The following is a 58,690-nucleotide window of genomic DNA, read 5'->3' as shown; positions in this document are numbered from 1 at the left end:
CTTTCACTCATGCACGCTTAACCTAACAGAAACAGAGAGGAAACAGACCACTCGATTTCCGGTGGACAGGGAACACGATCACTTAACTTGATCTTCTTGAGTACCCTTCCTTGCCTAGCCATATAAGACTCCAAAGTGTTGCGAGCGTCTAGGTTGCCAAGGGTTTCCGTACCTGGCCAGACACTTTTCCCACACAAGGCATATTATACAACCATGTCTTGCCCGGCCAAGAATATGAGTTCAGGCTTGTATGAGTCCATAATGGTTTGTTATGCTTCCCGAATTGTTGCATGCCTGGGGTTATTTAAACATGCTACTTTTTCTTTACATGGGCGGACTTCCACATGATCTTCTCTTACTTTCCCGGGACCAACTCTGAACTGGTCCTTCTTTGGTCATCCCTTCATGCCCTAGTCCAAGGATGACTCGTGCTCTTTCCAGAGCATCACCTAGCCTTGTCAACGCAGAAACTCCACAAAATTTAGAGAATCAAATTGTTTGATTATTTCAAGGGATTCTTTGATCGGAAACTTGTTGGGAAATCATAATTGGACTCCATGAGAACTTAAAGTGATTTAATAGTAACAAAATATGGGAAAAACACTCCTGATGTAGTATAAACTAACCATATAATGTCTTCACCCATACATCGTGTTATCTGTATTATATTAGCAATTACACTTCAAGCATGACTTAAATAATTTAAGCCAAGTATTATGAATTGGATTAATTTGTAATAATCCAACGTTCAGGAACCATTCGATTGCTTGTCAATTCGCAGTACCACATATATAATTATAGAAATTGGCTTAGATTTGAAGCGTCTAAATGAAGAAGTTGAAGTTGCTCTTGTACCAATTTTCATCCGAAAAAACATGTGTCAATAGTACCATATTTTTTATATATGTTTGGGTACACAATATCATGTATTAGTGGTAGATCTGAAACATTTGGTACATAAATTTAACATAATAATATCATATTTTCAAAGTTTTGTACTTAATTTTCATTGAAAAAAGCTTGTCATTAATATCAAAAAATTTATATATGTTTGAGTATTCAAAAATCATATATTAGAGCCAGATATAAAATATTTAATTCTGAAATATCGTATATTTGTTCCAGATTTTCAATATTTTGTACCAAATTTCTTTCGCAAAAACACATGTTTAGGGTCAGTCAGTGACTGCCGGAAAATAATCAGTCTGACATCACATTGGGAAAAATTTTATTCAGTCCCCAACTACTCTGCTTTTTTATTCTAACTCCCCATTTCCCAAACTACCCATCATCTTTATTTTTAAATTTTTTTCTTTTTAAATTAATGGCCCATCATGCTTCCGTAAAATAAATTAAATCATTTACCTCTTTGATCGGAGTACCACCGGGTTATATCCACCGTATTTTACGAACTGCTCCTCACAATTCAATCACGCGATCGCAACCGATGGTTACCGACGCAGATTCTTTCAGCAGTACTTGACACAACCCTAATTCGTTTACTACCTTAGGGTGTACAATAAAAGATAAAATTTTGAAAATAATACATGAGAGGGGCTAAGAGCAAAGATCTCTTTATTCAAACACAAACATTTATTTATTACATAGTAACCTTCTTTAGAGGAGGAGAAACATATTTAGTTACTAATAGTAGCTGAACTCACTACACACATAAACTTGAAAGAGAAAATATTACAAATGGTTTGAAGAAAAATGAAGAGGTTAATCGATGCTTTCATCTTCCTTCTACTTCTTTATTTATAGAAGGCTTATTCGGATTTGAAACTCGGACTTCAAATCTTGATAAGCCTTTACAGCTTGCATATGGACCCTATAGTGGTTGAGTGGTCCTACTTTCTTGAAATGTCATTTTCTAGATTATTAATCTAGAAATTAACTTTTCATCTTCTTTTATCTCTCCGAGATACCAGTAGAGATGAGTTGGAATATATCAGCTGTAATCTCATCTTATTTTTCTTTGTACATCTGAATTATTGATCTGAGAGCTTCCACCTCACTTTTTTTATACTTGATTCATCTTTTCAGGACTTTCAGATATACACGGTACATCTTTAAGTTCTGATTTTGGTGTGTATAACTGGTTCCATTTACCCTTATTTATAGTGTAAAATTTGGGTCCAGTTTTCTTGTTTTTCTTCATTGGATTCTTTTTTTAAATTAGTTATTCAATGGTCCTTGTCCTTTTCCACCGATTATTGATGGTCATGTCCTTCCACTCCTATGGTGGGTTTTCTTTTGGTTAGTGGGCTAGTCACATGTCCACAATTAATATTGTCGAGGAATCTTTGGCTTTCTGTGTCCTCGAAGAAAACGTGATTGTGGTCTATCCCCACTTGTGCTTATGTCTGTAAAGTATTTCCGATCAGATCTCGATTTGAATCCTTTACCAAATTCAGGTTCCTTCTGGTTTTGGCATTCAGGACAGATGTTTTTAGAACATCTTCCTACATGTGCCATGTTACAGAATTTCCGACGAGTTTCTTTACTTGCCATCAGCTTGCTTTTCCACAGAAGATTTCTCTTTTTCTCAAATAAATCTTCTGCAAAACTTGTTGTTTTTCCTGTCATGGTATTTAACAGGAATGATCCGTTCACTGAATGATTATAATTTTTGAACGAAAACTTGACTTTGTCCATCTCAGTGAGACAAACCCATAAACCCCATGCTCTTCTGGTTGATATATCGTCTTCAGTTAGTGAAGCAACCAGGGGTGTTTCTTCTGTCGGAGGATCCTTGATAAATTTCTGAATATTTGTATCTGGCCTCCTTAAATTGATGAAATGAAAGGCTTCATGTGAACCTTTCCCTGCTGGTTCTGGTGCTGCATTGAAAAAGTATAGCTCGAAAACATCTCCTCTGGAAAAATAATCATTATTTGCTCAAGTTTCAGTGAACAGCTTCCTGGATCTATTTTGGTAGTCCTGAAATTTCCGGAAAGCTCGGTGATGTAGTATAAACTGAGGCAAGAGCCCCGAATTCATACCATGCTTTGACCTCCTTGGGATATGAATTAGGTTTCATCCATACCCTAGGATATTTTCCTGAAACATCAACCCTATTGGTAGCTGGGTTAATGCCAACTCTTGTTTTTAATTTATCCTAGTTCTGTTGGTAAACCTGTAATGGAGAAATTGCAACTTCATTAATACCAACATTAGATTTGCCCTTTTCAGTACGAGGCCTAAGGTTGATCTCTCCTTCTTCAATCCCCGAGGTGAAGGGTTGACTCGAGGACCCAAGATAAGGATCAGGAGTCTCAATTTTTGTCTCAGCCGACTCATCTAGAGATGATCCCGACTTAACACTTGTGCTAGGGGTATTTGAATCCCCTGCTCCAAGTATAGAGTCATGTACTCGAAAACTCTCCATTTGGGAAACCAATGGCTTCTCAATGCCTTGAAGGATAGGCCTTTGTGTTACAGATCATAACTGAGTATAAGCCTGTAAACATCCTGTAATTCGATCAGAGACAACTCTCTTATCGGCTTGTTGTAGTCTTCTCGCAACTTCTGCATTTAAGACCAGCTTGTTAAACTCGTTTTGAAGCATTTCAAGGTGTTCCCTCAAATGCCTCTGCATCTTGATGATGACATCGATATCACCGCTGTCCATCTCTTGTTAAAAAATCAGCAAGAATATTTTCATGAGATTTTATTATCACAATATCAAAAATATAATTTTGACAAAAAGCTTGCCATCTTAATAATCTGGCTTTCTCAGGTTTAGATTCGATTCTATTCCTTAAGAAAGCTTTTACTTGTATATTATCAACTTTCAAAGTAAATTTCTTTGCAAGTAAAAACAATGACCATTTTTCAAAAGTTTTTTTTACTGCATAGAATTCTTTTTCGTTGATATGTCATCTTATGTCTTCTGCATCGGAAAATAAACCGCTACAATATCTGCATGGTTGTTCTCCTTCTGGTGTGAGCTTTGTTAACACTGCAGCCCACCACTGATCACTGGCATCGGTGTATAATACCAGATAATCTTCATCTTGAGTAATTACCATTTTTGGAAGATCTTTACAAATCTTCTTTAGCTGGGCAAGTCCGTCTGTGTGTTCTTTTTTCCATATAATTCTTGCATCTTTTTTCAAAAATAGACTGAACACTTTTCTGTGTTTTGCTAGATTTTTTATAAACATCCCAGCAAAATTAACAACTCCTAAGAAACTTTGAAGTTGTTTATTGTCTTTGAGGCTCTCTGGAAAATTCTGCACTTTTTCCACTATGTCTTGTAGAATTATTCCTGACTCATCGATTTCAATTCTTAGGAATTCAATCTTTCTTGCTGCAATGACTGCCTTCTTTTCAGATAAGACCGGTCCTTCTTTTGTACAAACATTAGAGAAAACTTTTAAATGCTTGACATGTTCTTCCATATTTTTGGATGCTATTAAAAAATCATCAATATGTGATACCCTTATCCCACATCTTATAAATTAAAGATTTAAAATGAGTTTATAATGGCTTACAATGGACTTCTATAGCAACTTGGGTTAATAATTTTCGTAAAGCGAGGACGAATACGATGTAGTTGCTATAAGGGCCCATTGTGCAGTCACGCAAATGTGAGCCCGGGCTCGGGGCATGACAGAATGGTATCAGAGCCGGTCATCGACATGGAACACCGGAAAATAAGTGCTATGCGGGGCAAAGTGCTACGTGCATGGGAGCCACCTCTTGAACCTGTGGGGCAAAGTGCTACATGACAGGAGCCACCTCTTGAACCTGTAGGATTCACCTCTAGATTCTCGGTGCTGGTGGATCGAGGGGTCAGTCCGCGACGAGGACGTCGCGTTCCGAAGGAGGGGTGATTGTGATACCCTTGTCCCACAACTTAAAAATTAAAGATTTAAAATGAGTTTATAATGGTTTACAATGGACTTCTATAGCAACTTGGGTTAATCATTTTCGTAAAGCGAGAACGAATACGAAGTAGTTGCTATAGGGGCCCATTGTACAGTCATGCAAATGAGGGCCTGGGCTCGGGGCATGACACAATATAGACAAACATAAATTTAAAATAATCTTTAAAAAGATTATCCAGCTTTCTTTGAAATATCTGAGGTAAATTAGCCAATCTCATTGGTAATACTTCCCAGATATAATGTCCTTGAGGTGCGGAGAAAGCTGTAAATTTCTTGCTTTCTTCCTGCATCCGAATCTGGTAGAATCCAGATTTACAATCGAATTTAGAGAATATCTTTGCGTTGCGTATGCAACTAATCAAGTGTTCTCTACTAGATATGAAATATCTATCAAACTACAGAATTTTATTAATTTCTTGATAATTAATAACCAATCTGGGTTTTCCTCTTTTTATCTCACAATGATTTTTTAACAGAAAACCTGGACTGCTATATGGTGACATACCTGGGGTCCTGATGTTCCTTGATTATAATCTGCATATTCCTTTGATAAATGATATTCATTGTGATAGACTTACAACGGATAAATTCATACTTTTTGCCTTCCTTAATTTTAAGGCAAGCTTTGAGTTGATTTTTGTCCCACCATGCCAAGGGATCTTCATTGTAATTTTCTTTTATCCTCTTCTTGACAACATCCAATTATACCTTAGCTTCAAACTCTATTTCGTTCGTATGTAGAGTTATCTTAAGGCATCCTATATCTTCTGGTTGGAGTTCTTTATCTGCTCTCAACTGGAGCATTGTTTCTCCAAACCGTCTTGAATCCTTCATTCCTATCTTAGGTTGTTCTAAATAGTATATGGTATTACAAGGAAATTGATTAATTTGCTTCGTATTATCAAATACTATTTCTATTTCCCTCCACTCTTCTGGGCCTCTAAGTTTTCCTATCGTAGAAAAACTTTTTAGTTCCTATTGAGTCTGTATGACAGGCTTTTTATCCTATCTATAACTTGTAATTCTGTCTCCATGAAAAGATAGTCTTCTTGATTCCAACCTAAGACTTTGATTCTTTTGTAGAATCGGTTTGTCTTGTATTTGGATATCTGTTTCCTGTATTAAAGGAAACTCAACTTTTTCTGGATAAATTGCCTGAGAAACTTTTCCAAATATCTCAGGAATTTCAATAAACTCGTTTCTAATAAATAACTCTGAATGATGTGTATTGGATAGAGCATATGAAATCTGATAGGTAATAGAATATGGTCTATTACCTTCTTTCATCAGCCTTTTTTCCTTGAAATTCTGATGCAATGTCAAGGCTCGGCTAAAATCTCGATCTGCCAGGTTTTAGGCTATCCTTGGATAGATTACTCCTACAATCTTGCCTGCACAGAGGCTTCCTGAGATTGTTCCCAGTACTGAATCTTGTAGATTCCCCATTCTTTTATCGTATATAGCAATATCAATAGGCGAATCTATCCTTTCTTTGAAAGTAGCTTTTATCATGATTTGAATTGCTCCAATATGAATCCAGGTCATAGTCCTTGCTATTTCTATCTTGAGTTTTTGTAATTCCTCCTTAATTTCTTCGGAAGGAATTAACTGCATCTCCATTATATTTCCTGTAAGTTCCACCGGGATCGCCATTTCCCTTCTAGAAACTTTATAGATTAGATGATGCTTTCTGTTTCTTAGGCCAAGACTTCCTAAGAACTTTTCTATCTGTCCTGCAGAGAAATCTTGGTATCTCTGTAGACTTGGATTTTCTCTCATGATTCTTTGAACCATGTTATGAGATATTGTTATCTGGCTGAAATTTCCAAACAGATCTTCATGTGTTTCGTGTCGAAACACCTCGTTTTCAGTCAGATTCCGATTCTGTTCCATTAGATTCTTCCTGACTTAAAACTTCTTCTTCTTCATATATACTTTCATCTGATGCAATATCCTCAAACCGGTAAACTTGAATAAAATATTGGTAATAAACTGCTTCTTCAATATTCGGGGTAGGATCGAAGCGTTTAATACCTCTTTTTTCATTTTCTGGACAGTTGGTCGAGATATGACCTCTTGCTCCACATGTCCAGCAATTACAGTCCTTGAAACTTTCATTAATCCGAGTATGAGCTCTCTTGAAAGTTTTCTTCGTAGGTGTTCTTCCTGTGCTTCGAGTGGAACTCGATGCTTGGGATGATATCCTACTTTTTGATGGTCCGCTTCTTTGTCAGATTTGTAAGATCTAGCTTTCTATCTAGACCATACTGTTCTTGGTTTCCAAGAACTTCTTCCACTTCGAGCATAAGGAAGAGTCCTAAAATTTCTCCTTTTATGCTTTTGTGGTTTACTTCCAATAATAGTTGGAAGATCATTTTTCTTACAACACAAAAGAGTTCTTTTGTTGATACCCCTTAATCGTTTGTAATTCTTTTGTAATGCTGCCAAATGGCACCATTCTGCCAATTTTTCTTTAAGAAAAGAGGCTCTTCTTGCCAATGTATCTGGATTTCCAGGTACATATTCCCTTATAAGCATTACTCTCCAAGGACTTTGCATTTTGGCGAAGAAAAGCTGCATTGCTATATCTTCTTCGACTCCAGAATTCATCTATATTTAGGGAATAACATAATGTATTCATCTGCTAAACATATGTCATGTAATTCAAGACTATACAGAGCTTGAGTGTATTTCCTCTTCTTCTCTGTATCTTGACTGTTGAAATAATCTACCTCTATAAAATGTGCTTTAAACAGGGTAGCCATTTTTCCAGCGATCTCACTAAGAGATTCACCAGTTAGGACTGACTCTTTCATGTCTAAAGAATTCATGTCCCAAGAAATTTTTACTGATCCCATCAGACTCATTTCTAAAAATTTAATGAATCCTTCTTTGTTGAGATCAAGTGTTCGTGCTGCAATTCTCATAGCAGATGTCCAATCATCTATGAGATCTTCTCTGTTTTTTAAATCTAAAGGTTAAGCATAACCCCGTAAGGATGTATATGTTCTAAAACAGTTTTTCCATAGGGTGTTTGGTGCAAAGGAATTTGATTTCTCCTTGTCCTTGTCCCTGCTGGGTGTGATCCTCCATCATCATGGAAATCAGTTTGAGATTCTCTCATGTTTACATTCTGAGATCCCACACTTTCTCTTGGTGGTTCTTGAGAAGATGACCAGGTTATAGCAGGTGGTGTTTCACCTACTGCTGTGTTCATCTTTAAATCTACTACTTTGAGATTTGCAAAAGATTCCGCAAGCTCTTGTAGATCCTCCAGACCCATCCTTTCTAAAGTTGTCATCGGATTAATTTCTTTTCTGAGACAGACTTAATTAGATTGATTATCTTTTCTTCTTCAGTCAAAGGTTTTGACACCACTCTGACCTTCCCTTGTTGATGTAATAAAGGTTCGGTACCAAATGATGGTGGTAACCATCCTCTTGAAGTTCTTTTACTAGAACTTGGTTGTTGTTCTAGTTTTTGAATTCTTGTTTCAATATCCTTTATTATTCCAAGAATTTCTTCCTGGTTTTCAAGAATTTTCTCAATTCGTTGAGATACAAAATATAGCATATTGCCATAATTTTGTATTGTCTTTTGAATTTCCTTAAGATCTGAAGAGAGCTTAGAGGAATCTGGAACTATCTCTATAAACTTATTTGTTTGAATCATAATTTTATCTGAGATTTTACCTGAGGGTGCTGATGCTTCCCTATCGGCTCCTGATATCTAACTTTAGTTAGATGCACTTGTGTATATTCCAAAATATTGGAATAGATCTTGTAAACTATTTTTCTCGAACCTAAGTTCGGATTCATAATTTTTTTCAAAATTCTCCTTCTCATACAATTAGTTACTATTAATAATAAAATTTGTGTTTCAGATAAATCAACCTTTCGCTCTGATACCATTTTGTGAAAGCGTGGAGATAAATTTTAATTAAATAAAAATAAGGGTAATTTTGGTATATTTTGAAAAATATTCTCTCATCAGGGAGATGAAGCAAAGAAGAGTTTGGCTTGGATACTGATTCTCAATTCTCCCCACATTTAATCGGTCTGACAGGGAGTTAAATGCCAATTTTGATACTGATATTCTATGATTGGCTCTCAACGTGCGTATTATGTATTGCCTAACGTGGTCCTATTGAGACCGATAATACATGTTTATCTTCATTGGAGTTAATTACACGTCTTGTGAACATTTAATATTTACATATATGCCTATCAATTAGTTTCTCTTCCATTTTCACTCACTGCCTAATTTAATTTGTATGCATGCGTGTTACGCAGTAATTATTGAATGATCACTAGTAATCCCAGGTACATTGAATAAAAATGGTGGAAAATTATAAATAAATAATAACGATATCGATTATAAATCACTTTACTAGGCTGAACATATGATTTTAATAAAAAAAATTGTCCATCCACCTTTTTCCAAGTGGCAAAGAAAGTGATCAGCCGCCACCATAACTGTACAAGATATCTTCAAATTGTTCTCAAACTGGCACTTCACGGTATTTAATATAAACAAAGACTTTGAGGACAGAGGATTATCGAGGGCAGGCATGGAATCAAAGTTCACGAAACTCGGAGGTTCGCATGAGGTGCCTAATGTGCAAGAACTGGCCAAGCAGATATCGACCACCGTCCCGAAAAGATATGTTCGTTTCGATGAAAATGATTCGATTTTATCCAATGTTTCTCCGTCGTCTGAAGTCCCAGGTATCGATATGCACAAGTTGGACGGAGATTCAATGGTGGAGCTTGGTAAGTTGCACGATGCATGCCAAGAATGGGGTTTCTTTCAGGTATAATCTGTTTTATTTGACATTTACTTCACTCATCAGTTGAATATTTACCTATATATTCACGTGCAATTGTGTCATGCGAGAACATATAATGTAATGCTATATTAAGATTAAGAGAACTATGATTTTTTTTTATGTGATTACAATAAAAATATGCTGGATCCAACAAAACTACATTTTTTTCAAAAAACAAAAATCATGTATGATCGTTGCATGAGTTATGATCGTTGCATGAGTCAACTTCGTGAGACAGATTTTCGATCCGACCAAACCTATGAAGAGTATTATTTTTTTATGTCCAAAGTATTATTGTTTTTCGTTGAAAAATATAATTTGTGCTAATTATGTTATGAAAAAATATTGTGTAATAAATGCTGATTTGAGTAAAAAGTGTTCGACCCTCGAAATATATTACTTTTTATGTTCAAAGTATTCTTTTTTGCTGCAAAAATATCATTTTATCTTTCTTAGTTATGTTATGAAGAAATATTAAACTGATTTGAATGAAAAATACTACTTTTATTTTAAAAATATTATTTTTCATTAGATGTACGAGCGAGCATATCCGTGCTAATTGATATAGATATGTGAGAATGATGCACAGAAGACATATTCTTTACAGAAAACAGAAACAATCGCGCTATTTGAATACCTAGTTTAAACATTTTGTTTTATTTTTTAAAAAAAAAAAATCAAAACAGAAGCCCACATATAAGTTATGTTTTCTGAATTTTTTTTAGCATCCAAATAACTATTTTCTTTTTTCTTTAAATAAGATTTGTATCTATGTATTGTTGTTTGTGTAACATTAAAAAAAACAAATCATGTTAAGGTGCTTGTTAAGGTTGTTTTTCTCCCCCTTTTTGGGTGGAATAGGATTAACTTTATCAACTTAAGTTATGGACGAAGAAGATTAAATTAGAAAATTGGTTTTCATGATTCTATATATATTGGGATCATGTTAATAGGTTCTATCAGAAACTATAAACAAATAGTGGATAATCAATTAATTTTTGTTAGTTAAATTTAGACAAAATGGAAAAACGTTAACGGACATGTTTCTTTAAATTTGGAATCAGTTGATTAATCATGGAGTCAGCTCTGAAGTGGTGGAAAACATGAAAATGGAAGTCAAAAAATTTTTCGGTATGCCGATCGGAGAGAAGAAAAGGTTTTATCAAGAAGAAGGAGACGTAGAAGGTTATGGACAAGCTTTCGTGGTATCAGAGGACCAAAAGCTCGACTGGGCGGACATGTTCTATATAGTCACCTCACCAACATATTTGAGGAAGAATCACTTAATCCCGAAGCTTCCACACACGTTCAGGTCACCATTTTTATGGTCTGCTCGATTGATCCCTATTGTGAGAAAATTAAACTAAATCTGCGCTTTTTCGAAAAATGTATTCAGGGAAGCCATAGAAGCATATTCAGTGGAATTGAAGATCCTAGCCATGAAGATTCTTTCCCTGATGGCGAGAGTTTTGAAAATTAAAGAAGATGACATGAAAATTTTATTTGAACGTGGCACGCAGGGTATGAGGATGAACTTCTATCCTCCATGTCCACAACCGGAGCTCGTCACGGGACTCTGCCCTCACTCGGACGCCATTGGCCTCTCAATTCTTGTCCAAGTAAATGAAGTTGAAGGCCTACAGGTCAAGAAAGATGGGGTTTGGATCCCTGTTATTCCTCTTCCTGATGCGTTTGTGGTCAACATAGGAGATATTTTGGAGGTATACATCACATAATGTGTTTCCAATAGAGATGCATACAAACAAATGAATTTAATTGTTTCTGAAGCAAGGTAACTACATTTTTATGTATATATTTCTTGACAGATTGTGACGAATGGCGCATACCGGAGCGTGGAGCATCGAGCAGTTGTGAACACGGAGCAAGAGAGGTTGTCCGTGGTCACATTTCTAAGCCCAGAAATTGAAGGTGATTTAGGTCCAGCTCCTAGCCTCGTCACCGCGGAAACTCCCGCAAAATTCAAGAGAATCAGCGTTTCTGATTATTTCAAGGGACTGTTTGCTAGGGAACTGGTCGGAAAATCATACTTGGACTGCATGAGAACTTGAAGTACTCAACATATAGATGTCTGCAGCCATCCCATCTATCATGTTATATAGCCCTCAAACATGTATTACGTACGTTTAATTATGAAAAAAGTCTGCTAAGATAAATAAATTGACTTTGTAATAATCCAAAGTTGAGGAACCAATCGACTGCTTTGTCAATACGGATTACGCTTAGATTTGAAGTTGAAGGCCCTCTCGTAATTTCTTTTATGTATAGACTAGATTGAAATTTAGGCATTTTAAGAGTTAAATAAATAAAAAATCTCAAAGTATTTTTCATTTGAAAAATATCAGTACTGCACCAAATCATGCAACTAATGGCAAAATATATTTCAAGAAAATTACGGCCTATAGATTTTACAAGCTTAATTAATTAATGAATTCCTTAAATGGAGCTTAATATTTAATAGCTATTGGTTAAGAGCAAATGTGGCACAATCTTGTGAAAATGGATTCATTTACATACAAAAAATAGTGAGCAGTAGGTATTATCACAAGATTGAGTATCCGAGCCTTAAAATCCAAGATGGATACATCTCAATCTATTGGCCAATTAAAAAAGTAGGAGTGAGATATAAAATATTTAAAAAAAAGACTCTGACTTTTTTTAAGAAACAAAGCGTTCACTTTTGATTATTACATTAACTGCAATTACACTATTTAACTTAATTAATTCTCATCTTTTTTTTCTTCTCGGTCGACACACATCTTCCCCCAATTAAAATTTACGAGTCATCTACCTCTTTTTCCTCAAATCGAGATCTGTCGACCAAAAACCAATTTAGTCGACCCAAAATCTACTTTGAGAAAAAATAAGAGTCCACCCAGAAAAATTGGTCGACCAAAATTATGTTAGTCGACAAAGTATTATGGGTCGACCAAGATTAATTTTCTTGGTCGTTGGTCGACCAAGATTCTTGGTCGACCAAACCAAGAAGAAATTCTTCTTGGTCCACCAACATAATTTTGGTTGACCAAGAAGAACCCATAATTATGTCATTATTATTATTATTATTATTATTATTATTAATTTTTATCTATTCTAATTACCTTATTCTCTTAATTTTCGTTGAATTTTGTAGGATATACCTTTGGGTCGACCCTTGTTGCTAAAAGCAAATGAACAAGGGTCGAGCCAAAAATAACAAGGTCTACGTTGTGTCGACCCAACTAAATATGTGATTCATATGTTAAAACATATAATATTATATAACATACTTGTGAAATTGTGATTCATATGTCAAAAACATGTAACATAATTGTGAAATTGTGATTCGTATATTAAAACATGTAACATAGTTGTGAAATTGTAATTCATATGTTAAAACAACATGTAACATAGTTGGTTGTGAAATTGTGATTCATATGTTAAAACATGTAACATATTTGTGAAATTATGATTCATATGTTAAAAAATATAACATAATTGTGTTTCATATATTAAAACATTATTGTGAAATTGTGATTCATATGTTAACATATAACATAATTGTGAAATTGTGGCTCATATGTCAAAACACATGCAACATATTTGTGAAATTGTGACTCGTATACCATAACATGTAACATAATTATATAACATTATATATAGAACATACTTGTGAAATATGTCATAACATGTAACATAATCATATAACATTATAGAACATACTTGTGAAATTATGTGATTCATATGTTAAAAACATGCAACATCAATCAAAATTGTGTAATTATCTGTCAAAATTAAATAATTATCGGTCATATTTTTTAAATCTATAGATTAATGTGTTAGAAAAATGGTCGACCCAAAAGCAACCTTGGTCGACCCAGAAGCAGTATGGTCGACCCAGAAATCACCCTGGTCGACCCAGAAATCACATTGGTCGACCAAAAAACTGACCAACAACAAAATTCCACCATAAATACTTAAATCGAAATTAAAAAAATTCAATACAATGTCCAGTAATTAAATATCAATACAATGTCCAATCAAATACAAAAACAAGCACTGAGTCAACCCAAACTTGATCGATGTTGGGTAGACCAAAATTGTGGGTATAATCTACCCAAAATTTTGCTTGGGTCGACCAAAGTGGGGTCGACCAACCCAAGCAAACCCAAACAAAAGCTTGGTTTTGCTTGGGTCGACCAAAGCTTGGTTAACCAAAATTGGTCGACCAAAGTGGGTATACCAGACTTTGATCGACCAAGCTCGACCTAAGCAAAATTATGTTGGGTAGACCAAAATTTGGTATTTTGCTTGGATCGACCAAGCTTTGGTCTACCCAAGCAAAAGACCAAAATTTGGTCTACCCATGCAAGGTCGACCAAGACCTAAGTCTATCCAAAATTTGGTCGATCTTTTCTTTTTCAAGTGAGTCGAAGAAACAGAAGCAATAAATCAAAATAAACGTTATATTATCAGATTTTTGTCAACCATTTATCCGATTGAGTTTGCTTAAGTTGGATGGATCTGTGTCGAGAATTGCCGAGAAGGGAAATACGATTGGAAAAGAAATGGAAGGAGGTCGACGGAAGACAAATCAAGTTTGCAGTCGACTGAATGAGATGAATGAAATTAATATTAAAAGTTTAAGTTAATGGTATATTTACACTTAAACAAAATGAAATTTATGTAAATTGGCTTGTGGATCTTTTTTTTTTTAATAAGACACGGTCGATTCCATTTTTCCTAAATTTTCCCCGAATCTATAGGATATGACACTCGAATTCACATACATCTTCTGTTACAAGCTACAAGGTTCACTATCAATTACCAACTATCAACTATGGGTAACAGCCATTCCACAATGTTAAAGATAACACCCACAAATATGGATCTACAGAAGAACGTATCCATAACCTAAACTTGATCAAAAGAATTCATGAATACTTGATGTGATCCTTCGATCACGAAAAGCAAACGCGTCGAAAACGGAGTCACGCCCTCGATTCAATGAAACAAAGAAACGGCTGTGTTGTCCCGATCCTTTTGAAACAAGTAATTGTGCAATATTCACCTCTAAATTACGAAGAATTTAGCAATAAATATTAACGAAGATAAACAATTGAAATTCACGCGAACCTTCAAAGAACTCGTCTTTGACAATCCGAGTGAAGAACAATCGACAAACGCAACAAAGTGTTAAACTTTGATAAGTTTGATTTGAGAAACACACAAAGGTGTATACAAATCCAAGCTTTGAAATTGAGAGAAAAAATCTATCAATATGAATAAACTCAATGAATAATTAATTGTTTACAATGATAAATTTCGTATATAAATTGTTTACAAATCAAAAGGATACCAAGAATCTAGTTACCAAACTAATCAATCCCTAAAATAGGAAAAGTCTGCGCCGCGCGCATATGCGCGAAAGTCTCTGCCTATGTCACGCATATGCGCGCCCCATTTCGGTACATATGTGCGAAGTCCTCTGTTAAAATCTTCGGTGTCCAGTACCTCGCGCGCATATTCGTGAAGTCCTCTGTTAACATCTTCGGTGTCCAGTACCTCGTGCGCATATGCGCCCCCCGTTTGGCGCATATGCGCAACCTCGCGCATATGTGCGTCATATATCGCGCATGTCTGCGAGGACCGCTGTCCTCTCGAGCCATTTTGCACTCACATGCTTGGTTGCTCGGGACTCCTTCATTATATTCTTCTTTGAACCCTATCAATGGCTTGAATATGCTTGACTCACCATCATTAATCATTATCACGCTTGAAGATCCGCGACAACGATTCTCCTTAAACCTTTGTCCAACTACCATCACGCCACACATGATCAGATTCATATCATACTCCCTTTCTTCATAAAGATTTGTCCTTAAATCTTGTCTACCTACGCAAAAATGAAGCAAGTTAGTAATAAAAGTATCTGCATCCGTTCTCATTAATCCATGTTAATAACTCTCCATCTCCTCAAAAATTATGGGTCCACGAGCCACATATTCATTACATTAACACTTTCCCATTATAAACACACACCCACAATTATTTAATATCAACTTTCATTATTTATGGGTCCCACTATCACTTACTCATTTTTTTTATTTTTAATTATTTCAATATCTTTCTAATATTTTTAATATTTTACAACAAATATTACTAAAAATAAATAGTATTATTATTTTAAAAATAACTTAATTCCAATATTCATTAAAATATTATTAAGAAATGAAAAACCGTCGTAAATAGCGACGGTTTTTTAAAAAACCGTCGCAAGTAGCGACTTTTATTAAAAAATAGTCGCAAGTAACGACGCTTTTCAAGTTGCGACGGTTTACTAAAAACCGTCGCTATTTGCGAAATAATGCCGTTCATTCTAATGAATTTCTTGGCTGCCATGTCATCCAAAATTAATAACTTCTACACCCACATTGGTGCATGAACATTAATGGACGTTAATAATCATCCATTAATACACCAATGTGGGTGCCCTAACAAGGATTAGATTAACAACATGCTTACCTTTAAACTCAAGTTTGTAGACGTTATCATTTGTTCGCTTCATCAGTACTGAAACCCCAACATCATTGTTGCCTTTCCTAAAAACTCATCAACTTCGCCACATACCAAATAACAAAATGACACCAACTAATAACAATAAGATATCATTAAGTATCACAAAAATAAGGTTTCTCCCCTTCTTAGACCTAGTTAACACACAAATGAAATCCATACACGTGTACGACCATAGCTCACTAGGATTAAGACATAGTTCATGCACGATATAAGAATCTAGCCAAAATGTGAATCTCTATGCAATGCATGTTTCACAATCCCACTCAATATACCTCTTCATATGCAACCAACACATATAATCATGCATTTTATCAAAGATAAAAACACCACTATATGCATCACTAGTACGTAACTCATGCAATGAATATAGAATGAAGATTTTATTCTCCTTTAAGTTGTATTCATTATGAACATAAAATTTCTGATATTCATTCATGTTCTTTCCAACGCCATCATCAAACAAATATGAATCATTCAAATAGGACACAGTAAATGTACTATCCATGCAATCATTTAACTCTTCACATGAATTTAATTCTAATTCACACAAGTCATTGCCATGACAAAGCCTTATCAATTTGACAATATTTGAACACTCAAAATCAATAACATTTGAATTTAATTCATGCAACATATCACCATTCTCAATTCTATGACACTTAGGCAACAAGATTAAATGACATTCATACCTCCTAAACATCACATTTTCAACTCGTTCTCCCAATTCTTGAAAACAAAACAACAATGACTTAAGGTAAGGAAGCAAATCATACCTCATGGTTGTTAATTTGGCAACTAACCTTACCTCACCTTGATTGCACCCAACGTCACGCGGATCATCCCATTTCATTTTTATACCATCAACAATTGCTCTCCTCCTCATCATGACATTACCATAATCCTGCAAAGAAGAAGTAACAATGCTCGGGATTGAACCGGCTATATCATCACAGCAATAATAAACCTCTTTGTACAAAGGTACTTTAAGGGGTATATACAAAAGTAAATAACTCTCAACCTCACTCTTTTCATTCTTTTGGGTCTTTATTTCATTTTTCTTTTCTTTTTCTTTGGCCTCTTTTTCTTTTCCATATTTTCTCTCTTTTTTCTTTTCTATGGTCATCTTACTCTTTGGTTATTCTTTCTTTCGGCCATTCCACATTTCTTTTCACTCAATTCATTAATAAATTTCAATTGATCCTCAAGAACATTTGGATTCAATTGAACCAATGAAACATTTAGTTCATCAAGAAATTTATGTACGATAACTTCTCCTTGTCTACTCTCTTCCTCCAAAATAGACAAATTAAGCATTTCTTCCCCATCTAATGATTCATTCTCCGTTGTACATCGTTCAACAACATTCAACTCACTAACAAGTGGAATAACATAATCATCAACACTAGATTCAACTTCAGTTTCAAGTTCAAATATGGCCTCAACTTCAGATTCAACTACACCCTCAACTTCCACTTGAGGTTCAAGCTGAGCTGTCAAATTTACTACCGTCACCTCCTGACGTGGACATTGGCTAATATCATGCCCAACTTCTAAACACCAACAACGAATAATATCACTAGTACTAGAATTTGAGTTTTTAAATGTACCTTGATATTCATATTTGCTAGCTTCACGTCTCGACTCCTTCTTTTGCCTAGCACTGATTTTCTCTGCCAAGCTCCTCCGCCAAGTGGATGTCAAAGATTCCCTATGCACAGCACGTTCACCTCTTCTGCCCACCCCTCTATTCTCCACACATCCCTATCATCCTCATGATGTAAATGTAATGCTCTACTACTTTCAACTCCACTACCTCGACTACTCTCATCAACATGCCTATCATGCATCGCCTCTTCTTCACAACCCCTATACTTCTCACGTAGAGGTTGAAACTCTTTCTCCCACATTCTATCCAACATATCCTAACATTGTTTGAAATTGAAGTTCGTCATTCATTATACCTGCAAGAAAATGTTAGTATAAAACAATAAAAGATAAAGTTTCCTCACCACGAACCCTCACTGGTCACTCCAATGAATATTCACTCGACTCTCTTCTTTTATATATATATTTTTTTGTCCTCACTACAAATACCTCACACGTCACTCCAAGAAATAAACGCTCACACTCAAGTATGTCACTCGATTTGGACAGTTCTCTCGTAGGGTACACTTTCAGGCTTTGTAGTTTGTGTGCATCAAACTCACAAGTTCAAACTTCACGACACTTGCAAACTGACTTACACGGACTACGTAAAACAAGAAATTTGAAATATAATTTTTTTTCACCAGGATGGGTGTGCAAACTCGAAAAAAATATTCAAGACTCTGAAATTTCGAGAATCGCAAGATTCTTACGAAAGGGATAAAACAGATCTCATAACAAACGAAGGATAAATACAAACATGATAAATAAAAGGATAAACTTACTTGAATCAAAGGGAACCAAAAGCTCTGATACCAAATGATGCGATCCTTTGATCACGAAAAGCAAACACGCTAAAAAACGGAGTCAGCCCTCGATTCAATGAAACAAAGAAACTTCTACGTTGTCTCGATCCTTTTGAAACAAGTAATTGTGCAATATTCACCTCTAAATTACGAAGAATTTAACAATAAATATTAACGAAACAATTGAAATTCAAGCGAACCTTCAAAGAACCCGTCTTTGATAATCCGAGTGAAGAACAATCGACAAACGCCACAAAGTATTAGACTTTGATAAGTTTGATTTGAGAAACACACAAAGGTGTATACAAAGCCAAGCTTTGAAATTGAGAGAAAAACTCTATCAATATGAATAAACTCAATGAATAATTAATTGTTTACAATGATAAATTTCGTGTATATATTGTTTACAAATCAAAAGGATCCACGACAACGATTCTCCTTAAACCTTTGTCCAACTTCTAGCACGCCACACATGATCAGATTCATATCAATACTATATCAAGACAATTAGATCCAAAAAAACAGAACCTCCAGAAGCCTTCGACAGTGGAGAAGGTGTAAATGGATCGAATTGAGCTTCCCCAAGCAGCCTCTTTTTGTTTAGCAGAAGGATTATCCTGCTCTAACGTCATTTTTCTTTCCACTTTTTGTTATTATATTTGTATTTTTTTTGTAGCTAAAGGCCTAAAAAACACATGTATTGCAAATTTGTACGCTCAATTTGCAATTTACTGTGGTAGTAAGTATACATCACATATATTTTAAATTAAGAACTACAAAAAATTCACTTGAATATTCACTTAATTAATAACTTAAGTTTTAACTTTATTTAATTAAGTCATTCTTGTGTAATAAATATTGTAACAATTTTTTTTATGTATTTAAAATAGTTTAGCACACTTAATTACTTAAAATTACAAATATGATTATCTTGTTTGAATTTTTTTTTCTTTCGAATACTTGATCACTTATTTTCCAAGAAAAAACTTGGATGAGTCAAGAGCTAAAATCAGAAATGGCAAATAAATAAATATATTTTTTAAAAATAATAAATTGATTTATGTTTTAACCAAACATAACCATTCGATTTGTATTTCTGGTGAATTGAAAATTCAATTCGAGCAGTTCGGATCGAACGAACACCTCTACTTATATTTCATAAATTAAAGAGAATTAAAGTATTAGCCTCAGTCTTTTTCAAAGAATAAATAATTAAATTTCATACATGAACTAGGTTATATTTGTATGGTAAATTTATGTGTCGGCCATAAAATTAAATTTTTGAGTGACCCCCAAAATTAAATCTCATTTGCCCATAAAAATAGAGAAAAAAATCCGAGAGAAGAAATTGATTTGATGAAGTCGTGTGGGGGAGGATAAGACAAAAACCGGAAGTAAGCTTGGAAAACCAAACAAAATAGGAGGGAAATTTCGGAAAATCGACAATCATCATCAAACTCATCAACTCAAGAAAACTACTCTCCACTAAATTTGAGCAACTTTAGTTCCATCTAGCTTGCTTATTTTCAATTAATCAGTTTAGTGATTGGGTAAATTTACTTTAAATTTCCAAATCCAAAATTAAGTTTACATCCAGTTTATGTCAGAAAAAATATGTTTGCAATATCTGATCTCCAAAAAAAAAAACCAAATTTTGCATTTCTTGTGCTCGCATGTCTTTTCTCATATGAAAATATGAACAAAACATCGCAAGTATGATATTAATACATGATATCTGAGTTTCAATTGTTTTTTATCTAGTGCTAATATATGATTTTCGAGCAATCAAACATGTTTTACAAGTATTGATAGGGAAGAAGATGACATCGATTTCAACACTAGGACATTGTTCCTGATTAGACATATACCCTGCCCTGCCTCTTTTGACACTAGACATGGCGACTCATAATGTCTCTAATCTTTTCATGAGCACTGATTTGTCGTGCTAATGATTACGAAATATGGTGATCCATAATTATGAGCCCCGTTCCCATCTCTTCATGGTCAATCTGAGTAGGAAAGAACTGACCTTTACGATTCCTGCTGGTGACCGGGTAAGATGAGCCCGGGTTGATGGCATGGAAACTGTTAGGGTCAAGCGCTTACCACTAGGCCAAAAATTATATATGTTAGGCAAGGCGCAACTTTATTTTCTTATACTTTATACTTGTGGTAGCGCAGAGTGCACCTACTTCGGTGCTAATGGATCGGGCTGTTAGGCTCGTGTGTTTGGGTAGGTGCTTGTCTATCTGCTGGCGCTGTCTCATATCCCTTAGAAATCAGTCTTTACCTTTTCCCTACCATCGGCCCTGTCCCCAGCAGAGACAGTATTACTTGTTAAGATATGGTGCCACTCTTTTACCCATTTAACCAACCAGTTCAAGTGGCACAACGTCAACAGCTTGATGCATGAGAACTTCTCAGGAGGTCACTTATCTTAGTATCACTCTCACTCATGCACACTTAACCCAACAGAAACATAGAGGGGAACAGACCAATCGATTTCCGATGGACATGGTACAGGATCACTTAACTTAATCTTCTCGAGTACTCTTTCTTGCCTAGCCATATAAGATTCCAAAGTGCAGCAAGTGTCCAGGATGCCAAGGGTTTCCCTACCTGGCCAGACACCTTTCCCCTATGGGGCATATCATACAATCATATCTTGCCCGGCAAAGAATATGATCCTGGGCTTGTATGAGCCCATAATGGTTTGTTATGCATCTCGAGTTGCTGCATGCCTGGGGTTATTTAAACATGTTACTTTTTCTTTACCTGGGCTGACTTCCACATGATCTCCTTTTGGTTTCTCGGGACCAACTCTGAACTGGTCCTTCTTTGGTCATTCCTTCCTGCCCTAGTCCAAGGATGACTCGTGCTCTTTCCAATCAAAGTGTCTGATTATTTCAAGGGATTCTTTGCTCGGGAACTTGTTGGGAAGTCATACTTGGACTCCATCAGAACTTAAAGTGATTTAATGGTAACAAAATATGGGAGAAACACTCCCCATGTAATATAAACTAACCGTATAATATGTATTTACCCATACATCGTGTTATCTGTATTATATTAGCAATTATACTTCAAGCACGACTTAAATAATTTAAGCCGAGTAGAATTGGATTGATTTGTAATAATCCAAAGTTCAGGAACCACTCGATTGCTTGTCAATTCGAAGTACGACATGTATAATAATAGAAATCGGCTTAGATTTGAAGCGTCTAAATGAAGAAGTTGAAGGTGCTCTCATAAATTTTTTTTTGTCTAGATTGTAATTTAGGCATTTTAAAAGGTTGAATATGAAATTTTAAAGCATTTTCATTTGAAATGATCATTGCAGCAAATCATCAATAAATTATGAAACTCGTTGCAAAATCTGTTGGGTGTGTGCATCATTTTAGTGATATCATACGTTTTTACATGCTTAATTAAGCCTTAAGTGCATGAAGTGTAAGGTCCAGGAATTTAATTCACGTAACCTGACTGCATGCAATCTAGGATTTTATTTTAAATTATGTGTTTAATCATTTTTATGCATCTTGTGCATAATTCATGCATGATAGGATTTAATTTTCGAAATTTTAAAAGTTTACTCATTAGGGTTTCTAGGTGCATTTCACGTTCGAACGAGGATCGGAGACCGGAGAAATTTCATGAAAATTATTTTATTTCACGATTTATTTTTATAAATTAAGTTGAAGCATTTTTAAGTGTATTTTCCAAAAATGAAATTTTTTGGGTATTTTATCGCAGTATTTTAATTTTTATCGGCAAATTTTATCAAAACTGAGGACTTTTTAAAAATTCGACTAATATTTTCAAAATCTTTCCAACACGAAATACTTTTCGGGAGTGCGTTTGGATTTAATGAGCCATTTTTTGAACTTATTGGACTTATTTATTTATTTTTTTCCCTTAAATAAAAGTAGAGGCATTTAGCTAAATTATTATCTACCTAATTAACTCCTAATTATTCCCTTAACTCCCCACTAACCTAATCACCTCTCATTAGCCGCCCACCTCCTCCACTCAACACACCCCTTTCGGCTTCAACACTCTCCCAGCATCACCGAACAATCTTGCAAAGAAACTTATCTCGGATCTCCAATTTTTGCATCGTTTTTGGTCCTCCCATTCATCAAGGCACGCATTTGTACCATTCTTTCTGCATCATATACGATTTATTATGCTGTAATATGGTTGTGTTTGTGAAACGTCCGATCCGAACGTGAGCTTAATGGTTTCCAATTTTTCCATGTGTTTCTTGCATTCTCTTGTTGTCACTCACGTTTTTTTCTACAGATCGTGCAAGGGGCTGCCATAGGGTGTGGTTTGGGGTCTGTCAACACCGTAATGGAGAGGGTTTGTGGTCTAGAAGAGAGACCATGCAACGGGTGTGAGGGTAGACTACTGTTCTTGTTTCTTGGGTCGGTAATGGGTTTGGCGATGTATGGTGGATTCTGTTGTGCATGGGTTCGAACCCAGCCATGTTTCAGACCTTGTAGAGCCTAGTAAGATGTTAGGAAGGAGTCATGTGTCTTTGGTTGAGGAAGGAGCTCGATCCTCGGAAGCTTGGTGTGAAGCGAGGGGGAAATGGTAGTTTGGGCTAGTTTTCTTCACGTGATTGTGCAGTGGCTTCTTTCTTGGGTTTAGCATAGTTTAGATGGGTCATTAAGGTCCTAATGATGAGTCTTAAGGGATGGACAAGTGGTGGTATAAGGGAGGACCGAAGGGTGTAAGGTTAAGGGCCATGTGTAGTTTGATGATTGTACAAATGGGAGGTGGCCGAGAGTTTGTTATTTCCTGGAAGTTTCAGCCGTGGCTTTAGGGGATTGGTTACATTGTTTTAGGACTTATAAGTGTTTATAAGATATGGTAAAAAGTTGGGAAAATTTGGTTGAGTTTTGAGGTAATTCGGGTTAAAATCGGGACCTCGGTCCAAGTTTTAAAACAAATCGATTAAGTTGAATTTGGGCTCAAGTTTACGTCTAGGAATGCTTTTAATAATGTTTTGGAATATTTTAAGGAGTCTGGTAAGCTTCGGGTCAATTTTAGAGGTCCAGTGTTGAAACGATAATTTTTGGGTTTCCAGGGGCAAAATGGTCATTTTGCACCCGGGGTGAGATTTTAGTCATAGATGCACCCTGAGCAAAAATTCATTATATTTTAAATGTTTATGCATCATGTTTATGATTTTTACACAATTATGATAAAAATGTTGCATGCTTGGTTTTACGGAAAAAGTTACGTTTAAGCACAATTTTATTAAGTGATGATTATGATGTAAATTTTGACGGATGTGATTTGGTTGTGACTGATGATATATATGTATACGATGACATGAGATATGATGAGCTGGGCCGGCTCAATGGGCGGGTAATGCTGTCGTTGATGTCCCCTGTCGCCAGGTACCACGGTTTTTATAGATGGATCCATCGATAGAGCTGATACGAAAGTCACAACTAATGAACTGAATTCAATAAAAAAAATGTTTAAGTTCATGATGACGCGATGAGCTTTTTGACACGTATATGATGATACGACATGACATGATTTGACATGACACGACATGATTTCATACGACACGTTTACGTTACGTTTTTAAGTTCATGAAAATTATGTTGAGTATGATATTTTTCACTACTGTGTGCTACATATATGTACTTGTTATTACTGGTATAGGTGTGTTGAGTCTTTAGACTCACTAGTCGTGTGTGATGCAGGTGAGTTCGATGTCGAGGAGACTGGAGGTGTTGGACTCTGAGTCAGCGGACCTGGTGGGCGACACGACCCGATGACCTATGATTTTTCCGCACATTATTATTTCATGTTTTGGAGAGGATACGACGATTTTATCTGCTGTTTATATTTTATTGTTGAATGTAGGATTTTACTCATTTCTTTTACTCCGTATATTTTATTGGTAATTAATTATGATAACTTTTAGATGTTATTTTCAAAATGAGAGCTTTATAAATTAAAAAAATATTTTCAGCAATTTAGAACGAGTAGATGTTACATGGAGTGTATTACTTATTAACTATTAGGGTATTATTGGTACATTATAATGTAATTAGGTAGGAATATAACAAACATGGAATGAAATAAGAATGAGATAAATGAAAGTGAATGAAATGAAATTATTTTTAATAATCAAATAATTTTTTTAACTGAAATATAAATAATAACTAGTTAAAAGAGTTAGTATTATTATTGTAAAATTGTTATCATACAAAAATATTACTATTAATTTAAATTTTATTATTTTTATTATGATTTTATTAATTCAAAATATTATTTTATTTATTAAAAATAACTATCATATATGGAAGACTTGCTTTTAAATTTCCAACAACATAACTAAATGTGTGTTTAGTTCTTATTAGACTAGAACCTTTTATGCGGTCCTTGATTCTTACAAAAAATGTTTCTGCACTCCTTGGATTCACAATTATTTTTTCGAATTAAATTCAGTTAAAAAAACATTGAAAATCTAGAATATATATACATCATGATTCAAATGTGCTAACTTTGTCATATAAATATTATTCTCAACAAAAAAACCTAAATTATTCATCATATTAAAGCTCTGTAACGTAGTGATTTAATTTTTTGGGGTTCCTTTATAAACCAATCTTCTTAATATATTTTTCGCATTAGTTAATATAATTTCCTAGACTTATGGTGTATCGACGCGCTTAAATGTAGATCGACGTTTAATGTAGACACTCGATACAGTATACCTGTAGTATCCCGATACCTAATTTGAGTTAATTATTGAATTAATTATATTTTTCGGTGGGATCGGAAGGACCGAACCAGGTTCGGATCGTCCGAAGAGGGTTCGGATCATCCGAAGTGGGTTCGGACCGTCCGAGACAGGTGGCTGGACACGTGGAAGGGTTCTGGACACGTGGAAGAGTTCGGATCGTCCGATCGGGGTTCGGATCGTCCGAGACAGGTGGCTGTACTCGTGGAAGTCATGCAAGGTTCGGATCGTCCGATCAGGGTTCGGACCGTCCGAAGTGTACCGGATCGGATCGTACGAAGTGGTTCGGAGCGTCCGAACGTTGGCTATAAATAGAGGCGCGAGGCTTCATTTGTGACTCGCCATTTCAGAGTGTTCCAGAGCATTTCAGTCGTTTCTGACAGGTTCTAGTCTTTTTCCGAGGTTCGGGCACTAGCGGGGAGCTACTAGTGTTGTAGCGGAGCTGTGCTCTAGTTTGGAGCTAGCGGCACCAGTGGGCTGACTGCGGACGCAGGCGTGAGTCTAGGACTGATTGTTAGGATCTGCTGGTTTGAGGTACGAAAGTACTATCCGAGATATCCTGGTCGAGTATACATCCTTATATGTGTTGCATGATTATGTGGTGCATTGATATATGTCATATGATGCATGCTATTATGTCACGTTTTATGATGCATGTTGCATTTCATGTTGAGCCGTATCTCCTTCGAGATAGCCTTTACTGTTGAGCTGTATCTCTTTCGAGATAAGCTATATCTTGTGGGGCCGCTCAGCCCTGTCTTGTCTTGTGGACGCATGGACACCGAGAGTACACAGTGGCCGACGGGTCCGGAGGGCTTCGGTGATCCGGGACATTTTAGGTCCACGTCTGTTCTTGTAGTGGATGCAGTGACCCAGAGGAGTACCGCGCGGCACTATCCACTTGGCGCCTCTAGACTGAGCATTTTGAGATCCTTTGTTATTCCTGTTTCTTGACTACCCTGGTATCATATCATAGCATGTGCATTTCATATAGGCTTGTATACTCATGCTTTTGTACTGGGCGTTCTTATTGCTCACGTCCTCGGTTTTGTTTATCTTGGACACCCCATTCCCACGGGGCAGGCCTCAGGTTGGACAGCTCAGGAAGAGCAGGAGGAGGACAGTGAGTGGCTGGTTGGTTTAGTTTTCAGTACTATTCTTTTCGATATGGTTGTACCGTATATTTCATTTTAGTTCGAGTTGTTCTGGATTTCGATTGGGTTGTATAACTATCGTTTGTTGGCCTTTTCCGCTATTATCTCTGATTATTATTAATTAAGTTAGTTGCATGCTTAGTTCTTGATTAGTAGGTGATTCTGGAACGGGTCACTACATTTATGGTATCAGAGCATGCTTATGATTTTGGGATATAGATTCTGTTTTGGGATTTTCGTGGATCATTTTACCATTTTCCCTATTCTATCTTGTAGCGATGGCTGACCATTTTGGTGATGAGAGTAGTCAGGGAAGTGTAGGTCGTTGGGGTGACCAGGACGATCGTAGGCGTCATCGTGAACATCGTCATCGTCGGGATGGTCCTAGGCGTTTTGATTTGCACCGTTTCATTCAGATGGGGCCTAAGCCTTTAGTCGGCGGTGAGACTCCCGATGATGCTGAGGATTGGTTAGAGCGCATGGAGAGTTGTTTCCTGTGCATTCCAGTGCACCGAGGAGCAGAGGATGGAGACCCTTAGTTTTCTTCTCGAGGGCCGTGCGCGCAAGTGGTGGCGATCGACTTCTGCGCCGATAGTTCAGTCCCAGGGTAGGGTGACTTGGGCCGATTTCCGTGCAGCTTTCATGCAGCTGTATTTTCCTCCAGCCCTTCGCCAGGCAAAGACGATTGAGCTCCTGAATCTTAAGCAGAGGAGTATGTCTGTTGATGAATATCAGCAGAAGTTCTTCGAGTTGTTACCCTTTGCCCCTCATATCAGTGGCAGTTCTGAGGCCAAGTATGACCATTTCCTCCAGGGTCTTAACCAGGAGATTTTTGATCGAGTCACTGTCTGTGATAATCCTACTTCGTATGATGGATTAGTGAATCGGTGTCGCCAGGCAGAGATCAGTCTCCAGCGTGGTAGGGCTATTCTTTCCTCTAGACCTCCGAGTACTTTAAGCCCTCGATCTCAGTCTTTCAAGAAATCTGGTTCTTCTTCTTCTGGATCTGGATCACGGTCTAGCGGTGTTTTCCGCTTTGGTAAGAAGAAGGTTTCTTGTGTGCATTGTGGGAAGAACCATCCATCGGAGCAATGCCGATCAGCCGCGGGAGCTTGTTTTCAGTGCGGAGAGATGGGTCATCTCAAGAAGAATTGTCCTCAGTTGCGAGGTGGAGCAGGATCTGGTTCCGGATCTCAGACGACTGTTCAGCAGAGGAGGCAGGGTCAGGCAGTGGGTAGTTCAAATCTTCGACCTCGTGCCCAAGGTCAGGTTTTTGCGCTGAACCAGGATCAGGCTGCAGATGAGACAGAGAGAGTCATAGCAGGTACTTTTCGTTTATGCGGTATTCCTGCTTTTGTTCTTATTGATACCGGAGCATCACATTCATTCATTTCTGCACGATTTGTTAAGCGTCATAAGTTACCATATGTTTCTCTAGACGTCATTCTTTCCGTTTCTACCCCGATGGGTCATTCGGTGTTAGCAAGGCGTCTAGTGATGGGTTGTCCCTTAGATTTTGAGGGTAACGAATTGATTGCGAATCTTATGATCTTGGAGATGGAAGATTTTGATTGTATTCTAGGTTTAGACCTATTGACTACTTACCGAGCTACCGTGGATTGTTACCAGAAGCTTGTTCAGTTTCGTACGACTGAGAGCTCTAGTTGGTTTTTCTATGGTGAGGGAGCGCGACCTCCGATGCCAGTGGTATCTGCTCTGAAAGCCTGTCGTGCTTTAGAGTCGGGCGGGGAAGGCTACCTCATCTATGCGATTGATTCGTCCACAGGTAGTGTTGGTATAGAGGATATTCCAGTAGTTTGTGAATTTCCTGATGTCTTCCCAGATGAGATTCCTGGTTTTCCTCCGGTTAGAGAGGTGGAATTTGGCATTGAGTTAATGCCAGGGACTGCACCGATTTCTCGTGCCCCCTATCGTCTTGCTCCGTCAGAGATGAGAGAATTGAAGCAGCAATTGTAGGATCTTCTTGATAAAGGTTATATTCGCCCAAGTGTTTCACCTTGGGGAGCTCCAGTCTTGTTTGTCAAGAAGAAAAATGGATCTATGCGATTGTGCATTGATTATCGCCAGCTGAATCGTGTGACGATCAAAAACAAGTATCCATTACCTCGTATCGATGACTTGTTCGATCAGCTTCAGGGTACCTCTGTTTACTCCAAGATTGACTTGCGATCGGGTTATCATCAGATGAGAGTTAGAGATGATGATATTTCCAAGACTGCATTTCGTACTCGATATGGGCATTACGAATTTCTAGTTATGCCATTTGGATTGACGAATGCGCCAGCGGTGTTCATGGATCTGATGAATCGAGTCTTTCGGGATTTTCTAGATCAGTTTGTTGTGGTTTTCATCGACGATATCTTGATTTATTCTCACAATGTGGAAGAGCATATCCAGCACTTGAGGATTGTGTTGCAGATTCTTCGCGAGAAGCAATTGTATGCTAAGCTGAGTAAGTGCGAGTTCTGGATTGATCGTGTAGTATTCCTTGGTCATGTGATTTCCAAGGAAGGAATTTCTGTGGATCCCAGCAAGATTGAGGCAGTGCTGAATTGGTCACGTCCTACGACGGTGGCTGAGATCCGTAGTTTTCTAGGTCTGGCAGGGTATTATCGTCGCTTCATCGTGAATTTCTCTCAGGTAGCTAGACCCTTGACGCAACTTACTCGGAAGGATGTTCCATTTGAGTGGTCATCTGAGTGCGAAGATAGTTTCAGAGAACTTCGTCGACTTCTGACTTCTGCACCTGTTTTGGCGTTACCGTCAGGATCTGATGGTTTCAGTGTTTACACCGATGCCTCTTTTCAAGGTTTAGGGTGTGTGTTGACGCAGAATGATCATGTGATTGCTTACGCATCCAGGCAGTTGAAACCTCACGAGGAAAAGTACCCTATTCATGATCTAGAATTAGCTGCTATTGTGTTCGCACTGAAGATCTGGCGTCATTACTTGTACGGAGTTAAGTTTGAAATTTTTACTGATCATAAGAGTCTGAAGTATCTGTTCACTCAGGCTGAGTTGAACATGAGACAACGTCGTTGGATGGATCTACTTAAAGATTATGATTGCGAGATCAAATACCATCCAGGTTCTGCGAATCTCACAGCCGATGCTCTTAGTCGCAAGGTGAGAATCTCTGCACTTCAGACCAGTGCTATGATTAGTACTATCCAGGATTGTTGTTCATTGGGATTTAATTTCAAACATCGGAAAAGTATGGAGAGCATTCGTGTTGCTACCATTTTATCTGAGCCAGCTTTGTTCGCTCGGATTCGAGATGCACAGATGTCTGATCTCAAGACTCAGAGATTAGCCCGATTGGTTGGTGGAGATAGCAATTTCCATTATCAGTCTAATGGTCTTCTGTGTTTGTCTAATCGGGTTGTGGTACCAGAGGATGATACTTTGAGGAAAGAGATCTTGGCTCAGGCTCATCGAAGCAAGTTGAGTGTCCATCCGGGAAGCAACAAGATGTATAAAGATTTGAGGACACGATTTTGGTGGAAAGGGATGAAGCGCAGCGTTTATCAGTTTGTTTCCAAGTGTCTTGTTTGTCAGCAGGTTAAGGCAGAGCACCGTCGACCGGGAGGATTATTGCTGAACTTACCTATTCCCGAATGGAAGTGGGAGCATATCGCGATGGATTTCATTACTCACTTACCATTGTCTTCGAGGAATAGTGATGCTATTTGGGTAGTGGTGGATCGACTCACCAAATCTGCTCATTTTCTGCCATATAACCGTGATTTCACTTTCGATCGTATGGCTCGATTGTACATTCAAGAGATTGTACGTTTGCATGGGGTACCAGTCAGTATTGTCAGTGACAGAGATCCTCGTTTTACCTCACGATTTTGGGGTAGTTTTCAGTCGGCATTGGGTACTTCACTAAGTTTGAGTACGGCTTATCATCCAGAGACCGACGGTCAAACAGAGAGGACTATCCGTACACTTGAGGATATGTTGCGAGCTTGTGTTATGGATTTCGGACCCGCTTGGCAGGATCATTTGCCTTTGATTGAGTTCGCGTACAACAACAGCTATCATCGTAGTATTGGTATGGCACCATTTGAGGCGTTGTATGGGCGACGTTGTCGTACTCCATTATTCTGGGACGAAGTTGGGGAACGACATGTTGAGGGACCGGAGTTAGTCCAGCAGGCTATTGATAAGGTTGCAGTAATCAAGAAACGGATTAAGATCGCTCAGGATCGACATGCTAGTTATGCGAACACCAAGCGGCGACCTCTTTATTTTCAGCCAGGTGAGAAAGTGTTTCTCCGAGTTTCGCCTTTTCGCAGGATTTTGAGATTTGGTCTCAAGGGTAAGTTGTCTCCGAGATTTATTGGTCCTTTTGAGATTCTGGAATGTGTGGGAGATTTGGCTTACAGGTTAGCATTACCTCCGTATCTGTCTGGGATTCATGATGTGTTCCACGTATCTTTGTTGAGACGATATGTAGCAGATGAGTCTCACATCTTGCATCCCTCTGAAGTTCAACTAAATACGGACTTGTCTTACGTGGAACGACCAGTGCGGATTCTCGATCGCAAAGACAAGGTGTTGCGGAATAAGATCATTCCTCTTGTCTTAGTTCAGTGGCAGCGCAGAGGCACTGAAGAAGCCACTTGGGAGCTAGAGAGTCGTATGCGTTCGGAGCATCCAGAGCTCTTTTGAGTTATGCTTTGTATATGTTTGTGTTTGCAGTTGTAATCGAAATATCAGTTGTATTCAACAACAATTGAGATGTAATAACGATGTTGTTATTCCGTTTTGTTCATCCTATAAACCTGATTTCGAGGACGAAATCTTTTTAAGGGGGGGAGAATGTAGTATCCCGATACCTAATTTGAGTTAATTATTGGATTAATTATATTTTTCGGTGGGATCGGAAGGACCGAACCAGGTTCGGATCGTCCGAAGAGGGTTCGGATCATCCGAAGTGGGTTCGGACCGTCCGAGACAGGTGGCTGGACACGTGGAAGGGTTCTGGACACGTGGAAGAGTTCGGATCGTCCGATCGGGGTTCGGATCGTCCGAGACAGGTGGCTGTACTCGTGGAAGTCATGCAAGGTTCGGATCGTCCGATCAGGGTTCGGACCGTCCGAAGTGTACCGGATCGGATCGTACGAAGTGGTTCGGAGCGTCCGAACGTTGGCTATAAATAGAGGCGCGAGGCTTCATTTGTGACTCGCCATTTCAGAGTGTTCCAGAGCATTTCAGTCGTTTCTGACAGGTTCTAGTCTTTTTCCGAGGTTCGAGCACTAGCGGGGAGCTACTAGTGTTGTAGCGGAGCTGTGCTCTAGTTTGGAGCTAGCGGCACCAGTGGGCTGACTGCGGACGCAGGCGTGAGTCTAGGACTGATTGTTAGGATCTGCTGGTTTGAGGTACGAAAGTACTATCCGAGATATCCTGGTCGAGTATACATCCTTATATGTGTTGCATGATTATGTGGTGCATTGATATATGTCATATGATGCATGCTATTATGTCACGTTTTATGATGCATGTTGCATTTCATGTTGAGCCGTATCTCCTTCGAGATAGCCTTTACTGTTGAGCTGTATCTCTTTCGAGATAAGCTATATCTTGTGGGGCCGCTCAGCCCTGTCTTGTCTTGTGGACGCATGGACACCGAGAGTACACAGTGGCCGACGGGTCCGGAGGGCTTCGGTGATCCGGGACATTTTAGGTCCACGTCTGTTCTTGTAGTGGATGCAGTGACCCAGAGGAGTACCGCGCGGCACTATCCACTTGGCGCCTCTAGACTGAGCATTTTGAGATCCTTTGTTATTCCTGTTTCTTGACTACCCTGGTATCATATCATAGCATGTGCATTTCATATAGGCTTGTATACTCATGCTTTTGTACTGGGCGTTCTTATTGCTCACGTCCTCGGTTTTGTTTATCTTGGACACCCCATTCCCACGGGGCAGGCCTCAGGTTGGACAGCTCAGGAAGAGCAGGAGGAGGACAGTGAGTGGCTGGTTGGTTTAGTTTTCAGTACTATTCTTTTCGATATGGTTGTATCGTATATTTCATTTTAGTTCGAGTTGTTCTGGATTTCGATTGGGTTGTATAACTATCGTTTGTTGGCCTTTTCCGCTATTATCTCTGATTATTATTAATTAAGTTAGTTGCATGCTTAGTTCTTGATTAGTAGGTGATTCTGGAACGGGTCACTACAATACCAAAGTCTAAATTTAGATTGGGATCCCTAGATTTGAGATAAGATAAGAGTAGATCACGAGTCATTGATTAATGTAGTCAGATTAGATACATGTTTTGATGTTTGTTTATGCTTTTATATATGTTTTATATGATTGCATTTAATACATTGTTTATACTGGGATATTTATATCTCACCGGAGTTATCCGGCTGTTGTCTTGTTTGTATGTGTGCATGACAACAGGTGGGACAGGTACAGGGTCACAGAGGTGAAGACAGACTGAGATTAGAGTGGTGATACCGGACTTGGACTAGAGCTAGGGTTTAAACACTTGATAGTAGTTGTTGAACCTGAATATGTATGATTGTATATTTTGTCAGATTTATACTTTTATACTGATATGTATATTAGTTTGATTTCACTACGTTCCGCAATTTAAAAAAAAAAATTTAGACCCTGTTTATTATAATTGATTTAGTCCCAATGATGATTAAGAACATGATTAGCGTCCGGGTCCCCACAACAGGTGGTATCAGAGCGATAGATCCTTTAGATTGAGATAGAAGAGGCTAGTGAGCGGGGTAGATTGAGGTTTTCTTTCCTGCTTTTGAATGCTAGCATGTCTTACTGCTTTATTACATGTTACTTGTTTATCGGATTGATATAGTAATATGTTTTATTGAGATTGGATCAGTACTGAATCTAGATCAGCAGTAAGATGATCAGAGAAGGATTGAAACAGAATTGTTGTATCTGTTGCTAATCGATTCGATTCTCAGATATGCCTCCCAGACAAATTCCAGAACAGGGAAGTACATCAAATCCTCCAATGGATGTCACTCCGACTCCAATGGAAACATTACTGAAACGATTTCAGTCATTTCATCCGCCGACTTTGAAGGGAACAGAGAACGCTGTTGAATGTGAAAGTTGGCTTGATGATGTAGAATTGTTGTTCGACTCTTTGGAGTATACAGATGAGAAGAGAATAAAGTTGATCGCACACCAGTTACATGATGTTGCCAAAGACTGGTGGATTACGATAAAGAAAGCCATGGAGCATAGAGGTACGATGATTACCTGGAATATATTTAGAACTGAATTCTATCAACGATTTTTCCCAGTGTCGTACCGAAAGGACAAAGGAGCGGAGTTTGCCAATCTAAAGCAAGGACCGATGAACATAGAAGAATACGTGTCAAAGTTCTCCTCCTTGCTGAAATTTGCTCCACATGTGGCTGACAGTGAAGAAGCTACTGCTGACCAGTTCATCAATGGCCTGAACTCCGACATTTTCACATTGGTGAACACAGGGCGACCGGATAATTTTACTGATGTCCTGAACAGAGCCAAGGGAGCAGAAGCCGGTCTGATGAGACAGAAAGGGGCTTCATTTGTGCCTCCAGCACCGAGACCACAACAGCCACCTCCCAGGTTTGAGAGCGGCAGCAGTAGTGGAGGAAAGAAAGAATTTTTGAAAGCCAGGGGAAAGCAATTCAAGAAATCTGGCAGTAGTTCTTCCAGCTCCGGTGGTTCCAGATTGAGCCAGAGTTACACTGGAGTTTATTGCAAGATTTCGGAGGAAGACATGCAACTGAGCAATGCCAGGGAGTGACTGGTAGTTGCAACTTCTGTAAACAGCCGGGGACACTTTGCTAAAGTGTGTCCACAGAGAGGTTCGCAGAGAACTCAGGGAGCCAAGTCATCAGGATCAGCAGCACAGACTGAGAGACGATCAGCTGCTGTTCACACATTTCAGCCAGCGCCAGCTCAGTCACAGCAGAGGCCCGGAGGAAGCCGGACAGTTGGGCAGCCTCCGAGACAGCAGGCCAGAGTCTTCGCTTTGACAGAGGAGCAGGCCCAGGAAGCCCCAGATGACGTTGTAGCAGGTAACTGTTCTTTATGTGGTTACTCTGCTTACGTATTAATTGATACCGGTGCTTCACACACATTTATTTCTGAACGATTTGCATTGAATCATGCATTGCCTGTAGAGTCTTTAGCTACTGTAGTGTTTGTTTCTTCTCCATTAGGGATGGGTTTGATATCCGTAAATTCGGTTAACCATTGTATACTACAGTATGACGGGCATGAGATTGAATTAGATTGCATCGTACTTGGATTGTCCGATTTTGATTGTATTATCGGTATAGACATGCTAACCAAGTACAGAGCAACAGTTGATTGTTTCCACAAGATAGTAAGATTCAGACCAGATATGGCTGAGGATTGGAAATTTTACGGGAAGGGTTCTAGATCGAGAATTCCTTTAGTATCCGTATTATCTATGACTCGATTGTTACAAACAGGAGCAGAAGGATTCCTTGTATATTCAGTAGATTTACTGAAGTCGAGTCCAGCATTGGCAGATCTGCCAGTGGTACGTGAATTTGCTGATGTCTTCCCAGAAGAGATCCCGGGATTACCTCCAGTTAGAGAGATAGACTTCAGCATTGAACTGATGCCAGGTACAGTACCGATTTCTAGAGCTCCGTACAGAATGGCACCAGTTGAATTGAAAGAATTGAAGGACCAACTGGAAGATTTACTGGCCAAAGGGTACATCAGACCGAGTGTTTCTCCTTGGGGTGCTCCAGTACTGTTCGTAAGAAAGAAAGATGGTTCGATGAGACTCTGCATCGATTATCGGCAACTGAACAAAGCAACGGTAAAGAATAAATATCCTTTGCCTCGCATTGACGATTTATTCGATCAGTTGCAGGGTTCTTCAATATATTCCAAGATTGATTTAAGATCGGGATATCATCAGCTGAGAGTCAGAGATTCTGATATCTCAAAGACGACATTTAGAACCAGGTATGGACACTATGAATTTATTGTCATGCCGTTTGGTCTGACGAATGATCCAGCTGTATTCATGGGATTGATGAACCATGTATTCCAGAAATATCTCGATGAATTTGTGATTATTTTCATCGATGATATATTGATTTATTCAAAGAATATGAGTGAGCATGCTGAGCATCTAAGAACTGTGTTGTGAATTTTAAGAGCCGAGAAATTGTATGCTAAACTGTCGAAATGTGAGTTTTGGCTAAAACAGGTAGTATTTCTGGGTCATATTGTATCCGGAGATGGTATATCAGTTGATCTCAGTAAAGTGGAAGCCGTGATTTCTTGGCCAAGACCGACATCAGTGCCTGAAATTCGCAGTTTCATGGGTTTAGCGGGATATTACCGTCGTTTCATTAAAGATTTCTCGAGTATAGCTAAACCAATTACTCAGCTAACTCAGAAAAATGCTCCATTTGTTTGGTCTGAAGAATGTGAGACCAGTTTTCTGGAATTGAAGAAGAGGTTGACCAGTGCACCGGTGTTGACTATTCCATCCGGTACTGGTGATTTTGTGGTTTATTGCGACGCTTCTCACAGAGGGTTGGGATGTGTGCTGATGCAACGAGGGCATGTTATTGCCTATGCCTCAAGACAGCTTAAACCACTTGAAACCCGTTATCCAATTCATGACTTAGAATTGGCAGCCATTGTCTTTGCATTAAAGATATGGCGACATTACCTTTACGGGGAGAAGTTTGAGATATATTCTGATCATAAGAGTTTGAAATATCTGTTTTCACAATCTGAATTGAATATGAGACAGCGAAGATGGCTTGATTTGCTTAAAGATTTTGATTGTGAAATCAAATACTATCCAGGGAAGTCTAATGCAGCAGCTGATGCACTAAGTCGAAAGGTATGTTCTTTATCCTTGTCAACGATTGGTGTTTCAAATATGATAGAAGACTGCTGCTTGTCTGGATTAGAATTTGAAACAGATTATAGACCGTTGAGACTTTATACGGTGCAAGTAGAACCAAAGCTGATTATGAAAATTAAGGCAGCTCAGAAGGTTGATCAGAATATACAGAAATCAGTATCGATAGTCAGAGCAGGACATCGATCAGAATATCAGGTACGTGATAATGTCCTGTATGTGAATAATCGTCTAGTTGTGCCAAATATTTCAGATTTGAAACGACAGATATTGTCAGAAGCGCACAACAGTCGATTTAGTATTCATCCTGGTGGTAGAAAGATGTACAACGATTTGAAAAGACAGTTTTGGTGGAAACAAATGAAGACTGACATCGCCGAATTTGTTTCCAAATGTCTGAATTGCCAGCAGGTGAAAGCAGAAAGAAAGAAACCAGGGGGTTTATTACAGAGCTTGTCCATTCCTGAATGGAACCGGTATCATATTTCCATGGACTTTGTGACGCAATTGCCGCGTTCCTCCAAAGGTTGTGATGCGATTTGGGTCGTGATTGACAGATTGACCAAATCTGCATGTTTTATTCCGTACAAGATGACGTACAGATTTGACCAGATGGCAGAGATTTATGTCAGAGAGGTGGTCAGATTACATGGAGTGCCGAAGTCGATTGTATCAGATCGTGATCCTCGATTTACTTCGCACTTTTGGCAGAGTTTGCAGCAGGCTCTCGGTACGAAGTTACATCTGAGTACCGCATATCATCCACAGACCGACGGACAGTCAGAGCGGACTATCCAGACACTGGAGGATATGCTGAGAGCAGTAGTGTTAGATTTCAGCACTAATTGGCAAGATGCATTGCCTCTTTGTGAGTTTTCGTACAACAACAGCTATCAGACGAGTATTGAGATGGCACCATTCGAAGCGTTGTACGGAAAGAAGTGTAGATCCCCTCTATATTGGGATGATATCTCTGAAGTTCCTGCAATTGGACCAGATATGATCAGAGATATGACAGAAAAAGTGAAGCTAATTTAGAAGAAAATGAAGGCAGCACAGGACAGACAGGCCAAGTATGCCAATGTTCGACGTAGACCATTGGTGTTTGAAGTGGGAGATCGAGTATTCTTAAAGATTTCACCTTTCAGAGGAGTTGTCAGATTTGGCAAGAAAGGGAAATTGTCTCCACGATACATTGGGCCTTATGAGATACTTGAGAAGATAGGAGATCGTGCCTATCGACTTGCCTTACCGCCTTCATTATCTGGAATACATGATGTCTTTCATGTATCGTTATTGAGGAAATACCTTACTGATGCTTCACATGCGATACAACCAGACGAGGCCGAGCTTGATGAATCTCTGAGTTATGTCGAAAAGCCGATCCAGATTATTGATCGTAAAGAAAAGCAACTCAGAACGAAGATGATTCCGTTGGTGAAAGTGCAATGGACTCGTCATGGCACTGAAGAAGCAACCTGGGAGACTGAATCAGATATGAGACAAGAATTCCCAGAGTTGTTTAGAGGATTGTAAATTATATACAGTCTTGTATATATACTCCTTGTTGATACGAATGAAATGCCTGTGATTTCGAGGACGAAATCGTATCTTAGGGGGGGAGAAATGTATGCCCGGAAATTTAATCCTAATAATCTGTAATTATTGAATTATAATTTGATATGATTATGAAAGGATTAATCGGGACACGCAATACAAGTACGTGTGAAAATTGATGTGCGAGGACAGTAGCATCGGCGCACATGCGCGAACGGATGCGCGCACATGCGCCAAAAAGGCCGAAGACCTCGCGCATATGCGCGGAAGATGTCGCGCATATGCGCGAGCCTATGTAAGTGATGTCCAGAAGACATCGCGCATATGCGCGGAAATGATTCGCGCATATGCGCCAGTTGACGAGAGCTTCAACGCGGAGACCCGAAGGTCTCGCGCATATGCGCCGAAGAAGTCGCGCATATGCGCGAGACGTGTTGAGCCAAGATCGAGCCACTCGTCATTTGCATGTACGTTGGTGTATATATATATATACATACATGCAAATCATTCCTCAGAAGAAAGGAAACGAAAGTTTTGGAGGAAAAGTGCTTTTGCTTCTAAAATTCGATTTTACGATCAATCCGTCTGTTAGATTTTAAATCCGACTTCGGTACCGAGTTCCTAGCAACGCAGGCTACAACTGGACATTGAGTATTGACAGACTTTGAGTCGAGACTTCGATTTTATCAGAGCGACAACAAGAAAGGTATAAATTAATGTTGAGTTGGGATTGCACAACTCAAGTTAGGTTTGACTTGAGTTTCCCTAAATCACATACTTTATTTTATTGCATTGATATTTGCAGATTATCAGATTGATTTGTTAATGTATTGACTTAGAACAGAGTCAGAGTCCGAGTCTAGGGCAGAACAGCCTAGCTAGGGCAGAACAGCCGAGTCTTCTTTCAGAACCGATAAGACTCTAGACTTATGGTGTATCGACGCGCTTAAATGTAGATCGACGTTTAATGTAGACACTCGATACAGTATACCAAAGTCTAAATTTAGATTGGGATCCCTAGATTTGATATAAGATAAGAGTAGATCACGAGTCATTGATTCAGGTAGTCAGATTAGATACATGTTTTGATGTTTGTTTATGCTTTTATATATGTTTTATATGATTGCATTTAATACATTGTTTATACTGGGATATTTATATCTCACCGGAGTTATCCGGCTGTTGTCTTGTTTGTATGTGTGCATGACAACAGGTGGGACAGGTACAGGGTCACAGAGGTGAAGACAGACTGAGATTAGAGTGGTGATACCGGACTTGGACTAGAGCTAGGGTTTAAACACTTGATAGTAGTTGTTGAACCTGAATATGTATGATTGTATATTTTGTCAGATTTATACTTTTATACTGATATGTATATTAGTTTGATTTCACTACGTTCCGCAATTTAAAAAAAAATTTAGACCCTGTTTATTATAATTGATTTAGTCCCAATGATGATTAAGAACATGATTAGCGTCCGGGTCCCCACAGTTCGACTCTCGAAATACATCACTTTTTATGTTCAAAGTATTTTTCCAATGCAAAAATATCATTTGTTTTTGTTAGTATGTCATAGATGTCACGCCCCGAAACTCGGGATTGACACCGTCATTATTTAACAATCACACAATCGAAACAACAAGTCTTTCGTAGCACAGTATAAACCGAACCAGTTTATATATCATAATTTAAACGTAAAAAATGTCTTTACGATAACGAAATTCAACGAAAAGTGATCAATGCGGAAGCGTCTTACAATTCATTTAAATCAGAATATACGAAATAAAATCTACTACTATTCTTGCGAATCACCAACCCCGAAATTGTTCGGACTCTTCATCCTCGACCTGTTCTTCGGACTTATCTGGGACAAGTTGTAAGGAGGGTGAGTATTTTGGGAATACTCAGTAAATGGGGATATTGAACACAACATAACAATAAAACATGCTTTTCATAATCGTAACGTAAAATTCATAACGTAATAACACTGCGATTTTTCATCTTTTAACGGTTTACTGACATCAGTCCCTAAGTTTTGATCCTCTAAGGGGGCGAGGCCATAAAACGATTATATCCCACCATTAAGGGCCATATGTTGGAATTCCACCCATTTTCAGGGAATCCTCACAGTGTCAAACATAAACGTACCAAAATTTCGTAAAAACGTATAGACGAGAGACAGAGCTCGATCGAATCTTTAAAAACAGAACATGCAAAAAACCAGAATTTTCATACACATAAAACCGAAAGTTTAAGCATTTAAAACAGCCCACTTATAGTAATTATTGATGCTAAAAACGTGGATGCTTGGCTTCGGAATTTGGATCGCTTCTCGTTCTCACTTGGACGGTGCTTCGGCTTCGATTTCTAGCCTAAATTTGTGACGATATTTGGGCAGAGTTTTGGCTATGGGGAGGCTGCTGGTACTCAAAATTATTCAGCAAGGGTTTCGAAAATTTGGGGTGGAGAATGAGTAGAGATGGTGTGGTATTTATAGTGAGAGAGATGGATCTAATTTTGGCACTAAAATCATGCTCAAGATTGACATAAATCTCACAATATTTGACTCTAATTTCCTTGCCAAATCTCGAAAATATGGTGGCCAAGTGAGGGGATTTACTTCCAATTTTCTTGTAGCTTATTCTTGCATGTGATTATATCCTTAGGCACCACAATATTTATGCACCAAATCTATGAGATTTTCGAAAATTACCACATCTATGCTTTGATTCCTTTAGCCATGCATGGTTTTTACCAAACTTTGGAGATTTCCTTGCATAATTTCGAAAATATGCAATATCTATGCCTAAGTCTCCTAAGTCTAATATATTACCTTCCAATCTTACAATATAATTCCCCAATTCTAAAATATGCATGATTTACATACTTATATGACTTAATATTGTATTACCAAAGTATTCCCATATATCTCATCCACATACATGTACCCAAAATATAGTAATAAAATCCTAACATTTTCTTACAAATGTTTAAATTATATGGTGGAAAAAATTCGGTTCTCAGAATAGAGAAATAGTACACTGATTTGAATGAAAAATATTACTTTTATGTCAAAAAATTCTTTTTCATTATTTGTATGACCTAGTAGATTGTCTCATTAATATAAATATATGAGACCAGTTCGCGTGAGACCTATTCATTACACAATTTTAAGAAAACAGAAACCAATCCCACTATTTGAATAATATAGTTTAAATATTTGTAATATTTTTAAAAAATTTAGAAAAAAATCAAAACAGAAGCCCATATGTAAGTTATATTTTCTGATTTTTTAAAAGGTTTTTCTAATAATGTTTTTCAGATAATTTTTTCATCAAAATGACTATTTTCTTTTTTTAATAAGATTTCTATTTGTGTATTGTTGTTTGTAACATTAAAAAAAAAACAGATCATGTTTTAGGTGCTTGTTAAGGTTGTTTTTCTCCCCTTTTTGGGTGGAACCGGATTAACTTTATCAACTTAAGCTAGGGACGAAGGCGATTAAATCTATGGAAAAAGTAAAAATGTTAATGGACATGTTTCTTTAAATTTGGAAGCAGTTGATTAATCATGGAGTCAGCTCTGGAGTGGTGGAAAACATGAAAATGGAAGTCCAAAAATTTTTCAGTCTGCCGATCGAAGAGAAGAAAAGGTTTTATCAAGAAGAAGGAGACGTAGAAGGATATGGACAAGCCTTCGTGGTATCAGAGGACCAAAAGCTTGACTGGGCGGACATGTTCTCTATCGTCACCTTACCAACATATTTGAGGAAGAATCACTTAATCCCAAAGCTTCCACACACGTTCAGGTCACCGTTTTCATGGTCTACTCGATGGATCCCTATTGTGAAAAAATTAAACTAAATCTGCCCTTTTTCGAAAAATGTATTCAGGGAAGCCATAGATGCATATTCAGCGGAATTGAAGATCCTAGCCATGAAGATTCTTTCCCTGATGGCAAGAGTTTTGAAAATCAAAGAAGAAGACATGAAAATTCTATTTGAACGGGGCACGCAGGCTATGAGGATGAACTTCTATCCTCCATGTCCACAACCGGAGCTCGTCATGGGACTCTGCCCTCACTCGGACGCCATTGGCCTCTCAATTCTTGTCCAAGTCAACGAAGTTGAAGGCCTACAGGTCAATAAAGATGGGATTTGGATCCCTGTTGTTCCACTTCCTGATGCGTTTGTGGTCAACATTGGAGATATGTTGGAGGTATACATCACATAATGTTTTCCAACCGAGATGCATACAAACAAATAAATTTAATTCTTTCTGAAGCAAGGTATATATATTTCTTGACAGATTGTGACGAATGGAACATACCGGAGCGTGCCGCATCGAGCAGTTGTGAACACGGAGCAAGAGAGGCTGTCCGTGGTCACATTTCTAAGCCCAGAAATGGAAGGTGATTTAGGTCCAGCTCCTAGCCTCGTCACCGCGGAAACTCCCGCAAAATTCAAGAGAATCAGCGTTTCTGATTATTTGAAGGGACTGTTTGCTAGAGAACTGGTCGGCAAATCATACTTGGACAGCATCAGAATTTAAAGTACTCGACATATAGATGTCTGCAGCCAGCCCAGACATCATGTTATACGTCTTATGTAGCTCAAACATGTAATACGTTTAATAAAGAAAAAAGTCTGCCAAGATAATAAATTGACTTTGTAATAATCCAAACCACTCGACTGCTTTGTCAATACGGAGTACGCTTAGATTTGAAGTTGAAGGCCATCTCGTATTTTCTTTTATGTCTAGACCAGAATGAAATTTAGGCATTTTTTATCCTTAAAAAAAACAAAAGAAATTTAGGCATTTTAAAAGTTAAATAAATAAGAAATCTCAAATTATTTTCATTTGAAAAAATCATTGCACCAAATCATGCAACTCATGGCAGAATCCACCGTTTTAGTGATATTTAGAGAAAATTACCTATACATTTTACAAGGTTAATTAATTAATGAATTTCTTAAATGGATGCGCGAAATGGGTTTGGGCCATTGGTTAAGAGCAAATGTGGCACAAGTCACAACCTTGTGAAAATGGATTGTTGAATGTCGGTTAAGCCAAAAAAAATATTATAACGTAAACTAACGCCATTTGACTCATTCACGTACAAAAATTAAATAGTGAGAAAATAATTTTTTCATCACTCACTTACCACGATTTAAATTCAGTTATGGTGCCATAATTTTATTTTTTTACTTTACTTTTTTTATTTTTAGTTTTATTTCACTAGTCATGCTGACGTGAGGTTGAATATGTCAAAACTTAGTGGGGAGAGCCAATCTAATTTTGTGTCTAATTAGATAGTTATGTAAACGAACTGAATCAAACTAAATATTAGTAAAAATTTAAGTCTCAAATATTAGAATTAAAGCTCGATTAGAATCTAGAAATTTTTTTTTGGCTTGAGGGTAGCTCTAATGAAGTTGGAACATATTCACGAGTTATTCGAAATATTGTTCGAACATTATGGTTCGAGAATGAAGATTCGAAAGTTGAAATGTCCAAAATGCCACGTCCCGAGATGAGGCATATCAATATCGGCGTTATTTAACAATTATACAATTGTAAAATGACATGTCTCGTTTTGCCAAAACCAGTATGTAGCATAAATCAATAACCGTCTTTACAATGCGATAAAAATCAAACGTAAAGCGGAAGCGCAACGTAAAAACAAGGTGATAAAATAAATAACTAGAGTAATTCTTGATCAAATATGACATCTTCATCATTCCCAAAAGTATTCTTGTTCTTGTTCCACTTGTTCCTCATTCTTATTTGGAATAAAAGTGCAAGATGTAAGTATTTTGTGAAATACCCAGTAAATAAAGGTTGTTCGAGAAACCCAAAAAAAAAAAAAAAAAAAAAAACACACACACACACACACACACACATATATATATATATATATGTGTGTGTGTGTGTGTGTGTCTTATTTCGAAAATTTAAAATAGAATATCATAAGCTCGAATCGTAAAGTAAGATCATATTTCACAATCTCGACGTCATACCATAAATAAGGACTGAAATTCATTTTTTCATCATGATCTACTGATATCAATCCCTAATTTTTATTTACAACCTTACACTTATGAGGATGGGATGGGTCGGGCACCATTTTGGCGGATTGTGAATTTGGTAATAACCTTCAATCCGAATTCAAACTAATCAAGCTCTATTTCACATTGCCCATTAGATAAGCATATCTATAGATTAAACATTTATGGTGAAATTAATACGAGGACTAAAATGTTGAACCTCTAAAGTTAAAAGGAATTATTCATCAATCCAATGAGGCATCTCCAGATATGACAATTTATGGAACAACGGTATGCTACAATGGGAGTAATATCCTCACTCCACATTCAACTATCACTATTGTGGAGTCCATTCTTAATCTCTAGACCCATATAACAATTATTACCAATTATAGCCATTGTATCTATCATGTGATTAATGTCTTCGGAGTAGGTTGAACTCAACCTTATTTTTCGAACAATTTTCTGGATTCTCGACTATTTAAGCATCAAATATTGGCGTAGAATCTTAATCGAGGGCAGTCCCAACACCAATTATGCAGTGGTCGACGACAGTGTGTCGCACATGTAATATCCTTGTCCTACATTTGTTAAAAATTCAAGTTTAAACTGATTTATAATGAGCTACGCCGTACTTAATGGCAACTTGAGTTAATCATTCTAGTTTAAAATGATTTGTAATAAGGACAAACTGCTACGTGGTTGAGAGTCACCTCTTGAACCTACGGGATAAAGTGTTATCACAAAAGGCACCTCTTGAACTTGTAAGATGCATCTCTAGATTCCCGACACTGATGGATCTAGGTACTTGCCCACGACGAGGATGTTGAGTTTTGAATGAAGGATGATTGTAATATCTTTATTCCACATGAGTTAAAAATCAAAGTTTAAATATGTTTATAATGAGCTACAATGATTTTTATAGCAATTTGGGTTAACAATTTTCTTAAAGCTAGTACAGACATGAAGTGGTTGCAATAGAGGCCTGTTGTACACTTACACATGCACAAACTAGGGCATGGGGCATGAAAGAATTGTATGAAGATGGTCACCACCGGAAAATAAAGGTTTTACAGGGAAAAGTGTTACGTGGATTAGATCCACTTCTTGAAGCTGCATGAAAAAGTGGGACATCACGAGATCCATATCATGAACATGTAGGAGTCATCTCTAGATTCTGGACACTGAATCGAGGGATAGACAGCGACGAAGACATCGCATTCTGAAAGATGGGTGATTATACTACCGTAGTCTCTTATGGTTTAAAAATCAAAGATTAATATGATTTTATAATGGACAACAATGAACTTGTATAACAATTTGAGTTAATCATTTTCGTAAACTGAGAACTAATATATATGAAATATTTGTTATTGAGATCCATTGTCCAGTCACAGATATACGAGCCAAGGCTTGGGGCGTGATAGCTCATGACCAAAATCTTAAGAAAACCCAACTCAGGAGGAGCAGAAGCGAGGGTTTTTTTTGAATTAAATATTATGAGATTCTTTAAACCGAGAAGAATCACAATAGGGAGCAAGGAAGAGACTAGGTTGGTTGGGTGGAACCCGGACCCGATCCGTGGTCAACGGGTCGGTTAACCGAGTCAACGGTTTGAAATGGAATCGTAACCGATCAAAGGCGGTCCTATTATTATTTTGGGGCCTAAAAATTGTTGACCAGTCGGGTCGGATAGGTTACCCAGCAGCTTGGCAATATTTAATTAATTATTATTTTTTAATAGACAGCCATGATGACGTGACTATTGAGAGTCCATAGCCACGATGACGTGATTGTTGTCTTCAATCTGCAATCTCTAATTCTCAATTCATTATCAAAATATCAATTGTCGATTATTGTCAATTGTTCATTTTTTTTCTACTTACTTCAATTTTGTTTTTATCAAAATGACTGGTTCAACTCGTATTGGTAAGGGCAACGGAATGAGCATCATGCCCGAGTTTGAGCAATTTTTCTTATTCAATGTTGACGGCTATGATCTTGATTTTTCCGATAAGGAGCAACAAAAACAAGATGCAGCCAAACAAACACATCATCGTCCAAGTCAAAAAATTATGAGCAATCCAAAGGCGCTTAAAATTCGAGCAGTGCCTCGCTACACATCTATAATATTCACCAAACATTTTGAAAAAGTGACGCTTCTTTTTGGTGATTTGCAAGGGGAATATTGTTCGAAAACTTACAAATTTCAACAAGTAGGCAATTATGGAACTTTAATGCATCACATCAAGAAAAATAATTTTGTCGAAATTAGTATTGATCGTTCTCAAACTCAAATGACTGACATTATACGGATAACAATTATCAACTATTTAAATATTGTGATTCTAAATTTAGATAATAAACAACTAAATATCGTGCGATTGAGCAGCTTTCTTTTAGTTTTGTGATACATATTTTGAAAATCGATTTCAACATATGAAAATCTTTTTATTAAACGTATGTCACAAAATAAACTAAAATGCACACTTAGAAAATTATACTTGGACACTATGAGAGTTTAAGTAATCTATGTTACTTTGCAGCCATACATTGTGTTAAATATATATATATATATATGTGTGTGTGTGTGTGTGTGTGTGTGTGTATTGTGTAGCCATTGCAGCATATACGAGTTTGTGTAAGTCCTGATACTATATATATAGAGATAAATATGTGCAGCGAGATAGAGAAATTAGCTTTGTATTAATAATGCCAATCTTTAAGAACCGCTTGATTTGATTTTATAGAAAAATAAAACAATTTTTATTCAAATGGTTTGGTGCGTTTCAATCAGAATATATGTGTTGATCTTGAATTTCGAATGCATTACTCTATCTTCATTTTTCCAACAAAAACTAGACGTCGTTGTGGCGTCATTTGATTGTATTTGTATATACAACAATCACTCATGTTAGAACATGCAATCAGTGTGGTCTCCAGATTTATGGCTGATCCTGGACTGTATCATTGGGAATCACCAAATTAGATACTAAGGTATTTAAGGAACTCTTACAACAAGGAGTGTTATTTAGAATATTTTAAAAAAAAGAAGGTGATACCCATGAATGGGTCAATCAAAATTAGGTCCAAATCAGACTTTGGGCCGTGGCCCATTCCTAACCAAGCACTCTTAGTTGCTCTCTCATTGCACTCGCAGTATCTGAATTGAGTATCAGGGGGCTACGCTGCGTTAATACTCATGAATGGACCAATCAAAATTAGGCCCAACCCAGACTTTGGGCCCCGGCCCATTCTTAACCAAGGTAGGCGACCCATGATAAATCTCACCTATAAATATCATGTTTGAGAGTCTAATCATTTATTCATTATATTGATTTTTAGCAGCACCCTGAGCTGCCCTCTCATTCCACTCGTAGTATCTAACTTGAACGTCGGAGGAGCTACGTCGTCTAACGGTCTCCTTCGTGATTTCATGCCTAGAATAAATTCGATGTCTGTACTCAGACTAGTATCACCATCTGGAATCGAACCCTAAATTTTCAATGAGTATTAGAAAGATTCTAGTGGTTGGGTATTTTGATTTTGATTATGCAGGTAACTTGGACAACAGAAAATCATTGACATGATACATCTTTATTGAATTTGGAGCTGCAGTTACTTGGAAATCTAGCCTACAATCGGTTGTAGATCTTTCACTACTGGTTCAGAATTTATTGCAACAACTCAGGCAATAAAACAAGCCATGTGGCTTAAGGGTATGACCTCGGAGCTTTGTGTTAAAAAAGCAGGGCCGTGTTATTTAGAGTCTAATTGTAAAACCCAAGATTTTAAGTTATCGTTTTATCATGACAGTATATTTTGGATATCAGATTTTTATTTAAATTTTAGGATATGAGATTTTGCAAGATTTTAGTGAATAATAATATCATGTATATTATTTAATATTAAGCAGATAAAGAGCTAAGATTTGAGATAATTTTTTATACCGGGATAAAAAAATCAAGCATGGGATAATACCAACCCTAGAATTTCGAATTCAAGAGTTTATATATCATACAAATTTCGAAAATTTGGTTGGATAAAGATTAGATTTTCACGTATCACCAAGATTTAGATCACGATTTTGTTGGAGATTTGATACACGGATGATACCTATCGAGATAGCATCCAACCCCTATAAATAGGAGGGTCACCTAACTCAAAAACTCACACCTCATATCTTAGCACATTTTCGAAAATCCCCTCTAGTTCCTTAGGTTTTTTTCGAGCACAGCGAAGCCCTGCCGCAGTCCAGCCACTGTAGTTTTTCAAGTTTTCTTCAAGAGATTTAAAGTAAGTGGGCTATTTTAATGTTTAAAATTCCGGTTATGCATGTGGGATTATTTTCGAAAATTTTGAAAGAAAAAAATAGTCGAGTACAATTTTTCTTCTACTTTTGTGTTGTCATACGATTTTAAAAACACTGTGAGGAATCGACTGTATATGGGTGGGAATACCAACCATGACGTACCCTTACGCGGTGGGGGACATAACCGCTATACGGCCTCGCCCCCTTAGAGGAGTAAAAATTAGGGACTGACGTTAGTAAACCATAGAAAGTAGATAAATCGCAGTGTTTGGAAAAGTTATGCAAGTATGTGTTTTTTTTTTAAAATTATGCAAGTTGTTTTATTGTGCTCGATATTCCCCCGCTTGCTGAGTATTCCCAAATACTCACCCCCCTTACAACCTTCCCAGATAAGTCTGAAGAAGAACTCGAGGAGGAGGAGTCCGAACAATTTTGGGGATGGTGAACGCTAGAAGAATTTAGTTTAAGTTATTTTTTACGCTTCCGCATTATAAACTCTGTCGTTTTTTTTTGTTATTCCATTATTGTAAAGACAATATTTATTTCGGTTGAAATATGAATCATAGACTGGTTTCGGTTTAAACTGTGCTACGAAGGCTTGTTGTTTTCAATCGCGTGAATGTTAAACAACGCCGGTGTCAAACCCGAGTCTCGGGGCGTGACATTTTAGTGGTATCAGAGCCGCCAGGTTCAAGATCCGAGTGGAAGAATCGAGTTTAAAAAAAAAAAAATTTCGGAAATTTTCGTATTTCAGCCAAACAGCACCTTACGTGCGCCGCCGAGCTTTTCCTCCGATTCCGGCCTTTTCCGGTAACGCGTTTTCGATCGGAGACCTGTTCTAGAATCTTCTCGACGAAACGAACGAAAGCCCTCAACTAATTTTAGATTTCGTGTTCGGGTGGAGCCGTAATTTCAGATCTAAGAATTTGGGCATAAACCCTAAATGCCGAAAAATATTTTCGTCCAATTACCCTACCATTCCTACTCCGAGTTTAAATTAATTTTACCTATAGGATACGCAATCCATGGGCAACGTTTATCACCAACCAATTTTAGGATCGGAGCGACCAATCGGAAATGCCCAAATTCGAGTTTAGTACGCAAGTTGCGCGATTCTCTGGCGAAATTAGGTAGTTTCCCGACCGAGTCTGGACGTTCCATCACCGGTTCCGTGACCCTTACACTGTTGCCGACATGCACTTTTACTCCGACCGTTCTCCGGCGAGTCAACCCGGCGAGTCAACTCGGCCGAACCATCGAGTCAACCCGCCGATTCCTCCTATTCCGGAAATTTTCGGAAATTTCAAAAAAAAAAAAAAAAAAAAATTTCACCTAAATTTCAATACCCTGCTCTATATATTCTTGACATTTATTTTGTCCTATATTTTGTATATATTCTGAGCATTTCCTTTCTTTATTGTTCCCAGGAAATGACTCGTACGCGTCTCACCGCTCGTAAGAAAGTGACCCCGGTTGCTCTCATCGAATCGATTCAGCTGGATGGTCACCAATCTTACGCGCACACCCAGAATATTAGGAGTTCTAACGGATGGGCCCTCAGGAACCATGAGAAGACCATCAGAAGGATGAGGGCTACCAACTTCAAGAGGAGACAACAGGTGGAGGACCTGACGACCAAGCTGGAGGTAAAAGAGAAAAGAATCGATGAGGTCTTCGAAATGTTCAAGCTCGTCAACGAACATAATTCCGAGCTTCGAGACTCATTAGTCACAGCATTGGGTCAAGCTAAGAAGGCAAGGGAGGAAATGGATAGGCGCACTACAGAGCTAACTGAAGCACGACAGAGAGATAAGCTGAGGATTGACGAGTCATGGGACGTGGTCATGCAACTATCGGAGTGTAAGCCAAAAGTTAATCAAGGAGGTAGAAGAACGGAAGGCAAAGGAAAAGGTGATCATCCAGAAGAAGGATGCAAACTACGCGCACGCAAGAGGTGAGTTGGATATTGTGATAGGAAAGATTCTGACCCAAAAGGAACAGATTGCGGAATTGGAATCAGAAAATCAAAACCTCCAGATGCATCTTGCAGAGTTCTTGGATCCCGAGATGCCAGAATCCGAGGATGAAGAAGCCCCGCCTGACGTAGCAGTAGGGAATGGCGAAATAGCAGATTAGAACGTTTAGTGGACCATTTCTTTTTAGTAGTTTATTTCCATTGTTGCTACATGTCTTTTATTCAGTACATTTGTTTATTTCGTTTAGATTGGTCATGTTCAGTTATTTTTTCCTGTTTGAGAAATCAATAAAATCTTTTATTTGTTTCATTGATTTCAAATTTATTTCTGCGCAATCTATTGCATTAAACCTACTCGTACAAATTCTTAGAACTTGCGATTGTAGGAAATGGCCGGCAGACCTCCAAGACAGAACCGCAACCCACGTTACGCTAACACCGATCGCGAGAACAGGCAGGAGAATGAGCAGGAAAATAGGCAGGAAAATCGACAAGAGAACGGACCCCCACCTGCAGTCGGCCTAAGCCGAGCCGATCTGATGGCTATAGCCACCATAGTGGCGACCACACTGCAAGGGTTGGTAAACCCGAACGCTAATCAACCACCTCCTCCACCACCGCCGAATGGAGTCAAATTCCATTATGAGTCCCTTCGCAGAAACAGGTGCCCGACCTTCGAAGGGGATGCCGATCCTGAAGTTGGCCAGAGTTGGCTAAAGAACGTCGAGACTCAACTGCGACTATTGGAAGTTCCCGAGGCACTCAAAGTAGATGTGGTTGTGCATTTCTTAGAGGACAAAGCAGCTAAGTGGTGGGAAGCAGTCTCACCAGCCATGATCGCTACCGGACCAGTCACATGGCAGAACTTCCGAGAGACATTTCTGAAACAGTACTACCCAGCGGAAGTCAGATTGCAGAAGTTGAGTGAATTTGAAAATCTCACTCAAGCTCCAGATATGTCCGTAGTGGAATACACATCTCAGTTTAACGCTCTTGGGTCGTATGCTCCGGCAATCATGGCGGACGAAGTTTTGAAGCTACACCGGTTTAAGAGAGGATTGAACAGTCGAATCCAGTCAGCCTTAGCAGTCTATCAGCCTGCCAACTTTGCAGATCTTATGGGCGCAGCTATCCGAGCCGAGGCTGATATTCGTCGAAGAGAAGGGGAAAACAGGAACAAGCGACCCCTTAACAGCCAGCCTTCTCAAGGGAGACCAGTGTTCAAGAGGCCCAATCAAGGTGGACCTCCCTCCGGGCAATCCACCGCCACTAACTATCAAGGACTCAAGCCATGCTCAACATGTGGCTTCAAGCACACCGGGGAATGCCGAAGGGCCAGCAGGGTATGCTTTGGATGTGGGAAAGCGGGACACCGAATTGCAGAATGTCCTACCGCCGCCAACCGACCAGCAGGGCCAAACAGAGGGACTGGGCCAAATACGGGAGCAGGCCCTAGTAAGCCAAAGGAGGACAAACCCAATGCTAGGATCTTTGCCATGACTCAGGAAGAGGCTGACGACGCAACTGAGGTCGTGTCAGGTACCATTCTAATTCAATCAGTACCTGCCTATGCGTTATTTGACTGCGGTGCTACCCATTCCTTTATGTCTAAGAGATTTGCTAAGAAGTTAGGATGTAGGCCCGATAAGCTAACCGAACCTTTCCGAATAGCCACACCTACTAACAGGGCCATGGAAACGGACGAGATTTACAGAGACTGTAAAATCAGAATTGGTGATCAGACTTTTAGCGCTGATTTAATACAGTTGATCATAGTCGATTTCGACGTAATCTTAGGGATGGACTGGTTAGCCAGAAACGATGCGATAGTGGACTGTAAAGGGAAAAGAGTTAAGCTCCGAACCCCAAATCAGGAGGAGATCGTGTATCATGGTAAATCCAAGGAACGGAAATCACTCATTTCCGCTTCCCAAGCATGGAGGGCCATGAAATCCGGAGAAGACATATACCTAGCCATGATCAGCGAAGTGCAAGGAGAAGTTGAACTGAGGATAGAAGACATCCCAATAGTATGTGAGTTCCCGGATGTTTTTCCAGAAGAACTCCCAGAGACAGTTCCGGACCGCGAAGTTGAGTTCGAAATTAATCTGGTTCCCGGTGCAACACCAATCTCTAAAGCACCTTACAGGATGGCACCAGCCGAACTCAAGGAATTAAAAGAACAACTCCAAGAATTGCTAGATAAAAGGCAAATCCGACCAAGTGTGTCCCCCTGGGGAGCTCCAGTACTCTTCGTAAGGAAGAAAGACGGAAGTATGAGATTATGCATCGACTACAGGGAATTGAACAAGATCACAATCAAGAACAGGTACCCTCTACCTCGGGTAGACGATCTGTTCGATCAGCTTAAAGGAGCCGCCGTCTTTTCAAAACTGGATCTCAGGACAGGATATCACCAATTGAAGGTCAGGGCTGAAGACATTTCCAAGACAGCCTTTCGAACTAGATACGGGCACTATGAATTCACAGTGATGCCCTTTGGTCTAACCAACGCACCAGCAGCATTCATGGACCTTATGAACAGAGTGTTCAAGCCATTCCTGGATCAGTTCATAGTGGTATTCATCGATGATATTCTCGTCTATTCTCCTGACGAGGCGAGCCACGAAGAGCACCTTCACCTTGCTCTGCAAATCTTAAGAGAGAATAAGCTCTATGCTAAGTTTAGCAAGTGTGAATTCTGGCTGAGAAGTGTGTCATTTCTAGGACACGTGATCTCGAGAACAGGGGTGTCGGTGGATCCAAGGAAAGTAGAGGCGATTACAGAGTGGCCGAGACCAAAGAACGCCACCGATATCAGAAGCTTCCTTGGATTGGCAGGGTATTACCAAAAATTCGTCGAAGGGTTCTCCTCGATAGCCGTGCCACTGACGAAGCTCACACAGAAAAATTCTAAATTCACCTGGAGTGAGGATTGCGAGAAAAGTTTCCAGACACTGAAAGAGAAACTTGTATCCACACCAGTGCTGATCTTGCCAGCAGAGAATAAAGATTTCACTATTTACAGTGACGCCTCTAAGGACGGCCTAGGGTGCGTACTCATGCAAGAAGGAAGAGTGATCGCATATGCGTCAAGACAGTTGAAACCGCACGAGCAGAATTATCCTACTCGTGACCTGGAGCTAGCAGCGGTTGTCTTCGCCTTAAAGATTTGGAGGCACTACCTCTATGGTGCTAAATGTGAAATCTTCACAGACCATCAGAGCCTCAAGTACTTGTTCACCCAAAAAGAACTTAATATGAGGCAAAGACGATGGATCGAGCTCTTGAAGGACTATGACTTGACCATAAGTTACCATCCGGGTAAAGCAAACAAGGTGGCTGATGCGCTAAGTCGAAAGGGCCCAGGCAAGATAACTCTAGCGTCCCTCTCTGCCTAGCCATGCCTACAGGAGACCGTCAAGTTAAACCAGGATCGAGACCCGGTACTGACTAAACTTAAGGAGCAAGTCAGAGAAGGGAAGTCTCAGGATCATCAGATTGACGACAAGGGAGTCTTGTGGATGAAGGGACGACTGTGTGTGCCTGACAGTGACAACCTCCGCCAAGAAATAATGGCAGAGGGGCACAAGTCAAAATTCTCAGTCCACCCAGGCAGCACGAAAATGTACAGGGACCTCAAGAATAGTTTCTGGTGGAATGGCATGAAAAGAGATGTAGCGGAATTTGTCTCCAGATGTCAAGTATGCCAGCAGGTCAAAGCAGAACACCAGCGACCTGGAGGATTATTGCAACCTTTGAAGATACCCGAGTGGAAATGGGAGCACATCACCATGGACTTTGTGGTAGGATTACCAAAGTCAAGGCAAGGTCAGGACGGAATATGGGTAATTGTAGATAGACTTACAAAATCTGCACACTTCCTACCCGTCCATATGAACTACAATCTGGACAAGTTAGCTACACTGTACATGGACAACATTGTACGACTGCACGGAGTACCAGTTAGCATCCTATCTGATAGAGACCCAAGGTTTGTCTCACGTTTTTGGAAAAGCTTCCAATGGGCCATGGGAACAAAAATTACTCTCAGTACGGCCTATCACCCTCAAACCGATGGCCAAACCGAGAGAACAATACAAACCTTGGAAGACATGCTGCGAGCCTGCGCCCTAGAATTCAGTAGCAATTGGAGCACTCATCTACCATTGATCGAATTTGCTTATAATAACAGCTATCACAGCAGCATCGGGATGGCTCCATATGAAGCTCTGTATGGAAGGAAATGTCGATCACCCATATATTGGGATGAAGTGGGAGAAAAGACAGGGGTAGGACCCGATCTCGTACAGATGACAGTAGACAAGGTTACAGTGGTCCGAGAGAAACTCAAGGCAGCTCAAGACAGACAAAAGAGCTGGGCCGACCTAAAAAGAAGGCCAGTGGAATTCAACGTTGGTGACAAGGCCTACGTAAAGGTCTCGCCTATGAAAGGAGTTGTCCGATTCAGTAAAACTGGGAAGTTGAACCCTCGCTATGTGGGACCCTTTGAAATTTTGGAGAAAGTGGGCACACTAGCATACAGATTGGCGCTGCCGCCGAACATGTCTAGAGTTCATAATGTGTTCCACGTGTCCCAACTACGGAAATACATCTCAGATCCAAGCCACGTGTTGGAAATAGAACCGCTCATAGTCGAAAGTAACTTGGGAGAAGAGCTGAAGTACGAAGAGATTCCCATTAGAATCGTGGACACCAAGGACCAAGTGCTGAGGCGACGAATCATTCCCTACGTCAAGGTGCAATGGTCTAACCACACTAAAAGAGAAGCCACGTGGGAACTAGAAGAAAGGATGAGGGACCAGTACCCGTACCTATTCATAGACCAAGCCAACCCAAGTTTCGAGGACGAAACTTCTCATAAGGAGGGAGGGATGTAAAACCCAAGATTTTAAGTTATCGTTTTATCATGACAGTATATTTTGGATACCAGATTTTTATTTAAATTTTAGGATATGAGATTTTGCAAAATTTTAGTGAATAATAATATCATGTATATTATTTAATATTAAGCAGATAAAGAGCTAAGATTTGAGATAATTTTTGATACCGGGATAAAAAAATCAAGCATGGGATAATACCAACCCTAGAATTTCGAATTCAAGAGTTTATATATCATACAAATTTCGAAAATTTGGTTGGATAAAGATTAGATTTTCGCGTATCACCAAGATTTAGATCACGATTTTGTTGGAGATTTGATACACGGATGATACCTATCGAGATAGCATCCAACCCCTATAAATAGGAGGGTCACCTAACTCAAAAACTCACACCTCATATCTTAGCACATTTTCGAAAATCCCCTCTAGTTCCTTAGGTTTTTTTTTCGAGCACAGCGAAGCCCTGCCGCAGTCCAGCCACCGTAGTTTTTCAAGTTTTCTTCAAGAGATTTAAAGTAAGTGGGCTATTTTAATGTTTAAAATTCCGGTTATGCATGTGGGATTATTTTCGAAAATTTTGAAAGAAAAAAATAGTCGAGTACAATTTTTCTTCTACTTTTGTGTTGTCATACGATTTTAAAACACTGTGAGGAATCGACTGTATATGGGTGGGAATCCCAACCATGACGTACACTACGCGGTGGGGGACAGAACCGCTATACGGCCTCGCCCCCTTAGAGGAGTAAAAATTAGGGACTGACGTTAGTAAACCATAGAAAGTAGATAAATCGCAGTGTTTGGAAAAGTTATGCAAGTATGTGTTTTTTTTTTAAAATTATGCAAGTTGTTTTATTGTGCTCGATATTCCCCCGCTTGCTGAGTATTCCCAAATACTCACCCCCCTTACAACCTTCCCAGATAAGTCTGAAGAAGAACTCGAGGAGGAGGAGTCCGAACAATTTTGGGGATGGTGAACGCTAGAAGAATTTAGTTTAAGTTATTTTTTACGCTTCCGCATTATAAACTCTGTCGTTTTTTTTTTTTGTTATTCCATTATTGTAAAGACAATATTTATTTCGGTTGAAATATGAATCATAGACTGGTTTCGGTTTAAACTGTGCTACGAAGGCTTGTTGTTTTCAATCGCGTGACTGTTAAACAACGTCGGTGTCAAACCCGAGTCTCGGGGCGTGACACTAATGAGTCCAATGACTCATGTCCATCTCTTTTTTGGGGCTCAAAAATTAAAAAAAAAAATTATTATATATAATACTAGATAGCCCAACTATTGGATCTTTCTAATATATACTTCAGTATTTAATTCTTTATTTGCATGAGTATCGTCGGAACCAACTATTGAATCTCTCTAATATATACTTCAGTTTTAATTCTTTATTTGTAAGAGGGTATTATTCTAAAATTTTACTGAATATCTAAAATTAAGGTCCAAAACTAATGTTGTACACATTTGAGTGGGCCCCACCCAAATTTAATAATTGAATAGAAATTTATTAAACTATACATAATTTTAAGATAACTAATGTACCGAAGCACATGTTGTGTACATATACACCATTTTTTATAATTAATTTGAGTTGTATTTAAATGAATATCAAAATATAATTATAAGAAATAATGAGGGACTACATTATAATTTTGATATATGAATTAAAAAAAATAGAAAAAAGAAAGAAAAAATCGAAGTAGGAATTGAACCTACTTGATGCTTAGGAAACAACGACTCTATCCACTAAGCTATACTAGTAAAAGATGCACACGTGTTGCATTAGGATTTAGAGACCTCTTTTTTAAAGTTGGACTCAGGTCCAAATATTGTTAAGATTGGCCCGGTAAACAAGATCAAGTAATGGTTTTACGTGACAATCAAAGTGCGATTAACCTCTCAAAGCATCAAATTTACAATGAACGGTCTAAGCACATTGATGTGAAGTTACATTTTGTTAGAGATATAATTGCTAAAGGATAAGTGGTTCTTCAGAAAATAGCTACTGAAGAGAAATGCGGATGTGATGACAAAGTCACTGCCTTGTTCTAAGTTTAGACATTGCCTGAACTTAGTAAATGCAGTGGAGATGAAGTAGAACAACAGGAAGATGGAGGACAGCCAACCTTAGAGACAATGTGGAGATTGTTGTTAATGTGTCTCATAAGATTGGCAGTCTAGGTGGAGTGGGAAGTTGGTGGTGCAACAGACAGTTGCAAAGGCCAACAATACAAAGTCACTCAAGGGAAACTAGAAGATCAGGGAGTTGGGAGTCATTTGATGACTGGTCCAACCGGTGTATGCTACTGGCATATAAGGAATGGACTCCACAAAGAAACTAATTCTGCATCACAAGGGAGAGAAACACGAATGAATGAGAGGTTGAAGGGATAAACTCAATTGTAGAAGTTTTGTTTTTTTTTTTTTGAAATCTTGTAATCTGTACTGGAATCTCTTGATTGATAAAAGAAGTGTCGGTTGTGTTCTCCCGTGGAGTAGGCTTGTAAAGATAGCCGAACCACGTAAATTTTTGCGTATATTTTACATTTTGATTCATTGTTCGTTGTGTGTATTTGTGTTTATTGATATCCAGTTTGATCTGATTAAGATATATTTGTGTAGTATATCTCATATATTAAGTGAATTCCATTCAATATCTTAGAAGAAATCCCAACAAATCAATTATTTCTCAACACAAGAAAAGTTGTATATATTTCCGACTCTCACACACAAAATTTAAACATTGAGTATCAATCAAAAAGTCAAGTTTCATTATGGAATGTTGAAACTTCGTGAGTAGATTCTGATTTTTGCGGAGGAAAACAGTACTAATTATATATAGAGTAGGTCTCTTGTGAGACGATCTTATGAATCTTTATTTGTGAGACGGGTTAACCATATCGATATTCACGATAAAAAGTAATACTTTTAGCAAAAAAAAAAAAAATTCATGGATGATCAAAATAAGAGATCCGTCTCAAAAAATACGACTCGTGAGATCGTCTCTGTAAGGCTCAAAGATTTAGTTATCATAATCAGATGGATTTGTTGATAATTAAGATGATTGTAGATGTATTTCATTGGACTAGAAAAGAAAGGGAAATGTATAATAAAGATGTGAAAGATAGTTAAAAGAATAATTAAGGCCGAAGCTATGGCGCATATGCGCGAAAGAATGCGCGCATATGCATGTAAATTCCAGTAGCATTGGCGCATATACGCGGAAAGAGTGGCGCATATGCGCGACATTTACAGTAGCAGTGGCGCATATGCGCGGAAAGAGTGGCGCATATGCG

General features: G+C 38.4%; 2 protein-coding genes across 3 annotated transcripts; both read left to right on the top strand.

The window, feature by feature from the left end:
• The first annotated feature begins 9,390 nt into the window (after positions 1 to 9,390).
• On the top strand, positions 9,391 to 42,795 carry LOC140838717 (oxoglutarate-dependent flavonoid 7-O-demethylase 1-like). Of its 2 annotated transcripts, none has more exons than XM_073205230.1 (4): positions 9,391 to 9,708; positions 41,714 to 41,961; positions 42,046 to 42,370; positions 42,461 to 42,795. In XM_073205230.1, exons 1-4 carry the CDS (start codon positions 9,466 to 9,468, stop codon positions 42,701 to 42,703), a joined length of 1,059 nt encoding a protein of 352 aa, XP_073061331.1. In that variant the 5' UTR covers positions 9,391 to 9,465; the 3' UTR covers positions 42,704 to 42,795. The 2 variants fall into 2 exon arrangements, with proteins under 2 accessions (XP_073061331.1, XP_073061330.1); XM_073205229.1 differs by lacking the exons at positions 41,714 to 41,961; positions 42,046 to 42,370; positions 42,461 to 42,795 and adding exons at positions 10,788 to 11,035; positions 11,120 to 11,444; positions 11,550 to 11,980 and having other exon boundaries at positions 9,400 to 9,708.
• Positions 42,796 to 50,875: 8,080 nt separating this feature from the next.
• Positions 50,876 to 53,887, top strand: LOC140838929 (uncharacterized). Its single transcript, XM_073205555.1, has one exon. The coding sequence runs from the start codon at positions 50,876 to 50,878 to the stop codon at positions 53,885 to 53,887; it is 3,012 nt and encodes a 1,003-aa protein (XP_073061656.1).
• The last annotated feature ends 4,803 nt before the right edge of the window (positions 53,888 to 58,690 follow it).

The sequence above is a fragment of the Primulina eburnea genome, chromosome 8 (genome assembly GCF_022965805.1).
Source record: "Primulina eburnea isolate SZY01 chromosome 8, ASM2296580v1, whole genome shotgun sequence".
Lineage (NCBI taxonomy): Eukaryota > Viridiplantae > Streptophyta > Magnoliopsida > Lamiales > Gesneriaceae > Primulina > Primulina eburnea.
This window is presented reverse-complemented; position numbering and strand designations above follow the sequence as displayed.

What these genes read in the sequence shown, in the direction of transcription:
- LOC140838929 (XM_073205555.1), top strand. Translation starts at nt 50,876, where the DNA reads ATGGCCGGCAGACCTCCAAGACAGAACCGCAACCCACGTTACGCTAAC.
- LOC140838717 (XM_073205230.1), top strand. Translation starts at nt 9,466, where the DNA reads ATGGAATCAAAGTTCACGAAACTCGGAGGTTCGCATGAGGTGCCTAAT. An exon ending in AAGAATGGGGTTTCTTTCAG is followed by an intron (nt 9,709 to 41,713) that starts GTATAATCTGTT and finishes ATTTGGAAGCAG; the next exon opens with TTGATTAATCATGGAGTCAG. An exon ending in ACATTGGAGATATGTTGGAG is followed by an intron (nt 42,371 to 42,460) that starts GTATACATCACA and finishes ATTTCTTGACAG; the next exon opens with ATTGTGACGAATGGAACATA.